Here is a 72,089-nt window from a genome sequence, read left to right as displayed (position 1 = left end):
GCCACCCTTTGACTGGATGACAGCTTTGCACAGTCTTGGCATTCTCTCAACCGGCTTCATATGAGGTAGTCACCTGGAATGCATTTCAATTAACAGGTGTGCCTTGTTAAAAGTTCATTTGTGGAATTTCTTTCCTTCTTAATGCGTTTGAGCCAATCAGTTGTGTTGTGACAAGGTAGGGGTGGTATACAGAAGGGGTGGTATACAGACCAAGTCCATATTATGTCAAGAACAGCTCAAATAAGCAAAGAGAAATGACAGTCCATCATTACTTTAAGACATGAAGGTCAGTCAATCCGAAAAATGTCAATAACTTTTAAAGTTTCTTCCAGTACAGTCGTAAAATCCATCAAGCGCTATGATGAAACTGGCTCTCATGAGAACCGCTACAGCAACGGAAGACCCCGAGTTGTTACATCAGCATTGCCAACTTCAGACGAATCCCGTGGGGCTTTTGGGGGTCGTAGACCAAAACGGAGAATAGCATCGTGAGAGTCATCTTTCCATGAGTGGTCATATTAGTTTGTAGGCCATTCAGATCGTTCGGACGCTATAGACGTTTTCGTGAATAGACGGATTTTCGGGATGTCTCATGGTCTGACAAACACCACTGTAACTCAGCCACCTCCACCGCAGACGTGTAAAGCTGACGTACTGTACAGTAGGTGGATGCTTAAATTGACAGATTTTGATGGGGATTTTTTATTATGTTACTTAGATGGACGCACAGGTCAATTGCATTTTCTTCCTCAATGTAGTTCAATGCAGTTTGTTTTTAATTGCTTTTCACTGTATCTCTGCCCTAGATTTATTTACCCAGACAGACATTTCCAAAGCTTATAAGAAAGCCGAAGGCAATATAGTGGCAAGGAAATTCTCCCCTCAGGAATGCAGTGGCATTTTTCAAAGCTATTGAACATGTCCGCATGCCTCAGTTCTGAAATCTGGGGTGGTGTGAATCAAGAGACTCAGAGTAGGAGTGCTGATCTAGTATCAGCTGTCCATGCAATCTTATTCCTTGTGATCTAAATGGCAAAACTGATGTTAGATTAGCACTCCTACTCTGAAACGCTACATGTTGTCCCTGACCTGATTGTATTGTCTTGCAGGAGGTCAGCTGAACAGCTCGGACGTGTGGAGGGACATGCCCCTGGTGGACCACGGTCCACGTCGCCTCCTTGGCCAAGGCCAGGTGAAGAAACAAGATGGCTGCTCTGCTTGGAAAGGTAAGCCTTCCTTTGTTCCAGTTGCCTACCATTGAGGATACAAAGCCCCATAATCATTGACATCCACGTGTGATTGAGTCCAAGTCAGAGTTGCGAGCGTTTAGGATTTCTCCCATAATGCTGACCTGTTCCCATATCTGGTTGTACTATTGTCTATACGGCAATTATGGTACCAGGCTACCATAATGCATATCAGGCTAAATCTTTGTAGCAGGCTAGTTTGCAATTTGATCATGTTAGACTGTGTAGAATAAGAATTGTACTAAGTTTGGCTGTGTGCCTATGTTTGTGGTTGTAGCTGTATGCAGTGAGAGGCTTCAACGGGATTGAGCGCCTCCCTAGTGTGTAGTGCTACAGCATCTACAACAACCAATGGCGGACTGTTGTCACTCTACTGCTAGCTGTGAGCTCAGCAGCTCTGGTGGGCTGCTCTGGCAAGCTCTACGTCATTGGTGGGACTGTAAGCAATGACTGCAATACCAACAAGGTGAGCTAGGATCTGTAGTGTAGGGTGAAGTTGCCCCCGTTGGGTCAGAGTCCCTACACTTGGGTCAGTTTAGCATTTTCCCCACAAATGGTTCAGTTTAGGATTAGGGAAGGGGAAGCTGATCTTAGATCTGTAACTAGGGGAAACTTCCCCCAAAACATAGTTCAAAGGCAAGGGGTTAGAAGTACAGTAGAGGTCAGACGACCCTTTTCAGAATTGAGTTGAGAAACCCGTGCTGGCCAGGTTACGCTTCCACCATAGTTGCTGGAACTGTGTGAAAAGATCTGCGCCAGCACAGTACGGTTTGGGTGGTATGGTAATGTGAAAAGGGTATTAGAGTCGGGGTAAACTATTACATTAAAACTATTTGATTTCCCTCACACATATCATGAAACCCCAGTTCAAGCTTAAGAACTTGTGAATATCGACAAGCATACCCCAACTCTAAATACGGATTCAAAAACTGAAGTTTTCAATGCAACAGAATAGCAAGATAGTTGACATAACATAATCTACCAGCACGTGTTGTTATTCTAATCTTCACCACACTGAGACAAAGGCTTATAAACTCAAACAATAGCTGAATTATGGAATAGCAAGTACTCCCTGTGTCGATCTATCAAATGTCAACCGAGGTTCTTCAATTGTGACATAGAAGAAACTGAGAGCCTTGTTTTGCTTTTGTGGATTTTTGGGAAAGTTTTGTGGAATTTCATGCAATGTTACCTTTTACAAAGAACGCCTTCAGAATCATGTTACCTACTCTCATGTTACATGTTGTCGACTTACACATTATCCATTTGAAGAAGTTATCCAAACTGTAATCCTCCTTGGATTGTATAGGCTACAACCAAAAATATGCTATTCTTTTGTGCCTTAGAGCTTGCCTTAACACGATTCTTATAATGGATTCTGGAAACAAGGAGCATTCCAAACTGTAAACACTGTCATACTCTCTCATTAAGAACCCCATCATTCAGTATTTGCCTACAAAACTGACACTGTTTGTGTCAAGTGGATCAGCTGTTGTCCTGCTGATGTGTACGCCACTCCTCTCACAATACTGTAGTATTAGTCAAATGTAGAGTTGATCTTTTTCTTACAAGACCTTGATTGTACTGTCCATAGAGGTTCAGTGCTTTTGGGTCGATTTCCCAGACACAGAATAGTCCTAGACCAAAAAGCCCGTTCAATGGAAACTCTTCATTGACATTCATTTTAGTACAAGACTAGGCTTAATCAGTGACCAGGAAACCTCCCCCAAAAGTAATGTATTATAAGAAAACCCTATAGGCCTACTAAACATCCTAATAATACATAATAAAGGGGACATTATCTACTTATATACACATGCAAAATTTGTGCCCATCTCTATACTTAAAGGAGAATATCACAGCTGCTCTATTTCACTATACACTCACCGGACAGTTTATTAGCTACACCACCGGTTCACGAAAATGGATCACTCCTACAGACAGTGAGTCAGGTGGCAGTGGCTTGCTATATAAAGCAGGCAGACAGGCATCAAGCCATTCAGTTACTGTTTGGTTGAACATTAAAATGGGCAAAACAAGTGACCTAAGCAACTTTAAGCATAGTATGATCGTCGATTCCCGGCGCTCCAGGTCCAGTATCTATCCAGTAACGGCCACCTTCCTAGGCTTTTCAGGCATGACAGTGTCTAGGGTCTACAGAGAATGATGTGACAACAACAAGCATCCAGTCAGCGGCAGTTCTGTGGGCGAAAGCAAATTGTTAATGATAGAGGTCGAAAAAGAATGGCAAGAATCGTGCAAGCTAACAGGCCGGCCACAAACAGACCAATAACGGCGTAGTGGTGTGCAGAATAGCATCTTGGAATGCACAACTCGTCGATCCTTGTCACGGATGGGCTACTGCAGCAGACGACCACACCAGGTTACACTCCTATTAGTATGCGATCACCAATGCTGGACAATTGAGGAGTGGAAAAACATTGCCTGGTTCGACGAATCCCGGTTCCTGTTGCATCATGCTGATGGCAGACTCAGGATTTGGCGTAAGTAGCCTGAGTCCATGGACCTATCCTGCCTGGTACAAGCTGTTGGTGGTGATGTACTGATGTGGGGAATGTTTTCCTGGCACATGTTAGGTCCATTGATACCAAATGAGCAACACTTGTTTCCAACACCTTGTAGAATCCATGGCCTGAAGAGTTCAGTCTGTTCTGGAGGCAAAGGGGGTGCCCAAGACAGTACTAGATGTGTTTACTTTATAAACTGGCCTGTGAGTGTATATGTCCTTAAATATGTAATTAACATATCATATGAGTCATGAAAATGTAGAATTTCCTCATTAAATGCAAATATGAGTGTTTCTGCATCTCACCAGCTACATGGCCTGCACACCACAATATTCAGAATTCATAACGATTTTAGGATGTGGAGGACCGCGCCGTGGAGGTGTGAGAAATATAAAAATGTCTGTCTTTGTAGCCAGCACTTTCAGTGAGAGGATTTCAAAATGGAACTGAAGTCTCAAATGTGGTTCCCATGTAGTCTAATGTTGAAAAGTGATGCTATTCTATCGATTTTCCCCTTCACTTCAAAGAGGGAGCTATCTGATCAGCCAACATCCGCGCAGCAGAAAATAAGTCAACCTGAAGTAATGTAGCTACCTGGATAGCTAGCTAGCGAACTACATTTGTTTATCTAAACCAAAATCTTGCTAGCTGGCTTTCATAATATGCTGGCTAGACATTCTAAAGCATATCAATATAATTTGGCAGCTGATATCTGGCGATTTGATTTGTAACTTTGCATGCTAACGTTAGCTTCGTCAGGCTACGTTAGCTAACAGCTAGCTAGCTATCTAACTACCCCGGAGGCTAAAATTACTATATTCTATTTAGAGTCCGATCCCATCAGCATCTGCAGAGGCATCAACATTAAGCTCAGCACCAGGAACTAGCGTCAGTCACCTTCTAAAATCGACTTAATCTTTCCATGACTCCATGATGAGCAAATAAATATACTGGAGCTAGGAATAAGCATGGTCCATGTCTTGTTGCTATAGTTGGTGTTTACAAGTAGGCTACAGCCTCTACTGTATTTTTCTCTGTATTATGGAGACTTCGTTGATTGTTCATGCAAGGCTTGGAGAAAATTGGAGAAATGGAGGTATTAGTAAGGAGGGGATGGTGGGGGTGACTGATGTGTGTCTGTTGGGGGTGGGTATTGTATGTGAACGTTAGTATGCATGATTTATTGACATGAGGGAGGTGGGTGGATATAGTACATTGTTTGAGTGTGTATTGGTGGGGGCAAAGTAGTAAAATGTTGGTTAAGACTTGTCATGCTGCTGATGATGATTACTTTGACACCAGCTTTATTAGTACATAGTCTGTGACCCATTCCATGAAAGCTTTCAGCCTGGAATAAACTCAAGCTCAACATCATCTGACTTTGAAACAAGCCAGGACAGCCAAAGGTACATTATTTATTAAAGCACAATACTCTCTTGTGACTAAACTGTCTACAAGCCAAGTGCGCCTCAAACTTTTCCCACACTTGCAGTCAGTTCTTTCACATGGGGGAGAGGGGCTGTTAATATACTCTTCTAGCCTATTCACTCTATTCTTGGCATTGCTTGTCTACTCAATAGCACAACTGTAGGTGCTCATACACAATACATGACTAGACGGTCTACAAGTCAAGCCCTCCGTTTCACATCTTTGCTAACAGCCTGTCTCAATGCCCCATTATTGACTCAGTGTAACAAAACACATACCAGTCTACTGTATGCTTTTTTGTTACAGATAGATGAACATGGGTTTATTGTATGGTTACACATCCTCATGATCAGTCTGCATGTCTTTCCAGGAGACAAATCTTCTGCAAGAGGTCGAAGCAGTGGGTGGTGAAGAAAGTGTGCGAGAAGCTTGTCTACCTTGTCTAGCTTGTCTACCAAGACGATTGTCTACAAGGAGCCAGAGTCACTGTCCCCAAATCCAACACAAGCTGCCGTTAACCTAAACCAGCTGCTATTACAAGAAGAGGTTCACCAGCTGAAGAACAATTTGGAACATTCAACCAACGCAACATCCCAATTCAGTTAGACTGATGTTGTAATATTATATAGAATACCTAGCATGCTTACAACTGCATTGTGGTATAGATATTGTTAGCTGGTGTATACAATGGTGTTTTATATAATGTATTTTTACAAGTGTACTGACAAGTGACAAAATTATTCCGTCCGCATCAGAAACCAACAGTGTTAACTTCAACTTTTTGATCAATTCATTATGATTGATGAATTGATATAATTTATGAAGGGGGCAATCTACTGTAGAGATAGCCTGAAGAGTTCTGTTATACTATCCAGGTCTATGCCCAAACAGTTTGAGCTTCTACTTTTAAAAATCCAGAAATAAGTCCCTCACTGTTGCCGCTTGTTGTAGACCCCCCTCAGCTCCCAGTTGCGCCCTGGACACCATATGTGAATTGATTGCCCTCCATCTATCGTCAGAGTTCGTACTGTTAGGTGACCTAAACTGGGATATGCTTAACACACCGGCCATCCTACAATCTAAGTTAGATGCCCTCAATCTCACACAAATTATCAAGGAACCTACCAGGTACAACCCCAAATCCGTAAACATGGGCACCCAAGATATCATCTTAACCAACTTTCCCTCTAAATACACCTCTGCTGTTTTCAACCAAGATCTCAGCAATCACTGCCTCATTGCCTGCGTCCGTTATGGGTCCGCGGTCAAACCACCACCCCCCATCACTGTCAAACTCGCCAGAAAACACTTCTGCGAGCAGGCCTTTCTAATCGACCTGGCCCGGGTATCTGTGAAGGATATTGACCTCAACCTGTCAGTAGAGGTTGTTGTTTAAAAGTGCCTTCCTCGCCATCTTAAATAAGCATGCCGATTTAAAAAAGTGTAGAACTAAGAGCAGATATAGCCAAAGGTTCACTCCAGACATGACTGCCCTTGACCAGCACAAAAACATCCTGTGGCCTACTGCACTAGCATCGAATAGTCCCCGCGATATACAACTTTTCAGGGAAGTCAGGAACCAAAATACACAGTCAGTTAGGAAAGCCAAGGCTAGCTTTTTCAAACAGAAATGTGCATCCTACAGCACTTATTCCAAAAAGTTCTGACACTAAAGTCCATGGAGAATAAGAGCACCTCCTCTAAGCTGCCCACTGCACTGAGGCTAGGAAACACTGTCACCACCGATAAATCCACGATAATCAAGAATTTTAATAAGCAGTTCTCTATGGCTGGCCATTCTTTCCACCTGGCTACCCCAACCCCGGCCAACAGCTCTTCCTTCCCCGCAGCAACTGGCTCAAGCCCTCCAACCCCGCTTCTCCTTCACCCAAATCCAAACAGCTGACGTTCTAATAGAGCTGTAAAATCTGGATCCCTACAAATCAGCTGGGCTAGACAATCTGGACCCTCTCTTCCTAAAATTATCCGCCGCCATTGTTGCAACCCCTATTACTAGTCTGTTCAAACTCTCTTTCGTATCGTCTGAGATTCCTAGAGATTGGAAAGCGGCCGCAGTCATTCCCCTCTTCAAAGGGGGAGACACTCTAGACCCAAACTGTTACAGACCTATATCCTTCCTGCCCTGCCTTTCTAAAGTCTTCAAAAGCCAAGTGAACAAACAGATCACCGACCATTTCGAATCCCACGTACCTTCTCCACTACATAATCCGGTTTCCGAGCTGGTCACGGGTGCACCTCAGCCACGCTCAAGGTCCTAAACGATACCATAACCGGCATCGAGAAAAGACAGTACTGTGCAGCCGTCTTCATCGACTTGGCCAAGGCTTTTGACTCTGTCAATCACCGTATTCTTATCGGCAGACTCAACAGCCTTGGTTTCTCAAATGACTGCCTCACCTGGTTCACTAACTACTTCTCAGATAGAGTTCAGTGTGTCAAATTGTAGGGCCTGTTGTCCGGACCTCTGACAGTCTCTATGGAGGTGCCGCAGGGTTCAATTCTCGGGCCGACTCTTTTCTCTGTATATATCAATGATGTCGCTCTTGCTGCGGGTGATTCTTAGATCCACCTCTACGCAGATGACACCATGTATACACTGTATATATCTGGCCCTTCTTTGGACACTGTGTTAACAAACCTCCAAACGAGCCTCAATGCCATACAACACTTCTTCCGTGGCCTCCAACTGCTCTTAAATACTAGTAAAATGAAATTCATGCTCTTCAACCGATCGCTGCCCGCACCCGCCCGCCCGACTAGCATCACTACTCGGTTCTGAATATGTGGACAACTATAAATATTTAGGTGTCTGGCTCGACTGTAAACTCTCCAGACTTACATTAAGCATCTCCAATCCAAAATTAAATCTAGAATCGGCTTCCTATTTCCAACAACGCCTCCTTCACTCTTGCTGCCAAACATACTCTCGTAGAATTGACTATCCTACCGATCCTTGACTTTGACGATGTCATTTACAAAATAGCCTCCAACACTCTACTCAGAAAATTGGATTCAGTCTATCACAGTGCCATCCGTTTTGTCACCAAAGCCCCATATACAGTGCCTTGCGAAAGTATTCGGCCCCCTTGAACTTTGCGACCTTTTGCCACATTTCAGGCTTCAAACATAAAGATATAAAACTGTATTTTTTTGTGAAGAATCAACAACAAGTGGGACACAATCATGAAGTGGAACGACATTTATTGGATATTTCAAACTTTTTTAACAAATCAAAAACTGAAAAATTGGGCGTGCAAAATTATTCAGCCCCCTTAAGTTAATACTTTGTAGCGCCACCTTTTGCTGCGATTACAGCTGTAAGTCGCTTGGGGTATGTCTCTATCAGTTTTGCACATCGAGATTTTTTCTCATTCCTCCTTGCAAAATAGCTCGAGCTCAGTGAGGTTGGATGGAGAGCATTTGTGAACAGCAGTTTTCAGTTCTTTCCACAGATTCTCGATTGGATTCAGGTCTGGACTTTGACTTGGCCATTCTAACACCTGGATATGTTTATTTTTGAACCATTCCATTGTAGATTTTGCTTTATGTTTAGGATAATTGTCTTGTTGAAAGACAAATCTCCGTCCCAGTCTCAGGTCTTTTGCAGACTCCATCAGGTTTTCTTCCAGAATGGTCCTGTATTTGGCTCCATCCATCTTCCCATCAATTTTAACCATCTTCCCTGTCCCTGCTGAAGAAAAGCAGGCCCAAACCATGATGCTGCCACCACCATGTTTGACAGTGGGGATGGTGTGTTCAGGGTGATGAGCTGTGTTGCTTTTACGACAAACATAACGTTTTGCATTGTTGCCAAAAAGTTCAATTTTGGTTTCATCTGACCAGAGCACCTTCTTCCACATGTTTGGTGTGTCTCCCAGGTGGCAAACTTTAAACGACACTTTTTATGGATATCTTTAAGAAATGGCTTTCTTCTTGCCACTCTTCCATAAAGGCCAGATTTGTGCAATATACGACTGATTGTTGTCCTATGGACAGAGTCTCCCACCTCAGTTGTAGATCTCTGCAGTTCATCCAGAGTGATCATGCGCCTCTTGGCTGCATCTCTGATCAGTCTTCTCCTTGTATGAGCTGAAAGTTTAGAGGGACGGCCAGGTCTTGGTAGATTTGCAGTGGTCTGATACTCCTTCCATTTCAATATTATCGCTTGTACAGTGCTCCTTTGGAAATATTTTTGTATCCAAATCCGGCTTTAAACTTCTTCACAACAGTATCTCGGACCTGCCTGGTGTGTCCCTTGTTCTTCATGATGCTCTCTGCGCTTTTAACGGACCTCTGAGACTATCACAGTGCAGGTGCATTTATACGGAGACTTGATTACACACAGGTGGATTGTATTATATGCATTGTATGCTAATGCAGAACGCCATAGGATGTTTTTGTGTTGGTTAAGGGCAGTCAGGAGAGAACCAAGGGCTATATCTGTTCCTGGTTCTAAATTTCTTGAATGGGTCATGCTTATTTAAGATGGTGAGGAAGGCATTTAAAAAAAATAACCTCTACCGACAGGATGAGATCAATATCCTTCCAGGATACCTGGGCCTGGTCGATTAGAAAGGCCTGCTCGCTGAAGTGTTTCAGGGGGCATTTGACAGTGATGAGTGGCGGTCGCTTTACCGCAAGCCCATTACGGATGCAGGGAATGATGCAGTGATCGCTGAGATCTTGGTTGAAAATGGCAGAGGTGTATTTAGAGGGCAAGTTGGTTTGGATGATATCTATGAGGGTGCCCATGTTTACGGCTTTGGGGTGGTACCTGGTAGGTTCATAGATAATTTGTGTGAGATTGAGGGCATCAAGCTTAGATTGTAGGATGGCTGGGGTGTTAAGCATGTTCCAGTTTAGGTCACATAGCAGCACGAGCTCTGAAAATAGATGGGGGGCAATCAGTTCACATATGGTGTCCAGAGCACAGCTGGGGGCAGAGGGTGGTCTATAGCAGGCGGCAACGTTGAGAGACTTGTTTTTAGAGAGTTGGATTTTATAAAGTGGAAGTTCAAATAGTTTGGGTACAGTCCTGGATAGTAGGACAGAACACTGCAGGCTATCTCTGCAGTAGATTGCAACACCGCCCCCCTTTGGCCGTTCTATCTTGTCTGAAAATGTTGTAGTTAGGGATGGAGATTTGAGAGTTTTTGGTGGTGTTGCTAAGCCAGGATTCAGACACGGCTAAGACATCCGGGTTGGCAGAGTGTGCTAAAGCAGTGAATAAAACAAACTTAGGGAGGAGCCTTCTAATGTTAACATGCATGAAACCAAGGCTATTACGGTTACAGAAGTAATCAAAAGAGAGCGCCTGGGGAATAGGAGTGGAGCTAGGCACTGGAGGGCCTAGATTCACCTCTACATCACCAGAGGAACAGAGGAGGAGTAGGATAAGGGTACGGCTAAAAGCTATGAGAATTGGTCGTCTAGGATGTCCGGAACAGAGAGTAAAAGGAGGTTTCTGGGGGATATAAAATAGCTTCAAGGTACAATGTACAGACAAAGGTATTGTAGGATGTGAATACAGTGGAGGTAAACCTAGGCATTGAGTGATGATGAGAGAGATATTGTCTCTAGAAACATAATTGAAACCAGGTAATGTCATCGCATGTGTGGGTGGTGGAACTGAAAGGTTGGATAAGGTATAATGAGCAGGGCTAGAGGCTCTACAGTGAAATAAGCCAATAAACACCAACCAGAACAGCAATGGACGAGGCATATTGACATTAAGGAGAGGCATGCTTAGTTGAGTGATCATAAGGGTCCAGCGAGTAGTGAGGTTGGTTGGGGTCACGGCGATTCAGACAGCTAGCCGGGCCATCAGTAGCAAGCTGTCAGAGGATGGAGGTCTGTTTTTAGCCACCTCATGCGTTTCCGTCAGTAGATTAGTGGGGTTCCGTGTGGTAGAGGGGACCAATGCAATTGGCAAAATATATATAGTTATAGTGACCCAAGAAAATAGTCAGACCTATTCAGATAGCAGCCGATAAGACCGCTAATGATTAGCGGACCGCAGATGGGCGTTCAGGTAACGTCGCGACGGAGGGGCCAGTTGAATAACTCCCTCGGGCAGACGACGTCGGTAGTCCAGTCGTGAAGGCCAGGTGGGGCTCCGCGTCGGCAGTAAAACGGGTCCAGATAGATGATTGTAGCCCAGGAGTGGCTGATGGAACTCTTCAGCTGGCTAGCTCCGGAATAACTGATGTTTGATCCAGGACCAACGTAAGCCAGTAGTCACTCGGATAGCAGTTAGCTAGCTGCAAGATCCAGGTGTAAATGTCCAGAGCTTGCGGTAGAAATCCGGGGATATGTTTAAAAATAGGTCCTGTATGCTCTGGTCTGAGTCACGTTGTACAAAACTGGCGACAGCTTTTCGAGCTAAAGGATAGCTGATGACCACCAACCGTGGTTAGCTGAATACTAATGTTAGCCAGTAAACTGGCTAGCTTCTGGCTTGCTTCTTTCTAGCTTCTATTGTGGATTTCAGATTTGAGGTGAATAATACTTCTTTTTTTTATTGGTGAGGCGGGTTGCAGGAGAGTGTTTTAAGTTTTTTTAGAAAGAAAAAATATAAGATATGCGAAGAAAATATGTATAAATATTATATACACGGGACACGACAAGACGAGGACAAAGGACGTCAGACTGCTATGCCATCTTGGGAATCTAATAATTGTAATTACTTGTTTATTTTATGGATGCTCCATTTTATTTTTGGAAAGTATATGCAATAAAGTACATTCACAGTTAATGCAATATCTTTAGTTTATTGGATCTCTCTCTGAATACACTGTATAACCAAAAGGAAGTCAGCAGACCTGCAACCCTTGGAGTGTGTTTTGTCACCTGGAGCTGAGAAATAGAGAGATGGGGAGAGCTAGGGAGGGAGGGAGGGAGGAGTGCACTTAAAAGGTTTATCATTAATAACTGACACAATTATATAATGAATACATATTATAATAATAATAATACATAATTGAGTGACCAATAGTTACTGTATTATGATTATTTCGTTTTTTATTTACTCAAAAAGTAGTGACCCAAGGAGGGATCAAACCGTGTCTCAAAAGCAGCAGAAAAGGTCAAATAAGGTCACCAACATTTCTGCTACTGCTACACACAACTGGCTGACTGAAACGTGCTGCTTATAGTGTTTGACTTGCCATTCTCATACCGAGTAGAACGGTTCTTTGGATAGTACCCTATAGAAATGCATATCTTTACCAAATAGGGCTATCTTCTGTATACCACCACTACCTTGTCACAACACAACTGATTAGCTCAAACGTATTAAGAAGGAAAGAAATTCCACAATTGAAATGCATTCCAGGTGACTTCCTCATGAAGCTGGTTGAGAGAATGCCAAGAGTGTCCAAAGCTGTCATCCGGGAAAATGGTGGCTATTTGAAGAATCTCAAATATAAAATATAGAATACTGTTCAAAAGTTTGGGGTCATTTAGAAAAGCACATTTTTTGTCCATTACAATGACATCAATTTGAACAGAAATACAGTGTGGACATTGTTAATGTTGTAAATGACTATTGTAGCTGGAAATGGCTGATATTTAATGGAATATCTACATAGGCGTACAGAGGCCCATTATCAGCCATCAACCATCACTCCTGTGTTCCAATTGCACGTTGTGTTAGCTATTCCAAGTTTATCATTTTAAAAGGCTAACTGATCATTAGAAAACCCTTTTGCAATTATGTTAGCACAGCTGAAAATTGTTGTTCTGGTTAAAGAAGCAATAAAACTGGCCTTCTTTAGACTAGTTGAGTATCTGGAGCATCTGCATTTGTGGGTTTGTTTACAGGCTCATTTTGTTTCTGGTCATTTTGAGCCTGTAATCAAACCCACATATGCTGAAAAATTATCAAGGTAAGACCCAAGTGTTACTTCACACAGTCTGCAATGTTTAATGTAACCACAGGGGCAGGCAAACGACAGGTCAGGGCAGGCATGGGTCGATAATCCAGAGTAGGAGTAAAGGTACAGGACGGCAGGCAGGCTCAGGCAGAGTTTAGTAATCCAGAAGTGGAGCAAAGGTACCGGATAGGAGGCAGGCTCAGGGACGGGCAGAGTGGTTGGGCGGGTACAGGGTCAGAGGCGAGGGTCAAAAACCAGGAGGACAATAAAGAAAGAGCTTGGGAAAAGGCAGGAGGTGAAAGGACAAACGCTGGTAAACTTGACAAACAATACGAACTGGCAACAGACAGACAGAAAATACAGGTAGAAATACACAGGGGAAGATGGGTGACACCTGGAGGGGGGTGGAGACAATACCAAGGACAGGTGAAACAGATGAGGGCGTGACGGATGGATGCTTCTTTCTCTCGGTCACGGATTCCATGGTTGCCCTTAATTTGAAGATGTAATCCGGAGACAGGTGTATTTTATAACAACCTTCTGTGTGTTCTCTTTTCGACTCCCTGTGCATATTTCCAATCAAATGGCAGAATTTTCTCCATCTCCTTAACTATCATACTCTAATTCCACTGGGCATTCCACTGATTTCAAAACGCAGTTCTCTAGAAAATGGAGAGCATCACTTTTGCAGTTCTACTATGTGATATCTTTAAAAAAAGCTGCATTAGAAAGATTTACTGACACATACTGACCCAGCTTATGTTATAGACAGAAGCCCGCTACATGGCAGACCAATCCAAACTCATGTCCAGCCCATCCATTATCTCAGCCATTCATGGCAAGCGGGAAGGTTCCTGAATTCACTGGCTAAACCAACTAGGCTTGGTAGGCATTTATTCATGTTTACAGATGGCATACAAGTTTGTTATTTTGGCACATGAATGTTCACATGTTCCAGAAGTAATTTCTGCACCAAAAAATAATTTAGATTATTTTTTTTAATTTCATGTTCAAATGCCTTTTCTGTGAAGTAGGTACTCATGACATAGGAGTCACAAATATGGTAGTGAGAGGAAACCCAGTGGCCAGCAGTGGGAGAAGATGGAACAAGATGGATTTTGGACCAACATTCTGATAATTTTGTCATTGATGAAACCGTTGATCTCAATACAGTTTTCTGTTCTCAAAACTATAATCTGTTACAAACAGTGTGGACTAAGTTTTCTAGACTTTACCCCGTTGATTAGGAGTGTAAAGGCGAATTGAGTTATTGCACATGCGCACTTCAGAGTAGTCGTTCCCTAATGGAATATGCAAATGTATGATAAAACGCACCAATAGGATCTCACTAGCTCGTTGTTACGTTCCCCAGTTTCAGTGTTGTGGTTTTGTTTGTATGTGTGTGTTTCAGGATGGCTTCCTGAAATTCCCCCAAGCAGCTGATTGGTCGGCCCCATCGATGATTGGAGCTGACCCTACCCTCTCGTCAGAGGATACAGCTGTATCCTATTAGTCTCCTTCTGAAGCTAGAAAAGCAAGTGTTCCTTTGTTAGGAGAGAACTGATTGATATGTCCTGTGTTGGTTGTTGCTGATGGTTATGTTCTGTGTTTGTTGCTCAGACAGAGAGCTGTTTGGTATGTTGGTTGTTGCTGAGAGAGAGCTGATTAGTATGTCCTGTGTGGGTCAAAAAGACAGTGTTTTTTGATTCTTGAAATTGTTTACTTACGTTTGGATTATTCTGTCATTTATTCCCAGGGGAGAAGAGACCTAGGGAGTGTGTAGGCAGGAGGCCTGCGGTCATGCATAACCCGTAGTACACACTAGGTAAGACCTGGGTGAACCACCCCCTGTATTTTGGTTAGTGCACCAGGTGGTGGTAGGTAAGGTAGGAGGGGGCTTGGACATTTACTTTCTTTGCTTTGGTTCCGTTCAGCCCCTTTTTCCCAAATTTACTGTGTGAAGGAATAAATTCCCAGTAAATGGTAAATTCTGTGCCTTTTGTCATCCTTACATGCACTTACAATCCCATACCTCTTTCACTCCGTGGGGAGCTGTTGTAGCAGGGTGTTGCGTTCCCTCTCCAAGAAGCATACGTAACACTTGTGCTTGCCTCTGTCCCCCTCCTTGCTTGTTCTGCCCACTATAACTCATTTGTTCCCATTTGAAATGACAGCCTGTGGTCTCTTTCACCCTAACAGGGTACTCGGGGAATTCGGAAATATAATCCCCACCACAGTTGCAACATTTTACATTCAGACTCTTCAATAACATATTCCTTCTGTCTGCAAACACTTGACATGTGGCCAAACTTTTTACACTTCTTGCATTGGGTTTTGCACAAATGCTCTTACAGTGTATCCCAGCTTTACATAAGGTGGTGTGTGTATATACTCTTCCTCAAACATCAATGATACAAACTTTTCTCCCTTTTCCCCATACGGGTCAAGTGACGAGCATTACCTACTCCTGGAATTTCTTGCCTAAAATATTGTTTTTTCAATGTCCAACAGGATGCCAGAGAACACATTTTACCGGTGCCCTGCTCCAAATATCAAAGCTCTCCACTGCATTGATAGTTTTACGAGCCACAATGCATGCTCCTTTTGCTCTTGGGATACACACAATATCAACACCATACCACTCCTGGTTACTTTGACTGCGTCCACTTTTCCCAACACCTTCCTCACCATCCCTGTAACTTCAAAAGGGTCTCCCAAATGAACATCCTTATCCAAACAATATACTCCAACAAGCAACGATTCATCAAATGTTAGCACTTTTTGCTCCATTCTTGGACTTCACTGTTCTTGGACTTCATCTTTTTCACAAACTACTCGACTCACTTTCATCTTCAAACAACACTTCTGCTTCCGCCATCACAACCTCTCCCGATAAGATAGCAACATACCTCTATTTTTGTCATCCACCTTTCACAGTCCCCTTTCATCTCTATGGCCAAAAATCTGGTTAGAGAGCAGTCGAGCCGTGATTGGTCCAAAAACCTGACCAATTGTGTTTCAGTAGACTGCTACAGGCTATGTTCATTGGCTAGAATTTCCCCGTTATAAAATTATAGTAAGCAGTTGCGAGAGCAAAATGGATTTTGGATAGCAAACTGGAAAATTGGTGTGAGAGGGAGAAAGATACATTTGTGCTCATGGCTCCCATCCTCTGCTTGCTTGACCACAGTTCTTCTCTCTTGACTCGTGTTTCTTCTCACAATTAAGTTTAATCTTGCTCGAGCCCAAATCGGAATTCACAACACAAAGAATATTTGTTTGTCAAATGGCAGTCAAGCATCAATCATCATGTCAGCAGAATAAGACCTTCAATATTTATCAGAAAAGGCAGCATCAAGCTCATCACACTGCACTTTTACCACCCTGTAAAGTTCATAATTTATTTAATCTGTAGCCTAATAAACTGCATCCTACTGAGCACAGATGTCAATTCAACATTGGTTCTTCAATGTAATTTCATGTAAAAAAAAATATTTGAGTCATTTTGCAGATGCTTTTGTCTAGAGCGACTTACATGAGCAATTGCTCAAGGGCACATTGATAGATTTCGGTTATTGTCCCAACGCTCTTAACTTCTAGGCTACTTGCCGACCTAGATGACAAGGAAACAACGTTGATTCAGTCAGTGTGTGCCCAGTGGTTGGTTTCCCAAGTCGTTGTGGGCGGACCACACACCATATTATCGCTTTACTCCAAGTTTACTTCAATATGATGGTTATTATATCAATATTTCAGTATAAAGATGTTTCCACCGCCCTTTCTCGCTTAATTCATTTTACCGACATAAAAAGATCCCACCATGTCTAACAAACAAATGATCTGTTTGCATTTATAAAATGTACCGACACGTCCTGTTTCCCTATCAGGTGTTTTTTTGTTGTATATACGGTACGACTTTACTCACATAATTCTGGATAGAAAAGTGGTTAGTATAGGACATAATAGATATTCAAACGGGACAATCCGACAGGGCATAGAGAACAATGGAGAAATACTCTGGGGGGAATATCGCATCACTAAAAGTGTCAGCATGCTTCTGTCACGGCTGTCGGCTAGCTGAGCCAAAGAGTACACTCGCATACTCCCTTAAAATACCTTTGCTTGAAAAACAATTAAAATGCAGCATATGGTATGGTTTGTCAATTTTGAGAAGCCATAGACGGAATGAATCTAACTCAAGAAATCTGTCATTAATTTTAACGTTTTTCCCGAGTTTTAGTCGCGCAACTTTACATCCAAGCTGTTTGGTGCAGTGTTTCTCAATGAAAAAAACATGCATGAAAATGAGTCGTCTCTTGTGGAATGAGAACAAAGACTTTATTGAATATTGAAGAATCCCAACTGTTGGCCAATTACTGACAAAGGGGCATAGACTTCGGCTCCGAACTTCGGAAAAAATGTGCGCCCAAACAGCCAATAAAACCCTCACAGAAGTCTGAAACAGCACAAAATGTAGTCATAATATATGCACAACCTCTTCTGAACTGTTTTGGCTGGAAGCTTATGGACACTTTAAGCCTCGACACATTTCTACTTTCTTAAGAAGACATTCCTATCTACATGAGAACATATTCCATTTCACCATTTCCGAATAATTCTCTAAGAAAACATAAGGTAACCTCCCTCTGAAGTTTTCTGTGGAACTTCCAAGTTAGTGAGATGGTACCTTGATTGTTTTCTCCCATACACCAGTCCCAAAATACCAGAACAGTAAACATAGATATCCAAAACCACTATTTGGTCTGATAGCAATGCCGTGGAGTGCAACAGTGCTGGCCTTCACTGGAATAGAACAGGCCTCTTCCATGGAAATGAGAACTGAGATGACAAATAATATCGCCAGCACTTAGAGCAGTAACACACAAATTCTTATCATACTCAAACATCAGTGGTAAGACATTTTGTCACATGTGATAACCATCAGAGCATCTGGGTTGAGGACTATGGTGGTTGACAAAATGTATTTCCGATTGCTGTTCCTCTGAACTCCAATTAGTGGCTACGTGAGATTTAATTTTGGTAGTAATAGCTTAACAGTGAAAATGTGACAGTGCTGTCAACAGGCCTCTTCCATGCATAATCAGAACAGATGTTGATAGTAACACTAATATAATTCTCCAGAACAGAAGGATGATGGCGACAAATAGGCAGGTTACGTACATATTTTAATCACTGTCCATATGGGCAACCAAGAAGCCATTTTTTTCCTACTGCAATTTAAAATCTCCAAGTGGAAGATCTTGTATCTTAATACTAGGATTTGTCAATTATGTTTAAAACACATGGTTATAATGTATGCAGTGGCCACAATTGTGACTTACCTGGCTGCTGGCCTCTGACATGCAAAATGTGTTTGGGTAAGAGTAGGGTACAGTTTCCCCTAGACGCTAGGGAAAACTTTACCCCGCAGCAAAGTTTGGAATGACTTCAAATGCTTAACTTGCAGAATTCCATCTGGCAAACAACCCAAAATACAATATTTGTAAACAATGACAAAGACATTAAAATCAGGAAATGGCTTTTATATAACATTTGAACATCAGATACAGAGGATTATGTTTTTCTATATGTATAAAAACATACATACAATAAAGGAAGTAAATAAATTAGAAAAAAATTAAAGAGCGAGAGCAGGTGTTCAAGATGGTAGATGAAATACAAAAGGCACTAGATGTACTACATTCCAGTTAAGACATCGAACAGAAGAAGAAAAATAAAATCATATAGTGCTTGTGGTCTTTGATATGCGGGATATAGTGCAGGTTTTGCAACATACAATATTATATAAACAAGCACCAAATGACACACACTATATTGCTACTTAACAGCTAAAAGTACGACTTCACACTTAAGACACGTAACAGTGGAATGGGTTTTGTAAACTGTACTTATCCAAACTTTGACACCGTCATTTTTTGAGAATCTGAGTGTACTGTAAACAAAACGCTTTTCCATAATGCATAATCAAGGACAATACTACCTTAACTATTACCACACACACACGCACTAATACTGCATAAGCACAAGATAAGCTACAGTATTTGATGTATTTTTTTGGAATGTAAATTGTCAATTACTTTTGCTATATTTTGCAGGACTAGTGGATAAGGCAGTTTTGGAATAAAGAAATTACGCTTCCTCGAGCACTCTTACGGTGATCAAAACCATTTTGTCAACAGCGAAAACATAGTTAAAAACACTGAAGACGGATTTTTAAGACATGACAGTGGAGGGCTCAGCATCAAGACAGAGCATTTCATAAAAAATAAAAAAAGATTTCCAATTTAAAATTGTGTTTCTGAAACACATAATTGATTATTTTGTTAAAACACCCAGAGATACTACCATTGAGCAGAAAGGAATGGATTACAGTAAGGAGCACTATATTTTACGTACATTAAACTATCCATATACATAAATGTTGGTCGGGGTAAGACAACTGCATTTAGAAATCAAGGAAAACATTAAGAGGGGTTGAATGTCCTGATTTAGACTTGGTTTCAATTCTCCTCATTAGGAAATGCGACTGAAAACGAGATTTGGGTTTTGGGGGTGTGTTTCGAACATGGGAAGAGTTTGCACTTTCACTCTGCCGGAACAGTACACAGTTACAGTCACTCACCTTTCTAGATAACTTGAAACAGTGTAACCAGGTATTGTGTCTGGAAGTAGCCTAGCCTAGCTAGCAAGCTGGTCAACTTAATTTGCCAATTAGCTTCAGCTAGCTGGTGTGAGACCTTGGCAAAATTGGTTTGACTTTGGATAGCCCATCTGTGGGGCTAGTTAGGGACTGTCAATAAATTACACTATAAATGGAACCAACATTTCTTGTTGCACACCTTTTAATTGTCTCATTAATTGCTGTGAATATTTGTACATGGATTTCAACAATTTACACTTGGTTTGAGGTCAAGTCATTGACATTTGGAGCTATTTGCATTTAAAAAATATTGTCCCATGTACATTGTGTAATTCACTGATGGTCCCCAACTACCCTCATAAGGATATCTAATGTCAAACCAAATTCAACATGGACATTATATCAGGTTGCGTGCAGCTGCGCTCCAAATTAATGATTACTTGGGCGCTTCCAGCTGTGGACAGGTTTGCAATAACAGTTATCCTGGGGTTGAGTTTATGGTACCCTTCATTCCATGACACAATTTTTTCCTAATTATCTCACAAATCTGTTTTGTAAGAGACTGACTTTGACCCAAATTATCCTATTTACACTTTGTAGTCAATTCTGACACTAAAATAAATGTTTGACTCATAGACGCCACATAGCCTCTTCTCAAAAGGAAAAGTTGCTTATTACGTTCAGTTGCTCTTTAAATGGACTACTAATGCATCTCTTCAGTCAAACATGATAGACTCATTGGAATAGAAACATTTGGCTTTGTAACATAACATAAGACTTATGTGAACTTTGAATATATTTAAAGCACAGTGACACATGAAAGTAGAGTTGTTAATGGAAGATATTTGGCCCATGATATCAGTCTCACATGATCACGAAATCTAAAACAGATGTCAAAACAGGGTTTTTGTCATAATTAGTTGTGCTTAGTTAATAAATTACATGTAAACAGTGTATAATATCTATTCAATGAAAGCAATGTCCCAAAAAAATTGGTCATTGTCCATGTTTCCATTTAACAGTTCAGTTTCTAAGCCAGTGGCAGGTAGGGTTTTAGTCATGGATATATCAATGCAATGTGCCAACCTATAGGACAATACACCAAAGTAATTTCACCATGAGGCTTTCCATGGCTGTGTACCGGCGTGATATGGAGTTAATCTAAATATGTTACAAGGTAACAATTTTGTTAAGGCAACATGATTGCAGACAAAACACCAATGCATTTCAGTTATCCTATATCTAAACCATTAATTTAACATCCAATGTGTTGGACTGAGCTGATGGTTAACATGTTATCATGGTCCCTGGATTGTAAAACAAAATAACAACCAAAGCCTATGTATTTTATGCTTCCTACGCATGCAGTTAATGCACAGTGCCTTCAGAAAGTATTCACAGCCTGAATTTAAAAAAATATTATATTGAGATTTTGTGTCATTGGCCTACACAATGTCAAAGTGGAATTATGTTGTCATAAATTTTTACAATGAGTTTACTCAACCCCTTTGTTGTGGCAAGCCTAAATAAGTTCAGGTGTAAAATGTGCTTAACAAGACACATAATAAGTTGCATGGACTTAGTGTGTGCAAGAATAGTGTTTAACATGATTTTTGAATGTCTACCTCAGCTCAGTACCCCACACATACAATTGACTGAGGGTCCTTAGTCAAGCAGTGAATTTCAAACACAGTTTCAACCACAAAGATCAGGGAGGTTTTTCAATGACTTGAAAAGAACCATTGGTCACTACAAATATACAGGTGTCCTTCCTAACTCTGTTGCCGGAGGGTTGTGATAGGAGAAAACTGAGGATGGATCAACAACATTGTAGTTAGTCCACAATACTAACCTAAGTGACAGAGTGAAAAAGAAGGAAGCCTGTACAGAATAAAAAAATATTCAAAAACATGCATTTTGTTTGCAATAAAGCACTAAAGTAAAACTTCAAAACATGTGGCAAAGAAATTAACTTTATGTCCTGAATACAAAGAGATATGTTTGGGGCAAATCCGACAACACATCACTGAGTAACACGCATGGTGGTGGCTGCATCGTGTTACAGGTAACATGCTTGTTATTGGTAAGGACTAGGGAGTTTTTGTGAGAGGGTGGGGAATAAACAGAATAGAGCCAAGCACAGGCACAAATCCTAGAGGAAATCCTGGTTCAGTCTGCTTTCCAACAGACACTAGGAGTCAAATTCACGTTTCAGTAGGACAACAACCTAAAAACACAAGGCCAAATATACACTGGAGTTGCTTACCAAGACGACATTGAATATTCCTGATTGGCCTAGTTACAGTTTGGAATTAAATGGGCTTGGAAATCTATGGTAAAACTTAGAAATGGCTTAGAAATTGCTAGACCAACAACCAACTTGACAGAAATTGAAGAATTTTTAAATAATACATGTGCAAATACTATACAATTCAGGTGTGTAAAGCTCTTAGAGGCTTACCCAGAACGACTCACAGCTGTGAAAACTGCCAAAGGTACATCATGCTAACATGTATTGACAGAGGGGTGTGAAAACATATGTAAATGTACTATTTCTGTATTTCATTTTCAATAAATTTGCTAACAAAAACATGTTTTCACTGTCATGTGGTATTGTGGGTAGCTGGGTAAAACAAAAAAAACATATCCATTTAGAATTCAGGCTGTAACAGAATAAAATGTGGAGGACATCAAGGGGTATGAATACTTTCTGAAGGCAGTGTTTCTCTAATCTCTGTGTTGTATTATTGTATTGAAATCCTTGGTAGCGTAACGGTTTTACCACACACATGAACATGCAATGAATGCTTTCAGCAGACAAAAGGACAAATTAATGACAAAAAAAACAATCTCTCAAAACAGCATAAATTCTAACCTTGTATTTAAACATCCCCCACCCACCCATCCCAAAGCAGCGAGCTATGGTGGCCTGTCCATTTTAGTCTCCAGTTCTCTTCAGTTTTTCCTTATGTCAGCGTAGACCACTGGCTCCATCTTGTGGAATGAGTTGGGGTTCTTGGTGCCTGTGTGATCCAACTGGGCGTATATCACCGGTCCCTGTTGTGATGTTCATATGGATGGGTGGGGAGATCAGGAAAAGGGGAGGGGGGGGGAAGGCTGTGTCAGTAAAAATACATGTCAGACTGGTTCAGCTGTTAAGTTCAAATGGCGACTGCAGATGGAAGCCTGTAACAACGCCAGATTGTAGCACAAAATACCCCCCCCCCCACGGGACTACATCTGGGCTGCTCTTGTCATCTTCAAGGTGAAATTTCTAACCCCCACTGAGCACTAACCTAAGAATTACACACACAAAAACTAAATCATAGGAAACATACAGTGCCTTCAGAAAATAACCATACCCCTTGACTTACAGTATTCAAAATGTTGTTGCGTTAGAGCCTGAATTCAAAATTCTCACCCATCTACACACAATACCCCATAATGGCAACGTGAAACCAATTACATAAGTATTCACACCCGAGTCAATACTTTGTAGAAGCACCTTTTGCAGCGATTACAGCTGTGAGTCTTCCTGGGTAAATCTAAGAGTTGTGTCTCCTGAGTGGTGCAGCGGTCTAAGGCACTGCATCAAGTGCTAAAGACTTCACTACAGACAACCTGGTTCGATTCCAGGCTGTATCACAACCGGCCATGATTGGAAGTCCCATAGGGCGGAGCACAATTGGCCCACCGGTGAAGACCGTCATTGTAAATAAGAATTTGTTTTTAACTGACTTGCCTTGTTAAATAAGGGTTAAATGGAGGAGAAAAAAATATTTAAAAAAATATTTTGCCAAGTATTATTTTCTAAATTCTTCAAGCCCTGTCAAATTGGTTGTTGATCATTGCTAGACAACTATTTAAGTCTTGCCACAGATTTAAGTCAAAACCGTAACTCTGCCACATTCACCGTCTTCTTGGTAAGCAATTCCAGTGTATATTTCACCTTGTTTTAGGTTATTGTCCTGCTGAAAGGTGAATTTGTCTCCCAGTGTCTGGTGGAATGCAGACTGAACCATGTTTTCCTCTAGGATTTTGCCTGTGGTTAGCTCCATTACATTTACTTTTTAGCCTAAAAAAAAAAACTTGTCAGGTCCTTAATGATTACAAGTGTCATGACTCTCCTGATCAAGGATCCAACAAGGCCTCAGATTAGCTTGGCAAATGGCTGACAGATAGCCAGACCCCTCTCTCTTACAGGAGATGAGGGCTGAGCCCGTTTTATGACACCTCACGCCAATCGTAAATTGTATGCAGCAGACGACTCCTTTTGGTCTCTAGTATCAAGATTGGAATGTCTTTGTTACAAAGACATTTTGCTACCCAAAAACTCTAACGACCAAAGAGTGAACTTTGAAACAATATTTCTAAGCTACGAATGTTAAGAATGGTCAGTGAGGATCTAAAGAATAATCATGTCATATTGCTTATTTTGTGATGCTATTAAAAACTGTATAAACTCATGTAAACTCAGGTTTACATCCTTTACATTGTGTAGGAAATATCAAGAACAATTAAACTATTTTTGATAAGATAGGAATGTGATTTTAGTTTTCAAACGAGATCATAGTTAATTTCATTGGGATAGTGGGCAGCATTGGGAAGTTTGGATGAAAAGCATGCCCATAGTAAATTGCTTGTTACTCAGGCCCAGAAGCTAGGATATGCATATAATTGGTAGATTTGGATAGAAAAACTTTTAAAATAATGTCAGAGTATATCAGAACTCATATGGCAGGCAAAAACCTGAGAAAAATCCAACCAGGAAGTGGGAAATCTGAGGATTGTAGTTTAAGTGATTGCCTGTCCAATATCCTGTGTCTGTGGGATCAGATTGCACTTCCTAACGCTTCCAGTAGATGTCAGTCTTTAGAAGTTGTTTCAGGCTTCTATTGTGAAAGGGGAGAGAATAAGAGCGGTTTCAACAAGTGGTCAAGCTGAAAGACATTAGTTTAGTCTTGCGCAAGGTTCGTTCCCTTTCTAATTAAAACAGTATTGTCCGGTTGAAACATTGAATATTTATGATAAAAACATCCTAAAGATTGATTATATACATCGTTTGACATGTTTCTATGAACTTTAATGGAACTTTAACTTTGTTTGCATTTGGATTACTGGACTAAACGCGAACAAAAAGTTGGTATTTGGACATAAAGATGAACTTTATCGAACAAAACAAACATTTATTGTATAACATGGAGACCTGGGAGTGCCTTCAGATGAAGATCAAAGGTAAGTGATTAACGCTATTTCTGACTTTTGTGACACCTCTCCTTGGTTGGAAAATGGCTGTATGGTTTTCTGTGGCTAGGCGCAGACCTAACATATTCGCATGGTGTGCTTTTGCCGTAAAGCCTTTTTGAAAATCGGACGCAGCGGCTGGATTAACAAGAAGTTTATTTTTAATCATATGTGTAACACTTGTATCTTTCATCAATGTTTATGATGAGTATTTCTGTAATTTGATGTGGCTCTCTGCAATTTCACCCGGATGTTTGTTTGAGACAATGCATTTCTGAACATAACGCGCCAATTTCAAATGAGGTTTTTGGACATAAAGATATACTTTATCGAACAAAACACACATTTGTCTAACATGAAGTCCTGGGAGTGCCATCCGGTGAAGAAGAGAGGTTAATATGCAACGGACATGAAAACTAAGCCATGCCCCGAATGAGGTCAGAAGAGCGTGTCAGTGTGATGGAACCGCCCTTTTCGACCAGAGTGCTCAAAAGGACTCGCTAAGGATTAACGGACCAGCAGAATTGAAGCATGAGCTAAATGTTGAAATGGTTGAAACTCTAAATCCAGAAAACGTGTAGCCAGGCTGAAAATGGTTAGAACTTTAAATCTCCACATGAGGTGAAGATAAAGACCAAAACATTTGACAGCCTGAATCTGTGCATGTAAAAGTGGTCCTAGAACTTTGACTATCTACCAGAGGAAGAAAAGCAGAAAGAAGCTCACCTCAGACAATCACTGGTGAATCATTGAAGCAACAGACAACTAAGGACATTGTGACCTCTGATGGACAATCAGAGCCTTACACCCACGGGAGAGCCCACATTCTTCCGACAGGGCTTGGTTCTGACCGAGATAGACGAAAGAAGGCATTCACCACATGAATACATGTTACTTTCTTACCAAGCAGGTGGTTGTTCATGTGCAAGGCATATGATTAATGTGAGAATAGTTATAGAAATGTATCCACTGTGTAATAAGCAGTCATCTTGTCAGTCCACTACGGACTTTTGTATGTGTATTCTGTTTTATTATTTCATTCATTAGTAAGAAAAATACATTTGTGCAGTACTGAATAATCACAAAAAGCTGGGGTTCTTGCAGATTCAAGAGGTCTGCGACGTTCAGAATGAGACTGATGAAGTAATGATTAATAAGTGACTTATCAATAAATAACTGATTTATCTTCCGAATTAAACTCAAGATTATAACTCGTTAAACAACTTCTTCCGTGGTGCCCTAGTCCTAATGAGTACATTTTTACACAAGTATTTTAAAATCGAGCAACAATTAAACAGAATTAGTTGATTCGATACATAAATCAGATTAATAGCAGTCGCGTCACTACACAAGCATAACCAAAACATGATGCAGCCACCACTACACTTGAAAATATGTACAATGGTACTCAGTAATATTTATTTTGTATTTGCCCTAAACACATTGTATTCACATCAAAAAGTTAATTGCTTTGCCACATTTTTTACAGTATTACTTTAGTGCCTTGTTGCAAACAGGATGCATGTTTTGGAATATTTAAAAAATTCTGTACAGGCTTCGTTCTTTTCACTAACTCATTTAGGTTAGTATTGTGGAGTAACTATAATGTTGTTGATCCATTCTCAGTCATCCTATCACAGCCATTAAACTCTGTAAATGCTTTAATATCATCATTGACCTCATGGTGAAATCCCTGAGTTGTTTCCTTCCTCTCCTGCAATTGAGTTAGGAAGTACGCCTGTATCTTTGTAATGAATGTGTATATTGATACACCATGCAAAATGTTATTAATAACTTCACCATGCTCAAGGGGAATTTCAATGTCTGCTTTATTCATTTTTACCCATCTACCAATAGGTGTCCTTCTTTGCGAAGCGTTTGAAAACCTCCCTGGTCTTTGTGGTTGAACGTGTGTTTGAAATTCACTGCTCGACTGATGGACCTTACAGACAATTGTACGTGTGGGGTACAGAGATGAGGTAGTCTTTCAAAAATTATGTTAAACACTATTATTGCACAAAGAGCGAGTCCATGCAACTTATTATTTGACTTGTTAAGCTCCTGAAGTTATTTAGGCTTGCCATAACAAAAGGGTTGAACATTTCAGCTTTACATAAAAATAACAATTGTCTACATTTCTGAAAACATAATTCCACTTCGAACTTATGGGGTATTGTGTGTAGGCCAGTGACAAAAAAAAAAAAAATCGACATTTCATCAATTTTAAATTCAGGCTGTAACAACTAAATGTGGACAAAGTCAAGGGGTGTGAATACTTTCTGAAGGCACTGTAGATGGTGAGGAAACAACACACAAACAACTGAAAAGTACAGTACAGTACACAGGAATGTAGCCACCACAGATCTGCCCCGACACGTCTCTTAATGTAATAAGGGAGAGGCGCCTCATGACGTCCCTCACAAGATCAGCAAACGAAACCAGTCGACTGGCAAAGTTGACCGTAAACAAACGCCTCTCAGAGAGACAAAGCATATAAGGTAATTTTTTCCCCCAGGCATAATCCTTCAATATCAGTTTAAATCAGAGGACTCCTATGAACGTTCATAAGCAATGCATAACACCTTCATAGGCACTAAATGAACATCTATGCATGCTTATGTCAGCAACAGCAGCTTCGCAAAAGGATATACCGTGACACTCCGGCCTGCTGTTGTTGACATAAGCATTTCGAGTTTAACCTAAATGAGAGGTCTCATAGTACATTAACAAGTATTGTATCTTGTTAATCACCAATCAGAGTACTGGAAAGCTACAGGATGTGTGGGCTTTTGTTTCAGTCCAGCACCAAAACACCTCATCAATTCAATAATAATTGATGACTATTTGGATCAGGTGGGTTACTGCTGGGATGGAACAAAAGCCTGCTCCAGGCTCAGGGTTGGTGACCACTGAAGTCAGTCTGTAGTGAAGGGGTATTCACCTACAGTACTTAAAGGCTGCAATGTCTACAGGCCTCCATCTTAGACTTAAAGGGACATTACACTTCAAAATCAAAGCTTTCAAATGTTTTCAGACCTTAAAAGTAATCCAACTTCAAGATAATCCAAATTAGGGCTGGGCAGTATACCGTATTTTACTATATACACCGGTATTGATGCACGGACCGGTTTGGGTTTTTACTGTACCTTCTATAACGGTATTTGAATGTTTGGTTTGTTAAATGTGATAGACTGTGTGCAACGTCCATTTTTATAGTTTACACTGCTACTTGAGTCATCTCTCTCTGCTATATCTCCATGACACATTCCACATGGTAAATGCAGCACAAGCAGCAATGTCGATGACAATGATGCTGTTTTCACTTTGCTTCTTAATATAAATCCACTAGTGTTCTATAATTATACTATACATTTGTGTTTCTTACATCTGCAAAAGGCTTGGTTTGTCTTTTCTTAGCAAGTTGGGCCTAAATCGTGTTAGCCGCTAATACTAAATCGCTAGTTAGCTGGCTACTTAGCTAATAAATATAGATTCAGAGTAAACATAACTAGCTATACAGCCCGATAGTACTAGTAATGGTGTAGAACCAGCATGTTGTTTGTGCAACAGTGTTTTCTAAATCAAAGAGGAATACGTAAATATGTTAGCTACATGAAGTAGCTAAGAGAAAACATTCACTCAAGTGTTTTGCTCTAAATCGGAAGTCAAATCGCAATTGCAATATTTGGTAAAAAATAAGGTCTAGATTGGTTGCCCGTATCGTGCAGCCCTACGTGTCATCGTAAATTATCTCAAATGAGTGCAGGAAATGCAGAAATGTATTCATTGTTTTAAGTTGAACTGAACTGTATAAAACAAATCAGACTGGAGAAAGACCCATTAAATTAACTTAGAATGTATGTGCTGCCACCCTAGGGTAACACACTACTCATAAAGCAAAACGTATAACTTTTATACAGTCATACTGTCAACTTAAAAAGAAAATACTGTGATTATATTTTGTCCATATCACTCTAGTCCACATCCAATGCCAATTGTTGTGTAAATCCATCTACGCGTCAACCCCAAATGAATGGGAAAGACAAGCAATGCAAAATGGTGCTTATCTTTTCCATTGATTTTAGTTTGAGGCATATACAGTGGCAAGAAAACATATGTGAACCCTATGGAATTACCTGGATTTCTGCATAAACTAAACAAGTTATCTGATCTTCATCGGACTCACAACAATAGACAAACATTGTGACCTAGATGAAGATCAGATCAAATGTTATGACCAATTTATGCAGAAATCCAGGTATTTCCAAAGGGTTCACATACCTTTTCTTGCCACTGTAGCTGGATCTACACAACACATGGCCTGGGACATGGACTCATCTCGACATTAGACTACTTTCTGAGGTCTGAAAACAAATGACAAATTACATTTGAGTGTATTAATATCTGTGATTCGTTAGGGAGTGTGTCCACCTGGGTTGTGTTCAGTAGATAGAATAACCAGGGTCGTGTATTTAACACGACCCTGGTTTTCCAGGTCTGAAATCAGATGTATGAAAAACTAAAGAATAAGCAGACACAGAAGCCATCAAGGAGATCAGCTTGAAACCCTATGCTGTAGTAGTCAAATGTTGGCTTGTCAATGACGATAATCGAGTTGGCAAGAGAACAAATAGATCTGGGTGAGGGTAATGCTGTAGTGCAGATGAAATCCTGCGACTAGCGAGGTTTGGCTGCCAGACAACCTGCCCGCTCGACCCCATTCCCTCCTCCAGACGATCTCTGGAGACCTTCTCCCATTCCTCATCAACTCATCCCGGGCCACTGGCTGCATCCCCTCTGACTTCAAAATGGCCCGAGTCACTTTCCTTCTCAAGAAACCAACACTCGATTCATCTGACATCAAAAACTATAGACCTGTATCCCTTCTTTCTAAAACACTTTAGCGGGCGATCTTCTTGACCCAAACCAGTCAGGCATCAAGACAGGTCACTCAACAGACTGCTCTTCTCTGTGTCACAGAGGCTCTCTGCGTCACAGAGGCTCTCTGCACTGCCAAAGCTGACTCTCTCCTCTGTTCTCATCCTCCTAGGTCTATCTGCTGCCTTCGACCTTACCTAAAAACAAGAAGCGGTGCAGGTTCTAATCCAGGCACTTGTCATCTTCCATCTGAACTACTGAAATTTGCTGTTGGCTGGGCTCTGCGCTAGTGCCATCAAACACCTGCCACTGCAGCGTTTTCAACCTTCTTAAGTACTCCAATGTCACCCCACTCCTCCGCACACTCCACTGGCTGCCAGTCAAAGCTTGCATCAGCTACAAGACCATGGTGCTTACCTACGGAGCAGCAAGAGGAACTGCCTCTCCCTACCTTCAGGCTATGCTCAAACCCTACACCCCAACCTGAGCACTCCGTACTGCAACCTCTGGTCTGTTGGCATTCCCACCCCTACGGGAGGCCAGCTCCTAGTCCAAGCTCTTACGAAACTTACTATGCCTGTAATATGTGGTTGTCCCACCTAACCATCTTAAGATGAATGCACTAACTGTAAGTTGCTCTGGATAAGCGTGTCGGCTAAATTACAAAACATGTCAAATGTAGTGCATCTCAGCTCTAGTTAGTTAGTTAGAGAATCCCTCTCCACCCTGTAAGTGTCCCCTGGGCGACAGTGGGTGTGGATGGTTGGTTTGTCACTCACTGTAGCTCCTACCTGGACCGGGGTGGAGTGGCTGCTACACCTGGAGCCCTCCAAGCTGGACTCTGGTTTCTTCCCCCCCGGGCGTGTGGCGTTGGAGCTCACACTCTCCACTGACGTGCAGCTAGTTTTTGCGCCGGGTGAGGGGTTTGCAAACCAGAGGTTTGTTTTGTGCAGTTCGGGAAGCGTTGGCGCACAGAGAAATAGGCGACATGGACACATACAGACACAGACACACACAGGAGAAGACTTACGGGACAGAAATGCAAATGAGAAATGGGCAGATTCTGCATGGGTTATGTGGCACATTTTTAAATGACTGCTTCTAGTGGTTGGGAGGAGAGGTTTGCAGGAGTGACAGACATTGGGTACAGACAATGTACTGGAAGATTAACAAAGCATTTGTATGGGCACCAGGAGCAAATTCAAATAAAGATCGTCGTTCATCCTATGGAAGACAATAACTGATCAACTAAGAAAAAGCATCAACTTAATAAAAAAAGTGACTTAAAAAACAATTAGTTTACATAATAGCCTATACTACAATCAATTGGTCAATAAGATAAGAGAATAAATAAAGAAGTGGATTAGAAAAAACAACATTCCCCACCCCAAAGATGTGGTCACCCACTTGAGAGATTATTTGTGTGTACATTCAGATGTGTACATACCAATGTCAATCAGTCGTCCACTAAACACTGAAGAGCAAACATGGCACTCTAAAAGAAACACACATACCACGTATATGTCCCAAATGGCACCCTATGCCCTAAATAGTGCACTGTTTGACAAGAGCCCTATAGGCCCTAGTCAATAGTAGTGCACACAATATAGAAAATAGGGTGCCAATTGAGACGCAACCCCATATCCTCCATTTTGAATAATAGGATCAGTTTATTCACTCTACAAGATCTCTCAGCGCACATCTAACCATGGGATGTATTAAGCGTCTTAGAGTAGGATAAACTATGTACATTTGATTTAAAATACATAAAATATAATTTATACATTTAAAAAATGATTCTAGAAATTAATCTGAGGTGGCAGGTAGTCTAGCGATTAGAGCGTTGGTCCTGTAACTGAAAGGTCGCTGGATCGAACCCCTGAGCCGACAAGTTGAAAAATCTGTAGTTGTGCCCTTGAGCAAGTCACTTAACCCTAATTGCTCCTGTCAGCTAAATGACTAAAAGGTCATCTTGAAACTTTTAGCATTTAGTTTTTTGTGAGACTTGAACATATGCATGTCGTTCAGAAGGTATGTTAGAGGAAACATATCACAGTGAGACAGAAGAGGGAGGGATTAGTGGTTAGTAGTGGATGAGTAACATGTGAGTGGCAGACAACATGAACGTTAGATGACAAGCCAAGCTTAACGATGCGCTTTTTATCCTTCACTGTGGGCACTGACAGACATGATATCTCTCGTCTTTCTACATCGTTCCACACCCATTACAATTAGGGAGGGGCAACTTTGATGGCAGTGAGAGCCACAAAATCTGAACTTATGAGGAGCCGTAGTTGCTTGCGGGTTTGTGTACCCACGTCCATGCATGCAGTCAGAGCTGGCCCTAGCATTTTGGGGGCATTATTGCAATTCTACACACTTTGCCATGGGGCGTAGAGAAAATATTGCAGTTTTAAAGCAAGTTTGCTGAAATTCTACACATTTTACCATGGGGCTGAGGAAAGATTTTGCAATTGTATAATTCATTTCATACAATTATACTGATTTTGCCATGGGGCGGAGATTTTTTTTCTTCAGTTTTACAGTGAACTTCCTGAATTCTACAAATTCTGCCATAGGGTGGAGAGCAATATTTGCAGTTTTTAATATGATGTGAGAGTGACTAACAAAATCAAAAATGTGGTCCCCCTTCAGTAATTTGACCATGATTACTACAAGTTTAGATAGCTGGCAAGACAAACTTACCAATCTTAAAAATATAAGCTGACATGGGCTAATTGAGTGACTGCAAGTGACTGACATGAGAAAACCGCTGATGCACAATCAAATTTTGAACTTGCACCTACTATTCTAACTCTCAAGATTAAGTTGAGACCCCTACTGAGTTAGGGGGAAATTGATTCGCAGGCCTACAAAACGGGAGCTGCCGCCAAATGCCCATTCCGGCATTAAATCATCAGGAGTCCATCTTAGTCTACGACTTTCGCTAAGTTTACGATTCCGTTAGTCAGCACTTGCCCTACTGATTTGGATGTGCGTCAACGAATGCTTTATATTAGGCCTAAGTCATGAAAAAACCTTGACACCAATCATGTGATGCAGAGAGAAAAGAGAGAAGTGTCTAAACATCTAGTCAGAACTAGCGTGACGTCCTCTACTCATGTCTCTCATCCAGCCGCGTCCTTCGAATTAGTTTTCATTTAAGGTTATGTCGGACACAGACATTTTTAATCAATCAAACATGTTACTGTATTATTCTAAGAGAGGGCACAAGCGACAATCTACCATAACCCAACCCCCATATCCCATGCAGAGTTAAGGTCTGCTGACTAAGAACGTGCGTGTACTGGGAAGTAGAGAGAAGAGATATTCATGGCATGCCCCACAACCCAACAGGCCATTAAAACATCAGTTTGAAAGTAGACCTCCATTCAATGCAAGGGCCGCTTCCAGAAAAAAAGACAACTATGAACATCTGATGCATAATTTCTGGAGAGATTAAGTTCCTTTAACATGGGCCAGCATCCCTGTGGAATGCCTTTGACACCATGTAGAGTCCATGCCCTGACGAATTGAGGCTGTTCTGAGGGAAAAAGAAGGGGTGCCACTCAATATGAGAAAGGTGTTCCGAATGTTTGGTATTCTCAGTGTATATCACCAAGATAAGAGTCCTCTGTGTGATTTCATTTGTTTGATAAAATATTTCATTTTTAGATACCTCCTAAAATACTCTACAGATACTGACGGTCAGGTGCAATGATTGATACTGACCAAAGTAAAGTTATTCAAGTACTATTAAAGCTATCTACTACCTTGATGGTAATACAAGGGAGAATGCCTTACCCTTCGTATTCATGGGTGGTTTGATGCCTCTTGATGATCAGGCAGGTAACCACAGAGATGAGGATAAGCCCGATGACGGCGCCACACACGGCTGCCACTACGACGGCCGTGTTGTCTTGAGGGAGAGACTCTGCAAAACAAGACAACGTAAGCATCATCATACAACATAACAATTACGTTACAAAGTCACAGCTGTGTAAATACTACTAGGACCCTACACATTTTTTTAATTGAACTTAGTAGGGAATCAATTAAATGTATTGAAGTCTATCATAATACATCAACATAATGCATCAGTGAAAATGGAGTTGGGGAGAAAAAAAACAACTGATTTTAGAAAAACAAATAATAACAATTGTATAGGGCCCTATACTACCAGTTCAATGTTTGAGACGTTAAAAATCTGTGTTCATGTTAAAATTGTGAATCTCTTGTACGAGTGTTTCTCAGTCCCTGGTTAGTAAGATATGATTAATCGCTCAGTTGGTTTGTTTAGGTGAAATGTATTTTCTGGCTGTTTTATTCCAAGTCATCCTTCAACATGAGAGACATTGGTCAGGTCCTATTTAAAAGTGAGTTGAGTTTTGCTGTACTGTTGTGAATCTATTTGCAAGTTTACCTTTGATGACGACCTTGAGCTGTGTCTGAGCGGCGGTGCCAGATATGTCAGGCGGGTTAATCACGGCACATGAGTAGGTGCCATTGTCGTTGAACTGCGCCTCAATTAAATGGACTGAGGCATCTTTTTTGTTCAGGTCTCCCGCCCATTTCACCCTGTCTTTGAATTGAGCCACACTCCCTGGGTAGTGGTTTGCAGAAGTGTAATAGAAAATCTAAAAAAATAAAATAAAAAAAAGATAGATTTTTTTTTATATAAGAATGACTGAAGAGAAATAGATTGCGCAAGAATTGCACACAATGTTAGCGTCCCATATGACACCCTATTCCCTTTATAGTGCACTTCTGAGTATGCCCATGGGGCTCTGGTCAAAATTAATACACTAGGCTATATAGGGAATAGGTTGCCATTTGAGACAGCCAATGACTAAGGACTCATAACAGGAAATGGGAAAGACAAGCAAACAGGTTTAACCGTTGGGATGCTTATGGCTTACCTACATGACTGGGCACTTTTGCCAAGAAACAGCTAAACTTCCCCTGATACTGTGTGTTATGTTCGTATCTGCTACTGTACCAAACTGATGGGCAATTTGTTTAGCATTTACATGACAGACAAATATCCTTAATAGTCATTTTGTTTAAAAGTTGAGTGGACAAATAGCCATTTGCATTAGTGTGGGTGTTGGTGACTCCCTCTCCAACTGCACTCTGTTACGAGGCCGGATACAAGCACAGCATTATGGGCAAGATGAGCCAGCTAGCTAGATCTCTAGGGGAGGGAAATGGGAATAGGGGGACTAGTTACGCTTGTTCCTGCCATTTCCATTCAAATCTCAGCATTGCAAATGTTAATTAACCTTCAAAAACTACTCTGTCAGGCTGAACACACTTTCCACATAAACAAGTCAAAGTTACTGCCTCACTCAATGAGTTGTGGGTCATGTTCATTTGGCCACGCAATATATTTTTTTGAAAGAGAAAACAAATCTATATACATATTGCCCTGAACCAGAGGAGGGAAGGAGCACTGAATTCAATGCTTAAGTTTGGAGAAACAAGAAAGGGAAGGACGCAGATGGTCAGGAAGAAGTGGCCTAGAACATAACACAACCCTCCTCAGGCTCCTTTCCTTTCATTGGACCAGTCACAAACACACACGCAAACTGCCTCACTCTTTTCTGTGGCAGTGGGCCTAAATAATAGCAGGAAACATGTTGTGCTAGAACACCCATTGGTGGAAGATCTGAGAGGAAGCTCTTGGGAGTTTCATGGACCTCAGAAAAAGAAAGGACTCACGGAAACAGCGCTTCCGGCATCGGATCCCGCCGGGGAAAACGACCAGATGACTGTGGCTGCACTGCTGATCACTTCCCTGGACTTGAAGGAACACTTGAGGATCCCCGTGGTGCCATTCTCAACCAGCACTTCCGCCGGGGCGTACAACTCTATAGCGAATGTTAGATTTATACCTGTTGATAAAGAACCAACATTAAATTTCTTGCTTAATGTATTCAACGTTGAGAAGCTTGGAGGGATTGGGACTCTATAGGCACTTAAGCTTTGATGCTTTATAGCTGCTTGGCCTAAGTTTGCCTAATACATCAAACTGTTACCTTGGTTACCCCATGTATATTCAGTCTGAAAGTAGTCACAAGAGTCTCAAACCAGAATGTTGAATAAAATTATGTTAAAATGTACTTCACCGGTTGTCCGTTCTGTTGGTCATTTTGACAGTAGTAAGTGAAGATAAAATGTCCACAAGAAAGTATTATTAACCTGACTTGTCGGCTTGTATTTTCAATCTCCTGAAGCATTGCACGCGATGCACAATATGTAAACAATAGCCAAACGTTGTCGACCGAAGCACATTTCCTCACATTCAGCTGGAAGTACCTGCATCTCACTGCAAATTCAAAGTCAGCAACGTTCGATCAGTGGTTTGGTTTCTCTCAGCCATTGTTAACATACTTTGCAAGTGTTTACGTTGTGTGCAAATTGCGCCAGTATTGAAAATACAAACCGACAGAACCATATACAGACCAGCACACTGAAAGTCGGGCTAATAACACTTCCCTGTGGAAATTGTCTCAGATGACCTCCAACAAAGACAAAATCAGCAGACAACAGGTCAAATAAAATCAAATGAAGTTTATTCAACATTCTGACTTGTAATGGGACTGTTTGGAAATGTTGAGCCAACAATGTAAGAGACGGAAGTGTAAGTCTTTCACTCTCGGATTCTAAAAGGCACTAGGCATAAGTCATTTCCAGCTATCTGGTAAAGAGGATATAAAGACATTCGCTTCTGTGTTCTTACAACAATCTGTGTTAGTGTTGTTTTGATACCAGTATCGCGATACTAGGAAGTAAGGAAGCAAAGGAAACAAAACATGAAGTAAAACAGTCCTAATGTTTATAAAAAATTAAATAATAAAAAACTGCCTTGTCGTCACCCAGAGTCATATTTGTTTATTTTGCAAGCTATAGAACACAATATTTTACAAGAGTAGGTTTTAAAAGGACCAGAGTTAAGTCTACTTCTGGGTTTTTGCCAAAGAAAATCTGGTATCGCTATACTGCTATTGTGACAACACTAATCTGTGTTTACTAGTTTTTCATAGCTTAAAGCCTATACAGCGAGTTGTTCAACAGATTTCTGTACATATTTGACATCTTCTCCAGTTACAGAGAGCCAGGTCAGAGAGGAAGGCATGCAGTGACAAAAACATGCTGACAGTGCAGAATGCAAAAATAAAACAGCTGGACACTTTCCCTGCAAGCCTTTGAATTTCAACCCAACAGACTGTGTGCAAACAACACACATAGAAACCAAATCCATTGGAAGTGATATGATATGGCATCTCAAAAGTGCAGTAGACAACAAATGATGCACTAAAATAACCATGACATTTGAACTTTTACACCAAAAAAAAAAGCCAGATGTTTCACCGGATGTATAAATCTGAAGCATCCAGTTGGAATTTCCACTACCCACTAAATATGGCGAGGAGAGGAAGCTAGTGGCCGAGTACGGAGCGAGATGGAATTGGGCCAACATTCTGCAGATTTTCTCATTGAAGAAAAGCCTGATCTCAATTAGGGACGGACGATACCAGTATTGCGATACTCATTAGTATCGTGGCAAGGAAACAATTTTCCGACAATTTTTTGGGCCTTCCTCTGACACCGCCTAGTATATGGATGTCAGAAAGCTTGGACCCAGTGATGTACTGGGCTGTACGCACTACCCTCTGTAGCACCTTACGGGCAGATGCAGCGCAGTTGCCACACCAGGCAGTGATGCAACCGGTCAGGATGCTCTCGATTGTGCAGCTGTAGAACTGTTTGAGGATCTGGGGACCAATGCCAAATCTTTTCAGTCTCCTGAGGGTGAAAGGTGTTGTCGTGCCCTCTTCACGACTGTCTTGGTGTGTTTGGACCATGATAGTGTGTTGGTGATGTGGACACCAAGGAACTTGAAACTCTCAACCCGCTCCACTGCAGTACTGTCGATGTTAATGGGGGCCTGTTCGGCCCTCCTTTTCCTATAGTCCACGATCAGCTCCTTTGTCTTGCTCACATTGAGAGAGGTTGTTGTCCTGGCACCACACTGCCAGGTCTGACCCGCCTCCCTATTGGCTGTCTCATGGTTGTCTGTGATCAGGCCTACCACCGTTGTGTTGTCAGCAAACTTAATGGTGTTGGAGTCGTGTGTTTACAAGGAGTTCAAGTGTGAAATGTAGTTATTGCACATGCACACATGCTCCCTGACAGAAATATGCAAATGTATGTTAGAATGCGCCAATAGGATCTCGCTAGTTCGTGCATGGCTTTGCCCGCCTCCTTGCTTGTTCTGCCCACTATAATTATATTTTTTCCCCCATTGAAAAATAAACAAATTAACTATCATAGTTATGAATATCGTTGCTAAAAATGACATGAACTAAGTTAAATCTTTTTAACTTGCTGTAATTTGAATCCGTCATATTTAGTCAATAAGTTGGTAAATTCTTAGTTATCACGCCAAAACAATAGATTCAGAAATATTTAGAGGTCATTAAGTCAACAACATGTGTCAAGTGTCACACCAACGGGCACACTCGCGTATCTTGAGATATTCTTTGGTTTTGTGCCAACTAGTTACATTATCTAACAAACAAGTTAGGCTAATCAGACCCCATAAATTAGGAATCTAACCAGCTGGCAAGTACTCTAGTTACGATCTGCGTCACATGCCTTAATTAGAAATACGACTATCGTACCAAGTCACGCACTAACGTTACTAACTAAAGCCAGCTAGTATCGTCGTTTAGCTAGGTACAGTAGCCAGCTAACTAAAGCATATTATGTTAGCAATTATCTAGCATGCAAACTACTGTACTGGCTAGCTCACTAGCTAGCTATCAACTATTGCGATCATATTGTTATCAGCTTAGCTAGAGCAGTACTTACCGAAAATAAGACATAAGGTTATTCCACATAGTAAAACACAATTGCACGCTGGGTTTGTCCGTCTTAACTCCATAATTTAGAATGCATCAATATTGCCCTCCCTGTTTTTAGGTCTAACGTTAACCAGCGTCCAGCTGCTCATCCACTGCACCCTCTTCCTGTAAGCAATGTTCGTGGGGCGTTTAAGCCCTAAACAGCGCTTGACTGGCGGCACGGTCTCCCAGGCTGCGTGCCGCTCTCCAGACCAGAGCCAACCGATACAAGTATCAACGAGCAACAGAACCAGAAAGCTAACGCCTAATGATGTGGAAACCAAGGATTTCTGAAGCCTTTTGGGCTTTCACCAAATTGTGCAGAAAAATAGTTCATTACTCAAGAGTTTTTAACACAATGACCATTAGGGACCTCTGCTGGTCAACAATGAAAAGCAGCGTTTGATGTTCATATAGAAGGTTATTCCACAATATATCACATATCGTGGTTAGTCGTGGGTCTTAGCGCTATTGTCACTTACAGGTTCGCACCTTCCATCATGCTTCCCTGTTTTGCTGTGAATCCCTATTTTTTGCTGTCAAAAACGATGAATCTATGGCATTATTTAGGATAGAAGCTTGGGATGAACGAGTGACGAATTTACGGACAAGGGTGGTCCAATTAAAAATCATTCCTTACGGACATAATTCACATGCTCCTAATAAGACCCCTTTTACCCAATTTACCAGGAAAGTACAGGATTTAAGCAACAAATACTCAGAGGGTTTTCTAATTATTTCAGGGGATTTTAATGAAACACCTGATGCATCTGCTGATCGTTTTCCACCTAGAACGAGGCAAAACCCTCAAAATAGTAACTATCATTACACTACGCAAGGATCTCTGTGTTGAGGATGCCTGGCGTTATTTCAATCCGGATGCTAAGGGTTATACCTGGACCAACAAAATGTGATGTCACGTAAATCTAGAATAGATGTATTCCTAATTTCCCTTTTTTTTGTTACAATTTGTTATAGATGTAGATTATGAGTTGGCTACCTTTTCTGGTCATCACTTGATTTCCCTGAATTTACAAGCTACTAAAAAATCAAAAGGTACTCGAGGATATTGGAAATAAAAAAACACACTTCTTAAAGATACTACTCTCATTGAAAACATAAAATCATTAGTTAAATATATTTTTGTAAGAAAAGACTTGGGTCAGGGAAGTAGATGGGAATTGTTTAAATATAAAGTCAGAGTGGTAGCCATTAAATGCGCCAAAGAGCTGATGCAATTCAAGAAACTTAGAGAAAAGGAGATGATGAGCAAGCTTGACAGTTTTCTAAAGAAAGAAAATTTATCTGAAGAAGAGGAGTCTGTGTTCAAGTCTTTACAACTAGAATTAGAACAGCTTTACACGGATCTGGCAAAGGGCGCCTTTGTAAGGTCAAGAGCAAAATGGATTGAAGAGGGGGATCACTAGTTACTATTTTGCACTTGAAAAGAAAAACTACAAAAGAAAACCTATAACTGCACTCAAAATTAACATGTTTTATGCAAAGATCCCATTACAATATCATAATTTGTCAATTCCTTTTATGAAAACCTTTACAGCTCTCAATTTCAGTAAGATGGTTGTGAAAGCTACATTTGCCACATTCAGAATTATGTCCCTGTAATTGAGGATGATTTCCACTCAGTTTGCAATTCACCTGGGTCAATTGAAGAAATTAGAGAGGCTCTGAATTCAATGATGGCCTGTCAGTTGAATTCTATAGACAGTCTTGGGAGTTACAAGAAGACCCGATTTTCAATATGTTTCAAGATTGCATTAAAAATGGGGAAATGGTCTCCACTATGAAATATGGCCTCATTTAATTGATTCCCGATAAAGACCCTTCTCTCATTGACAATTGGAGACCAGTTACTTTATTAAATGTTAATTACAAATGGATTGATCTGGTTTATGCCAAAATATTAAAGAAATGAATAGATACCATTATAAATGAGACTCAAACAGGATTTATGAAGGGTCGTCACATAAACTCTGACATTCGTTTAGTCTTGGAATATAGATTATTCAGATGCAATTGACTCAGATGCGGTTGTCCTATTTTTGGACTTTGGTAAAGCCTTTGACACAATTGAACATTAATTTCTCTTTAGGTCTCTTAAAAATTTTTGGGTTTGGTGCATGTTTTACAAAGATAAACAGTTCTGTGCTACTAAACCTTAATACTTCCAAAAGATTCAGTATCAACAGAAGTGCACGACAGGGATGCCCAATTTCGCCATTTTGATTCATTTTGGTTGTGGAACTTCTATCTCCAGATATTCTGAATAATGCAAATTTGTATGGCTTAACCATTTTTAACAAAGAAATCCACATCTCCCAACTGGCTGATGATACTACTCTTTTCTTAAGAGACAAAGACCAGGTCGCCCATGCCCTTAATGCTATAACTGCATTTTCTATTGCATCAGGATTAATGCTGAATGTTTCTAAATGTGAAATCTTATGTTTATTTTGACTCTGATGATAAATAAATAGAAAATATTCCTGTAAAGGACTGTGTTAAATATTTAGGAATTCATCTGTCAAAAAAACACTTAGCCAGACCACATTTGAATTTCTCTCCTAAAATTAAGAGAACTAAAAATATATTTAATAATTGGCTACTAAGATATCTTTCTATACTTGGGAGAGTACTTCTGACCAAGGCAGAGGGACTGTCTCGTTTTGTGTATCCCTCATTATCGTTATGTGTAACTCCAGCTACTTGTAAAGAGATTAATAAGACCTTTCTTGACTTCATCTGGAAAAATAAGTCTCACAAACTAAAAGAATCTGTCCTATCTAACAAAAGAGCTGAAGGCGGTCTAGAAGTGTTGGAATTTGTTGACATAAATAACACTCAAGATAAACTGGTTGAAAAAATGTTTGATCAATACTGATTCAATATGGTATTTCATTCCAAATAATGTGTTTAATAAATTGGGAGGTCTTCAATTTTTACTGAAATGTAATTATATTCCTGAAAGGTTACCTGCTAAATTGGCTAGGTTTCACCAACAAGCTTTAATGGCCTGGAAAATATGTTTCCTGCACAATTTTTCTTTTGTGGAATAATTCAGACATACCTGTAAGGAATGTCATTGTTCTACACCAGCTGGCATGAGAGGAATATTGACTTTGTTATGGATATTTTCGACAACAAGGGTAATATTCTCACATATGAACAATTTATAAAGTTGAAAGCGTTTCCAATACCTTTCAGAGAGTTTATTTCTGTGATCAAAGCCATTCCCAGTGGTCTAACTACACTTGTGAAATAAGTGGGAAATGATATTTTTGGGAAATGATCACAAAGTTTATCCAGAACTCAGATTAGAAGGCGTGGGCTTACTTGAGAGATCTTGTTGTAATAAATATATAAGACAAATTCTTTATTCACAAAACCAACTTACACCGAGAGGAAAGTTTTTATGGAACATGCTTATTCCTGACATTGTCTGGAAAAATGCATGGTTAAGGCCTTACAAATACTGTATACCAAACAAAGTCAAGGAAGTGCACTTCAAAATGTTACATTAGATATATCCATGTAATTATACGGTATCCAAATTTGTGGCTATTGATGATATCTGCGTTTTCTGTGAAAAAGGTGAGAATCTGTCTCACTTGTTCTTTGAATGTAAATTTGTGTCAGAATTTTGGGAAAACCTTGCAAAATACTTATTTACCATTATGAACACTGCCTATGTTTTTGACATGAAATATATAATATGTTACTATTGCAATGATAACAAGACCACTGAAATGATTGTTAATTGTTTTATTCTTGTTGCCAAATACTTCATACACAAACAAAAATTCCAAAATTCTATACCAAAATTACAATTTTTTCTGATTTAATTTAATTATCTTATTAAAACATTAACCCTAGTGAATAACAACAAGATTAACATCTTCCTGAATCATTATAATAAGATTTTTTTCAGAGTGAATACAATTGCACAAAAATTGTTTATTTTTTGTATTATTTTATTGATATTTTTTGTATGTTTGAGTATTTTCTTGTTAATACATGTGTTTTGTTTTGTTAGACAAGATTGATGTAGCAATGTATGTTGATTTTTGTATTACGATTTTTTGTATTTAAAAAAATAATTCCTTCCTCCCTCGCCCTGCAAGTGTATACTCGTCAGACGTCATGATATGTCATCAGAAGTGTCCACTTCATTTCAGGGCTGAGGATATAGGGTTTTGTCTTTTAAGAGTTTGGATCAGTAGCGCTGTGAAAACATAATCGGAGCATTAGAGCTCGAGGTATTGATCGTTCCATCACTCCTCAAGCCTAGAGAGGGAAAAGGGTGATATAGCAAGCATCTTTCAAAATTAAGGCAACTTTATGCTAAAATGTCACTGATATTGTATAAGACTGATTTGTTGTAAATAACCAATCTTTATGTGTTTGTTAGCTACCCAGATAGCACACATACTGTACATCGCGCCGATGTCGGCCCGATGTATACATGACACATTATGTTGATGTAATGTTAGCATGGAGAATTTGCACATTGGCAAGACGTGCATTAGATCGCAATCACCCTTCAGTTGCTGTTTGGACGATGATTTTCAAAGCTGTATGCTGTCTAGCCGCTCTGCAGATGACATAAAAAATACCTTTGATGTCGGATCCAACAACAAATAATGTTTCACTATATGATTTGAATTACCCATACCCAGTGGCAACCCGTCATTCAAGGCAGGTGTTTTGAGCCCCACCTGTTTAGTTAACTGTTGCCTGCTTTGCATGTTATTTTGGCTCCCATATCAGGTTACAAATATTGTAAAAAAAAAAAATAGAATCTTTGAGTTAATAAAGCCGCATTCAAAAACGGACTCTTTTTTGCTTTCTTGAGTAAGGCAGCTCCAACATGCAGGTGTTTCAGCCTAGCTCAGTGCTTTCTGTGGTGGTGGGGAAGCCAGCAGAAAATACAGAGTGTTGGGGTTGGTAATGTTCTCTAGTTGCGCCGGGATTGGCTCAGTGTTCTGTCACTCATGGGGACACGACGTCATCGCAAAATCAACAGGGAGAGTGCGAAAATTCAAGCCCAAGGGGTGCTGCCGTAGATTTGCATTAGATGTGCCTGTCAAAGAAGGCTCAAGGTCATTGGTCAAATCAAAGTGTATTTGTCACGTGCACCGAATACAACAGGTGTAGCCCTTACCGTGAAATGCTTACAGTGAAAGGCTCTAACCAACAATGCAAAAAAAATATTAGGTGGACAATTAGGTAAGTAAAGAAATATTTTTGTTGTTTTTCACTTTATATATTCACTTTGTATGTTGTCTACCTCACTTGCTTTGGCAATGTTCACACATGTTTCCCATGCCAATAAAGCCCTTGAATTGAATTGAATTGAATTGAAATAAAAACAACAGTAAAACGACAGTGAAAAATAACAGTAGCGAGGCTACATACAGGCACCGGTTAGTTGGGCTGATTGAGGTAGATATGGTTCAAGTGACTATGCATATATGATAAACAGAGAGTAGCAGTAGCGTAAAAGAGGGGTTGGTAGGTGGCGGGACACAATGCAGATAGCCCGGTTAGCCAATGTGTGGGGGCACTGGTTGGTCGGGCCAATTGAGGTAGTATGTACATGAATGTATAGTTAAAGTGACTATGCATATTTGATAAACAGAGTAGCAGCAGTGTAAAAGAGGGATTGGAGGGGGCACACAATGCAAATAGTCTGGGTAGCCATTTGATTACCTGTTCAGGAGTCTTATGGCTTGGGGGTAAAAACTGTTGAGAAGCCTTTTTGTCCTAGACTTGGCACTCCGGTACCGCTTGCCATGCGGTAGTAGAGAGAAAAGTCTATGACTGGGGTGGCTAGGGTATTTGACCATTTTTAGGGCCTTCCTCTGACACTGCTTGGTGTAGAGGTCCTGGATGGCAGGCAGCTTAGACCCAGTGATGTCCTGAGCCGTACACACCACCCTCTGTAGTGTCTTGCGGTCGGAGAATGAGCAATTGCCGTACCAGGCAGTGATGCTCTTGATGTTGCAGCTGTAGAACCTTTTGAGGATCTGAGGACCCATGCCAAATCTTTTTAGTTTCCTGAGGGGTAATAGGCTTTGTCATGCCCTCTTCACGACTGTCTTAGTGTGTTTGGACCATTCTAGTTTGTGGGTGATGTGGACACCAAGGAACTTGAAAATCTCAGCCCCGTCGATGAGAATGGGGGCGTGCTCGGTCCTCCTTTTCCTGTAGTCCACAATCATCTCCTTAGTCTTGGTTACGTTGAGGGATAGGCTGTTATTCTGGCACCACCCGGCCAGGTCTCTGACCTCCTTCCTATAGGCTGTCTCGTCGTTGTCGGTGATCAGGCCTACCATTGTTGTGTCGTCTGCAAACTTAATGATGGTGTTGGAGTCGTGCCTGGCCATGCAGTCATGGGTGAACAGGGAGTACAGGAGGGGACTGAGCACGCACCCCTGGGGGGCTCCAGTGTTGAAGATCAGCGTGGCAGATGTTTTGCTACCTACCCTCACCACTTGGGGGCGGCCCGTCAGGAAGTCCAAGATCCGGTTGCAGAGGGAGGTGTTTAGTCCCAGGACCCTCAGCTTAGTGATGAGCTTTGAGGGTACTATGGTGTTGAACGCTGAGCTGTAGTCAATGAATAGCATTCTCACATAGGTGTTCCTTTTGTTCAGGTGGAAAAGGAAAGTGTGGAGTGCAATAGAGATTGCATCAACAGTGAATCTGTTTGGGTGGTATGCAAATTTGAGTGGGTCTAGGGTTTCTGGGATAATGGTGTTGATGTGAGCCATTACCAGCCTTTCAAAGCACTTCATGGCAACGGCCTTGAGTGCTACGGTCTGTAGTCATTTAGGCAGGTTGCCTTCGTGTTCTTGAGCACAGGGACTATGGTGGTCTGCTTGAAACATGTTGGTATTACAGACTCAATCAGGGACATGTTGAAAATGTCAGTGACGACACCTGCCAGTTGGTCAGCACATGCCCGGAGCACACGTCCTGGTAATCCATCTGGCCCCTCAGCCTTGTGAATGTTGACCGTTTAAAGGTCTTACTCACGTTGGCTACGGAGAGTCAACCTCTGCCTGAGATCAGTTTCACGGAAGAAGGATGAAAAGGTGTGGGCATTCAATACCAACTGGTATCGAAAGATTAGCTGGTTAACAGGGAGCCTTTCATCAAGCCGCCTGTATTGCTGGCCTTGCCTGCTTTTTGGAAAGTCTGAGCCTTGGTCGAAAGGTGGGTACAGTGACCTGAAGAACATTGATCGTTCAGCTAAACGGTCAAACAAAAGCAGGGAGCATATAATTGCCCACATCAAATTCAAGCATCTGGAAAAAAAGTCACATCGATCATGACGACGGTCTGGGTATTAGTGATGGGTCGTTCGCAAACGAGTTGGCTGTCACGATCGTTTGAAGCATACTCGGACCAACGTGCAGTGTGATCTGGGTTCCACATCTTTATTTAGTGAAACACACAAAACAATAAAGAAAAACAAAACGTGACGACAATGGAGTGCTGACATACAACTATCCATAAAGAATATCCCACAAAACACAGGTGGAAAAATGCTACTTAAATATAATCCCCAATTAGAGACAACAATAGCCAGCTGCCTCTAATTGGGAATCATACCAAACACCAACATAGAAAATATAAACTAGACGAACCCCCCAGTCAAGCCCTGACCTACTCCACCATAGAAAATAAGGACTCTCTATGGTCAGGACGTGACATTGGCTCTAAGAGCCGGCTCTTGTAGGTGAACGTTGGAAGCTGGGTCGCATATCAGAAGAGTCTAATCTATTTCTAAAAATAAAAAAAATTAAGATATGAATAATCAAAAGATTTAAATGAATAGAATTAACTAATTCAAAGAAGAAGAGAAAAATAATATAGGCCTAAATGCTCAAGCGCACACACAATCATTCTAACTGTCTGTTCAGACTAACAGCCTCACCTGTTGTTCAATCAGACACGCAGTGTCAACCAATGAACCAAAGTTGCATAAGGGAGGGCCGAGCCAACTCACTCACAGTCACACACTTAGCAGCTGAGGAGAGAGAGGAAGGACAGCTGTGAAAACAACAGCTGGGAAATTAGTTGGAAGCACAGTAGCATTTGGATGCATTTTAATAATGTAGACAATCTTAGAGCACAGTGTAGAATTTGCAAAACAAAATCTCATATAAAGCCGGTTCTACGCACATCCTACACCGGCCTATGCGAAATGTGCACCCAACTGTGAAGCTAGCTGTAGCGGAGCTTCGAGAAACTAGCAGGCCCGCTAGTGATAGTGGTGGAGCCAGCACCTCCACACGTGGAGATGTATCCACTCAGTCAAGTATGCCTACTCCACGACCCACAGCAACGCAGTCTTCTATGGACCAGTTTATGCCAAAGTCTATGTCTGTAGCAAAACAAGGCCAAATTTATATTGCGTTGGCTAAAATGATTGCCACCGATTTACAGCCATTTTCGATCGTGGAGGACAGAGGTTTTAGAAATTATAGCAATAGTCTATATCCAATGTACACAATTTCAAGCAGGAAAACCCTTTCGAAATCACTTATTCCACAACTGTACGAGAGCACACAGGCTTCAGTGCATGAAAGAGTCCAAAAACCTACTGCAATTTGCCTTACCACTGACTGCTGGACATCAAGGGTAACCACATCTTACATGTCAGTTATATGTCACTTCATTGAAGAGTTTTCGATGTCTAGCTGTCTTCTGGACTGCTTTGAGTTCAGCGACAGACACACCTCAGAGAACTTGGCAGAGGAACTGTTGAGAGTGGCCAGAGAATGGCAAGTAGATGAAAAGTGGTCTGTTGTGTTAGCGACAATGGAGCTAACAACCAAAGCCATGAAAATGTTAAAATGGACTCAATGTCCATGTCTTGCCCACACAATACACCTGATTGTAAGAGATGCTCTGAAGGTGATGAAGCCCATTGTGGACAAAGTGAAAGCAGCTGTGGAACACTTCCACAGGAGCTCAGTAGGCGCTGAAAAACTAAAGTCTACACAATGCCAGATGGGGATGCCTGAGCTGAGGCCTAAACAAGACTGCACTACAAGGTGGAATTCAACATTTTATATGTCGAAGCGGTTTCTTGAGTCAAAGGATGCCATCATCACTACCCTGGCCATTGTCAATGCACCTGTTGATGCTCTGACCCAAGAGGAATGGGAGGTGGTGGAGGAGGTGTGAGGGGTCCTTGAACCCTTTGAGCAGGTCACTGTGGAGATCAGTGGAGAGAGGTACAGTAAGCAGTTATTACTACATCATTATTTAATACAGTATTATATATGTATATGAGCAGTAGATGAGAATGTAGTATCAGTAGACAAAACATGAACCTGAACTAATAAGTTACTGTTCTCTCTTGTCAGCTATGTGACAGCCTCAAAAATGATACTCCTGTGTAAGGGTCTGCAGCAAATCTCAGCCAGCAGCCAGAGAGAACAAATGTAACCACAGGACATATGACAGAGTTGATGGACACCCTATGTTCATCAATGGACAGAAAGTTCTACAGAATGGAATATAATCACCTGCTATCAGAAACCGCTTCACTTGACCCCAGGTTTAAGAAGTTAGCCTTCAGTGATGCCAGAGCGATTGATGAGGCTCTTCAAAGAATAACCTCAGCAGCAGGGAGGGACAGCCCCAGCAGTCAGCTGGCTCAGGTACCAGGGCAACAGGAAGAAGAGGGATCAGATGGAGGAGAAACACCAGCAGTAGTGCCACAAACGTCTGCTGTTTGGATGCTGTTTGACTAGAGAGCAACTGAGGATGGAGCACAAAGGAATCCCTTAGCAGATAATGGAGGTCCAATCCTATTTGGAAGAGCCCCTCCTCCAAAGATCTGCAGATCCTCTGAGCAGATGGAAGAACAAGGCCTCGGTCTACCCACGGCGTACTAAAGTCATGACAGGGAGCCTCTGCATAGTGGGCACATCCGTTCCCTCTGAGATGGTCTTCTCGAAAACGGGACAAATAATTACTGAGAGAGGAAACCGCATCAGCCCCTCAAGTAAGTCAGCTTGCATTTCTGAATGCAAATCTCTCATAAAAGAAAAATATGGTCAGCATTGCTGTGTGCTGCTGGTTATAACATGGCAATAAAGAAGAGAGAGAAAAGAGGGACCAGTTTAATGTTTTAAGTGGGATGCTGCAGTTTTGCACATTGTTATTTGTTTTTCTTTGATATGGTGCAACATTCTATTATTTTGTTGTTCAGATTGTATTAGTTTTGAATTGTAACATTTATATGCACTTTGTTTATGTACATTACAAAGTTATCCATCATGTATTTAAAAATGTATTGGTTTGTTATGAAAAAGATTGCTATTTGCGTTTAAAGGTTAAGGTAGAGTATGATTTCATTGAATAATTTTATTCTAATTGTTTTAACACCAATCATAGTCAAACTATCGCAAACTGTTTGACTTGAAAAAATACAAAACAAAGAGACGTTTTGGAGCCAAAAGAGTCGCTTCTTTTTGGTGAGCTGAGCCGAACGAGCCGGCTCACTGAAAAGAGCCGGAATGCCCATCACTACTATTCAAACTGCGCAACACAGTGAGAAAGTTACAGCCTGACCAACGTGACGCGAGCGTTGCAAAATACATTTTGAAATCTATGTTATTCAATTATTGCACCCACACTGCTCACGCTCGCCAACGAGCGTCTGCGTTGCCAAGGGCTAAAATAGAATTTCTATTTCTGATGCAGATCGCGCTGCAAGTCCTGCCTCTCTGGTTTATAGAAGCAGGTACTCACGAGCCATCTCCTCATTCGTTATACCCACGTGGGTCACTGAAAGACGAACTAGGTCAGTGACGGTAATGCACCTAATTTATGAAAGTTGCCAATCGCAATATAAAGTCAAGAGAAGAAAAAGCCTGGAAGAAAGAGAGATGACTAGAAACTTTGGTTGACCTTATTATGTGTGGAATTATTGGAGGAGTAGAGGACCTTGTGCATTTCAGGTAAAATAACTCAATGTTTATATCCCAGGACAAATGAGCTAGCAACAGCAAGCTTGCTAAATAGGAGAAATTAGCTAGTAAGTGCAAGCTAACTAGCTAAATTGCCATACATGTTTAATGCTTTTTGACCTGTCCCCAAATTAATATAATTGGTTCAGAGTTTGTTTTGAAATTTCAACCTGTGTGTCATGATCGTGTTTGTTGTGGGGGACAAAATAAATGTGTGCACGATGGCGCATGCGTCTTTTGTCCAGGTGGGATAGGGCAGTATGCAGTGCAATGGCGATTGCATCGTTTGTGGATTTATTGGGGCGGTAAGCAAATTAAAGTGGGTCTAGGGTGTCAGGTAAGGTAGAGGTGATATGATCCTTAACTAGCCTCTCAAACCACTTAATGATGACAGAAGTGAATGCTATGGGGCGATAGTAATTTAGTTCAGTTACCTTTGCTTTCTTGGGTACAGGAACAATGGGGGACATCTTGAAGAAAGTGGGGACAGCAGACTGGGATAGGGAGAGATTGAATATGTCCGTAAACACTCCAGCCAGCTGGTCTGCACATTCTATGAGGACGCTGCTAGGATGCCGTCTGGGCCGGCATCCTTGCGTGGGTTTACACGCTTAAATGTCTTACTCACGCCGGCCACGGAGAAGGAGAGCCCACAGTCCTTGGGATTGGGCCGCGTCAATGACCTAACACACCTCCAGGCTGTGTAAGGGCTATTTGACCAAGAAGGAGAGTGATGGAGTGCTTCATCAGATCACCTGGCCCTGAGAATCACCTGACCTCAAACAAATGAGATGGTTTGGGATGAGTTGGATCGCAGAGTGAAGGGAAAGCAGCCAACAAGTGCTCAGCATATGTGGGAAACTCCTTCAAGGTTGTTGGAAAATCATTCCAGGTGAAGCTGGTTGAGAAAATGCCAAGTGTGCAAAGCTGTCATTAAGGCAAACGGTGGCTACTGTGAAGCATCTAAAATATAAAATAGATTTCGATTAGTTTAACACTTTTTTTGGTTACTACATGATTCTATATGTGTTATTTCATAGTTTTGATGTCTTCACTATTATTCTACAATGTAGAAAATAGTACAAATAAAGAAAAACCATGGAATGAGTTGGTGTCCAAACTTTTGACTGGTATTGTATAGACAGTGCATTCAGAAAGTATTCAGAGCCCTTTTCCCACATTTTGTTACGTTACAGCATTATTCTAAAATGGATAAATGTTTTTAAAAATCCTCATCAATCTACACACAATACTCCTAATGACAAAGCGAAAACAGGTGGGAATGGGAATGTTTGCAAAGTTATTACAATTATTACAAGTAAAAACCTGAAATACCTTATTTATGTAAGTATTCAGCCCCTTTGCTATGAGACTTGAAATTGATTTCAGTTGCATCCTGTTTCAATTGATCATACTTAAGATGTTTCTACAACTTGATTGAAGTCCACCTGTGGTAAATTAAATTGATTGGGCATGATTTGGAAAAGCACACACCTGTCTATATAAGGTCCCACAGTTGACAGTGCATGTCAGAGCAAAAACCAAGCCATGAGGTTGAAGGAATTGTCTATAGAGCTCCGAGACAGGATTGTGTCGATGCACAAATCTGGGGAAGGATACCAAAGAATGTTTGCAGCATTGAAGGTCCCCAAGAACACAGTGGCCTCAATCATTCTTAAATGGAAGAAGTTTGGAATCACTAAGACGCTTCCTAGAGCTGGCCACCTGGCCAAACTGAGCAATCGAGGGGGAAGGGCCTTGGACAGGGAGGTGACCAGCTGACAGAGCTCCAGACTTCCTTTGTGAAGATGGGAGAACCTTCCAGAAGGACAACCATCTCTGCAGCACTCCACCAATCAGGCCTTTATGGTAGAGTGGCAAGAAGGAAGCCACTCCTCAGTAAAAAGGCACATGACAGCCCACTTGGAGTTTGCCAAAAGGCACCTAAAGGCACCATCCCTACTGTGAAGCATGGTGGTGGCAGCATCATTCTGTGGGGATATTTGTCAGGAACTGAGATACTAGTCAGGTTTGAGGGAAAGTTGAACGGAGCAAAGTACAGAGCGATCCTTGATGAAAACCTGCTCCAAGAGCGCTCAGAATCTCAGACTTGGGAGAATTTTCATTTTCCAACAGGACAGCGACCCTAAGCACACAGCCAAGACAACACAGGAGTGACTTCAAAACAAGTCTCTGAATGTCCTAGAGTGACCCAGCCAGAGCCCGGACTTGAGCCCGATCGAACATCTCTGAAGAGACCTGAAATTTGCTGTGCAGCGATGCTCCCCATCCAACCTGAGAGCTTGAGAGGATATGCAGAGAAGAATGGGAGAAATTCCCCAAATACAGGTGTGTCAAGCTTGTAACATCATACCCAAGAAGACTTGAGGCTGTAATCGCTGCCAAAGGTGCTTCAACAAAGTACTGAGTTAAGGGTCTGAATACTTAAGTAAATGTAATATTTCTGTTTAAATTTTTTTAAATAAATTAGCTTTGTCATTATGGGGTATTGTCTGTAGATTGATGAGGGGGAAAAAAACTATTGAATCCATTTTAGAATAAGGCTGTAACCTAACAATATGTGGAAAAGTGAAGGCGTCTGAATACTTTCCGACTGTAATTATTATTCATTATACTTTCCGAATTCAATTCTTCTTCTTATTTACATTTTTAAGATGTATATCTTTAAGATACTTTCAGGACTGTTTTCAGTGACTGCATTGGTACTGGCTGGGTATACTGGTTCCCTTAATGTGTTTTTGTCATAGGCAAGGTACTCCTTTCCGCAAAGATTTGCCAGAAAAATATTTCCCTCTGTTTTGATATGACTTCCAGTTATTTTCTTCTTCTGTACTCTGCTCCAGGTGCACTCTGGAATCTCTGCGCCTGCACCTCTGAGATGAGACCCTCCGGCCACTACCAACCACCAATCCATGGGCCCCCCATCTTAATATGAGTGCCAAATAAATGCCACACCTCTGTCTCATGTGTCTCCTGGGTTGCCTTAGATCAGAGCTAAACCGCTCCAGTCCTCGAGTGCCACAGGCCATGTTAGCTAGTTTTCATCCTTTTCCTTTTAACTGGAGACTCAACAGTTTTTCCAAGCTTTTTTAGTACATTAAATAATAACCTTTATTGGAATATATGTGGTAAAACGCTTGGTCTTAATCCTGATTAATTCATTCTATATTATGTGGTTGTTTTGTTGCATTAGAATATGTGCCCCTTAGCAGATGCTTTTATCCAAAGCAATTTACAGAACAGAGTGCATTTTGATACGCAGCCCATATCTGTACTGTAAGGTCAGCCTCTAGATGACACCCACTTCCCTATGCGGGCCCTGGTCAAATGTAGTGCACTATATAGAGAATAGGGTGCAATTTCAGACACATACACTATCGGCAAGGAATGGTGGTGGTGCATGCAGTTTGGGACTGCCCCAAAATGTGTACCACACACAGATTAAGTTTAACATATTTATTCTTCATCAGAATCGGGAAATATTATTTTAGCCAGAAATTGTCTCTGGGTATTTTTCTTGGTACATACACAAGTGATAAAAAAAATAATACGGAATACATAATGTTTATTTTGCAAGTGTTACATGTGGCGATCACACAATGCACACAAACTAATTTGATCACCCTGCTGTTTGCAGGAAATTTCCACGTTAAAATGTCAGATTTCATTTGCCCTAACAAAAAAAATCAACCACTGCAAAAATGTCAATTAATTATAATTCTCACAATTATTCAAATGTCCTGTTGCTGCAGGATTATTTTCCTGCTGTGAGAAACTGCTCATATTAAGATCATACACCACTGCTGCCTGTCAGTGGTAGCACCGATAAGTACAGGGTCTGTATTCATAGTGTTTCAGAGTCTTGATCTTGGTTCAGGTCTGACCTATTCATGCAATGTTATTCATTATGATCTAAAAGGCAGAAGTGATCCTAAATCAACACTCACACTGACACAGTGTGAGGGATTCGATCCAGCAACCTTTCGTTTACTGGCCCAACGCTCAAACCACTAGGCTACCTGCCACACAAGGTGCCAGCCCTCCTGGGCAGCTACTTGGTGTGCAGGTTTTTGTACCAGCGCTACTCTTAACACCGACACCAATTTCAGCAAATCGAGCTTCCGGTAACCAGCTGATTACTTAAATCAGGTGTGTTGTAGTAGGGTTGGAACAAAATCCTGCACACGTCTTAGTTCATTTAGGATCACCACTTTTATTTTAAGAATGTGAAATGTCAGAATAATAGTAGAGAGAATTATTTATTACAGCTTTTATTTCTTTCATCACATTCCCAGAGGGTCAGAAGTTTACATATACTAATTGAGTGTTTGGTAGCATTGCCTTTAAATTGTTTAACTTGGATCAAACATTTTGGATAGCCTTCCACAAGCTTCCCACAATAAGTTGGGTGAATTTTTGCCCATTCCTCATGGCAGAGCTGGGTAGGTTTGTAACTAGGTCAGGTTTGTATGCCTCCTTGCTCGCATATGCTTTTTCATTTCTGCCCACACATGTTCTATAGGATTGAGGCGAGGGCTTTGTGATGGCCACTCCAATATCTTGACTTTGTTGTCCTTAAGCCATTTTGCCACAACTTTGGAAGTATGCTTTGTCCATTTGGAAGACCCATTTGAAACCAAGCTTTAACTTCCTGATTGATGTCTTGAGATGTTGCTTCAATATATCCACATCATTTTCCTACCTCATGATGCCATCTATTTTGTGAAGTGCACCAGTCCCTCCTGCAGCAAAGCAAACCCACAACATGTTGCTGCCACCCCCATGCTTCATGGGATGGTGTTCTTTGGCTTGCAAGCCTCCCCCTTTTTTCCTCCAAACATAACCATGGTCATTATGGCCAAAAAGTTATATTTTTGTTTCATCAGACCAGAGGACATTTCTCCAAAAAGTATGATCTTTGTCCCCATGTGCAGTTGCAAACCGTAGTCTGGCTTTTTTTTATGGCGGTTTTGGAGCAGTGGATTCTTCCTTGCTGAGCGGCCTTTCAGGTTATGTCGATATAGGACTTGTTTTACTGTGGATATACAGTGGGGCAAAAAAGTATTTAGTCAGCCACCAATTGTGCAAGTTCTCCCACTTAAAAAGATGCGAGAGGCCTGTAATTTTCATCATAGGTACACTACAACTATAACAGACAAAATTATATTTATTTTCCCAGAAAATCACATTGTAGCATTTTTTATTAATTTATTTGCAAATTATGGTGGAAAATAAGTATTTGTTCACTTACAAACAAGCAAGATTTCTGGCTCTCACAGACCTGTAACTTCTTCTTTAAGAGGCTCCTCTGTCCTCCACTCGTTACCTGTATTAATGGAAACTGTTTGAACTTGTTATCAGTATAAAAGACACCTGTCCACAACCTCAAACAGTCACACTCCAAACTCCACTATGGCCAAGACCAAAGAGCTGTCAAAGGACACCAGAAGCAAAATTGTAGACCTGCACCAGGCTGGGAAGACTGAATCTGCAATAGGTAAGCAGCTTGGTTTGAAGAAATCAACTGTGGGAGCAATTATTAGGAAATGGAAGATATACAAGACCACTGATAATCTCCCTCGATCTGGGGCTCCACGTAAGATCTCACCCCGTGGGGTCAAAATGATCACAAGAACGGTGAGCAAAAATCCCAGAACCACACGGGGGGACCTAGTGAATGACCTGCAGAGAGCTGGGACAAAAGTAACAAAGCCTACCATCAGTAACACACAAAAAAATAGAACTTTTTGGTATAAACTCAACTCGTTGTGTTTGGAGGACAAAGAATGCTGAGTTGCATCCAAAGAACACCATACCTACTGTGAAGCATGGGGCCATGTATCGTGAGATTTTGAGTGAAAACCCCCTTCCATCAGCAAGGGCATTGAAGATGAAACGTGGCTGGGTCTTTCAGCATGACAATGATCCCAAACACACCGCCCGGGCAACAAAGGAGTGGCTTCGTAAGAAGCATTTCAAGGTCCTGGAGTGGCCTAGCCAGTCTCCAGATCTCAACCACATAGAACATCTTTGGAGGGAGTTGAAAGTCTGTGTTGCCCACCAACAGCCCCAAAACATCACTGTTCTAGAGGAGATCTGCATGGAGGAATGGGCCAAAATACCAGCAACAGTGTGTGAAAACCTTGTGAAGACATACAGAAAACGTTTGACCTCTGTCATTGCCAACAAAGGGTATATAACAAAGTATTGAGAAACTTTTGTTATTGACCAAATACTTATTTTCCACCATAATTTGCAAATAAATTCATTAAAAATCCTATGTGATTTTCTGGATTTTTCTCTAATTTTGTCTGTCATAGTTGAAGTGTACCTATGATGAAAATTACAGGCCTCATCTTTTTAAGTGGGAGAACTTGCACAATTGGTGGCTGACTAAATACTTTTTTGCCCCACTGTAGATACTTTTGTACCTGTTTCCTCCAGCATCTTCACAAGGTCCTTTGCTGCTGTTCTGGGATTGATTTGCACTTTTTGCACCAAAGTACATTTGAACTCTAGGAGACAGAACGTGTCTCCTTCCTGAGTGGTATGACGGATGCGTGGTCCCATGGTGTTTATACTTGCGTACTATTGTTTATACAGATGAATGTGGTACCTTCGGGCACTTGGAAATTGCTCCCAAGGAAGAACCAGACTTGTGGAGGTCTACAATTTTTTTCAGAGGTATTGGCTGATTTCTTTTGATTTTCCCATGATGTCAAGCAAAGAGGCACTGAGTTTGAAGGTTGGCCTTGAAATACATCCACAGGTACACCTCCAATTGACTCAAATTATGTCAATTAGCCTATCACAAGCTTCTAAAGCCATGGCATCATTTTCTGGAATTTTCCAAGCTGTTTAAAGGCACAGTTAACTTAGTGTATGTAAACTTCTGACCCACTGGAATTGTGATACAGTGAATTATAAATGAAAAAATCTGTCTGTAAACAATTGCTGGAAAAATGACTTGTGTCATGCACAAAGTAGATGTCCTAACCGACTTGCCAAAACTATAGTTTGTTAACAAGAAATTTGTGGAGTGGTTGAAAATGAGTTTTAATGACTCCTACCTAAGTGCATGTAAACTTCCGACTTCAGCTGTAGATGGCTATCTAGCCAGCTAGCTTTGTAGCCATGGATTGTGCACCTTCCATTGTTTAGCTAAGTAGCCAGCTAGCTATACACCTAGCTCAACCTAGCTCAACCCTCAACCTTTTACCGAAACAGTGACTTTGAGAAAGATGTATTATTGTTTTAACTGTGGATCGCCGCATTAATACCTAAAAAAAAAAAAAATGCATTGTGCTCCTACATTTCTTTGTGTGCCCCTACATTTTTCAACTTAGGAGCACAAATTCTGAAGGTAGGGTCTTTTAATGAACTTTTAATGATATACAGTATATAATCAAGTTGCTGGTTATTATTTGTTTGAATGCATATGATTGTAATGAAAGACAACAGGCCAAATTCTGTGTTCTATACCAGTGGTTCCCAACCTTTTTTGGTTACTTTACCACCAACTGATTTTGCTCTGCCCGGAGTACCCCTGAAGTACCCCTTTATATTCATTCATTCATATATTCATTTTACCAGTAGGCCTATGGTCTCATGAGTCTTCTCAAGTACTCCCTGTTGATAGACCTAGTACCCCTGGTTGGGAACCACTGTTCTATACTATCTGCCCTTCTATACCCTTCTACGTGCCTTCCTGGACATTAGAGGGCACGCATTTGTCATGGTAATGATTGCGGTTATGGTTGTGGGCCTGCAGCTATCACGTTGTAGCTTTTTAAATGCACGTGCAAATACTCTGAGTGCATTGTCATACATCATGTTCATCTGCAACATCTCCGGTGCTGCTTGTGGCTAAAGTGCGTTTGAAAGATATGTCTCTGTGTATCTCTTGTGCTGGTTGATCCCAGTCTGTAATCTGTTATCTGGCCTCCTGTCCCAGGTGAGAAGAAACTGGACGGGGTCACAAGGTTGTTCAGTGTCCTGCAGGACTCCCACACTGCAGTGGAGGAGGGGAGGTCAAAGAATAGAAACTTTCTCCTGGAGCTGCAAACGCAACAACGTCAACTCAACAGGCAGTTTTCAGGCCAAGGATGTCCCAAATGATACTCCCTCATCCCCTCTATAGTGCATACAAAGATATCCCAAAAATGCATACAAAGACAACCCAAACCCAGTCCCCCTCAGTCCACACCTTTATCTTTGGAAAGTTTTAGCATTCAGGTCCAAAAAGTAACTTTCTGAGCACTGCTACAATGGGCAAATATGAATGGAAGGTTTCGTTCAAATCAAAAGGTGTACTGCCAAAGTGATTAAATTCAAATGGATACTGTACCCTAGACTTTTTACATGCACTTGTGAATATGATGCTCTGGAACAGTATTAACAATTGTACAGACGAGGAGAAAAATGCATTTCAGAGGACAGATTGTCTGTATATGTATGCAAATACATTTTTCAAGTGTTAAACTTGAGAATGAATGGACCCCTGAAAGATTATTCTCAGAAATGTGAAGTGGAAGATATTGTCATCCCTTTATTAATGTTGCCATTCTTTGTAAATTCTAACTTTTTTTATGCGTTAGGTTTTTATTATATGTGTACATATGTTCTTATAAATCGTATACATTTATATTGCACATTTTTATATGCTATTTTCTTTCTGTTTCACCACGTGAATGTAAAATGTTGGATCATTAACATAGTTCATTGTTATTAACCACTAGGTGGCTCAGTTGCATAAGTATGCTTGTGAAGTGCTATACAGCCATGCTATACAGTATGGTGTAAAGTGAAGTTGCACCTAGATGCTGATCTTGGGTCAGTTTAGCATTTTCCCCAATAATGGTTAAGGATTGGGGGAGGAGAAGCTGATCCTAGATCTGTACCTAGGCAAAACTGTACCCTGGAGCTGTACAGTATACAGGGTTGGTGTACTTTCTATTGTATCTTTCCAGGAAGAACCAAATGGTTAACTACTTCCATGTTGCATATCAACACATTCTGTGTAAAGCACCTGCAAGTACAGTTTGAAATTCCAGTTCTCTCTAATAATTTGAGAATGATCTAAATGCAATTCAAACCAGCAATACAGTCGACACCAATATGGTGCTGGCTTGTATAGTGACTGTGTGAATATAGATAGGAAACACTTTATAAAGTTCTTTACACACAAAATGCATTCATTTCAGATTTAATCAAGTGCAATGTATATTAGATTATACAAATGGAAAATGTGTTGCTTTACATGTGACCAGAGTACATGCTTAATTAACTGTGTGCAAGGTCATTAAAAACGACTTTTAGTGTATGAAAAAAAAAACTCTAAACATCTAGCCAACATTGATATAAAGACATTTGCTTATCAAAAGTTTCAGTCTACACTCTTAGTTCTGTATAGTGCTTTCAGTATGCCTATTTTATTACTCAAATGTGGGTTGACTCACAGTATTAAAGTTGACTTACAGTGGCATATCAATATCTGTGTCACTCCTCGTTGAAGGACACAATGCAGTATCCCAAGTCAGACAATTGTTAGCGAAATATTACAGAAACATGCATTTAATAATGGTAATCAAGGCTCATGTAGTATCTGTTTGCATAGTTTGGCTTAAGTCCAGATCTTCAGCAATACAGAAAGAATGTATTTCCTGTTGTGGCTTCAACCTCTCATGGAAACAAGAAACATCCAAGCCCCTTTGCTCCCCCTCTCCTGACTCAATTTTAAGCAGAGGCGGCTCCAGAGAGGGCCTTGCCGGTTCTGACACACCCTCACTAGACCTAGCACCACCATGAAACAATTGATAAGTACATACATGTACACCATTGATGGCAAGCATCCCTACGCAACGACCAAGCTACCCCAGTGACAATTATTGGCCACTGATTTTAAGACATAACATTCGTTTTTGCCACAACCAACTATGAATAGGTTATCCACTTTCCACTTCTGTAAACCTGTGATCTGGATGTTACATTCATTTTGAATTGTTTATATCAATAATGCAGCTTTAGGAATGAGAAAATGTAATTGTATATTTTCTGCCCATAAGCTTTTTTTATTCAGATATATATATATATCAACTTTTTTACACTCAGTACAGGGACCTAAGTTAGTGAGACATTTTCATACCGCAAGAGTCATCTAATGTGGAATTATTTCAATGTTTACAATTAGAAAGACCTTCAGATTTTTCATCATGCATGTATAGGGGGGTCTACACAATCTATGGTATGGATTTTAATATGGATTTAGCTCAATTTACCTAATCTACCCATTTGACCTGCTACATTCACAACTCATCATTTACCACCACTAAGTCTATGTTAATTTGTTGACTAAACATTACTAACCATGAGACATCACGTCAACAAGATCTTTCGCCACCCATTGCATCACACCCTATTGGAAATTAGAATTTTTATATAAGCATGTAATAGGCTAATCTCATCCTTGACACTCAGGGCCACAATATAGTTTAGACACTGACAAATTGCCTCAATTTATCAATGTTGTGCCACAGCCATTGAGATGGCACGGCCGTTGAAAGAAGAGGACCAAGGTGCAGCATGGTGAGCGTACATATTCCTTTTATTATTATGACGCCGACAAAAACAAACAATCCAAAAACCACCCGTGAAGCTAAAGGGTATAGTGCCAACAAACAAAGACAACTACCCACAAAGACAGGTGGGAAAAGGGCTACCTAAGTAGGGTTCCCAATCAGAGACAACGATAGGCAGCTGTCCCTGATTGAGAACCATACCCGGACAAAACAAAGAAATACAAAACATAGAAAAATGAACATAGAATGCCCACCCAAATCACACCCTGACCAAACCAAAATAGAGACATAAAAAGCTCTATGGTCACGGCGTGTTTGAAGTGATGATTGTTGAGTGCTTCAAAGGGTATTGATGATGGACCAGTGCACATTTAACTTTATTTTTTATTTAATCTTTATTTAACTAGGCAAGTCAGTTAAGAACAAATGCTTATTTACAAATGCTTATTTACAATGGCGGCCGACCCCGGCCAAACCGGACGATGCTGGGCCAATTGTGCGCCGCCCTATGGGACTCCCAATCACGACCGGATATGATTCAGCCTGGATTCAAACCAGGGACTGTAGTGCCGCCTCTTGCACTGAGATGCAGTGCCTTAGACCATGGCACCACTCGAGAGCCCACACTAATCACAAGGGCACTAAATCACATTCATTTATAGGTGTAACTGATTGAGAGTTGTTGAAATGTCTCTGCTTAATATACTTTTCTTTTACCATAAATATTGCAAAATATAAAATAGGGCAAGGCTACTTATAGTTGTCACTTAAAAATATCCAGTAGACTTTCTTTTCAATAAGTTTCCCTTATACAGGTCTGTGTATTTAGCCTGTATGGCATTATAACAGTAGGCAGTGCAATTCCAATGTTATTATATTGTCAGTTCATTATCTCAATTGTATGTATATTTGGGAACCCTTAAGTGTAAGTTGCAAAAAAAAGTATATTGTAATTATTGTAAATCGTATTAGGGACAGTGCTATAGCCTATTGCAAAGTGGGATCTAATTTAATGAACTTTCAGGAAGGATAACAATTTCCCAGTGATTCAGCACCAGGTGCACAGAAATTCCTGTAAGCAAGTTGAACAGCTGGACCAAAGAGTAATCAGGATAAATTATTATAGTCAATACTACTTTCTCCTACACCTTAAATATACAAAATATGCAACTATTTACGAATGCCTTCCAAGCCCGCCACAACATTGTTGGCATTCTTCTATTCACAACTCTCTCAGCAACAGCGTCCACTTCCTTAGCTCTTTGTTTGGTTGAGCTAGCGAAGGGGGAGGCTACAGAGGCGATAAAAGAGGCCGAAAATCCATTACGCCCCCAAGCGAAACATTGAAAACCTCCTCACCTTCTGTGTTCAGTACGCCACATGTGCGACTGGCTGCGTACTGGTCAACGTTTTTAAGAGTCAATTTATGCTTGATCCGAAAATGTGTTCGGATGCGCCGTATGGATGGTGTGACGCACTTGCGGAGGCCAATTTGAGCTCTGTTCCGCATCACGGTGTGCCTCTCATATTGTGTAACAATGTGTAGGGCTCCGTATAGCTCCGTATTTACATGATTGGTGGACGGTATCACTTACCGGGAGGTCCTGTATAAACACAAACTCACTTCCTTGACATCTCTGCGCTGCTCCGCGAAGCGCAAGAACCATGAATGCCATGACTTCTGTAGAGGCTATCACCGTACCGTAAACGCTGCACGACCAATGCAGACTATAGGTTGACCATACAGCGCCTTTAATAGTCGTGGACGGGGATCGAAGCTGCATGATTGAATGCGAGTTGCTGATGCTGCGTTGCACAACAAAACCGCAAACAAGAAGGGAGACCGAGGACTTGGCATATAGTTACGTTGTTGTTTCTGTTTGCTATGAGAAAACAATCTCATTTTGTTCCTGAAAGTCGCATTTTGAAATTAAACCGGCATCTCAGTCGCATGAAATAGCCAAATGCGGCTCGCATCCTATCACACTCTCCCTTTCAGCTCCAGCTCAGCATCCATATTTTTTGTGCATCCCTGTGTTGGTGTATAGGGAGTGGCAACCTTCTGATAAATCAACCGATCAGCGCACCCCTCTCCTCTAGGAAAAACAAATACGTCTATGCGTAAATTGTACATTTAAAGGTAAGCGTTTCTTTCATGCATATTTATCGGGATTTGTTGAGTTGAAGTAGAAATGCACACCACGCTGTAGTTGGTATAACAATAGGTCAATAGGTTGTATGTGATTGGATGCGCATTCTTTTTCCCTATCACAGAAATATCAATTCGCAATATAATTGTGTAAACAATGTAACCAACAATCTTAGCAAAGACAATGTCACTCAATAGCCTAATGGTCCTTGATGCTTAGAACATCAAATTGTAATATTGTAGCCAAGCTTAGCCCTACTGCACTGTCATATATATATATATATATATATATATATATATATATATATATATATATATATATATATATATATACACAAAAGTATGTGGACACCCCTTCAAATGAGTGGATTCGGCTATTTCAGTCACACTCTTGCTGTCAGGTGTATAAAAACAAGCACACAGCCATGCAATCTCCATATATAAACATTGGTAGTAGAATGGCCTTATTGAAGCGCTCAAATCAAATTGTATTGGTCACATACACATGGTTAGCAGATGTTAATGCGAGTGTTGCGAAATGCTTGTGCTTCCAGTTCCGACCATGCAGTAATATCTAACAAGTAATCTAACAATTTCACAACAACTACCTTATACACACAAGTCTAAAGGAATGACTAAGATTATGTACATATAAATATATGGATGAGCGATGGCCGAACGGCATAGGCAAGAAGCAGTAGATGGTATAGAGTACAGTATATACATATGAGATGAGTCATGTAGGGTATGTAAACATTATATAAAGTTGCATTGTTTAAAGTGACTAGTGATGCATTTGTTACATCCAATTTTTTATTATTAAAGTGGCTAGAGATTTGAGTCAGTATGTTGGAAGCAGCTACTCAATATTAGTGATGGCTGTTTAACAGTCTGATGGCCTTGAGACAGAAGCTGGTTTTCAGTCTCTCGGTCCCAGCTTTGATGCACCTGTACTGACCTCGCCTTTTGGATGATAGTGGGGTGAACAGGCAGTGACTAGGGTAGTTATTGTCCTTGAAGAGGACAACAATGGAGCAGTTGCCGTTCCAGGCGGTGATACAGCCCGACAGGATTCTTTCGATTGTGCATCTGTAAAAGTTTGTGAGTGTTTTTGGTGACAAGCCAAATGTCTTCAGCCTCATGAGGTTGAAGAGGCGCTGTTGTGCCTTCTCCACCACGCTGTCTGTGTGGGTGGACCATTTCAGTTAGTCCGTGATGTGTACGCCGAGGAACTTAAAACTTTCCACCTTATCCACTACTGTCCCGTCGATGTGGATAGGGGGGTGCTCCCTCTGCTGTTTCCTGAAGTCCACAATAATCTCCTTTGTTTTGTTGACGTTGAGTGTGAGGTTATTTTCCTGACACCACACTCCGAGGGCCCTCACCTCCCCCATGTAGGCTGTCTCGTTGTTGTTGGTAATCAAGCCTACCACTGTAGTGTCGTCTGCAAACTTGATGATTTAGTAGGAGGTGTGCATGGCCACGCAGTCATGGGTGAACAGGGAGTACAGGAGAGGGCTGAGAATGCACCCTTGTGGGGCCCCAGTGTTGAGGATCAGCGGGGTGGAGATGTTGTTTTCTACCCTCACCACCTGGGGGCGTCCCGTCAGAAAGTCCAGGACCCAGTTGCACAGGGTGGGGTTGAGACCCAGCGTCTCGAGCTTAATGACGAGTTTGGAGGGTACTATGGTGTTAAATGCTGAGCTGTAATCGATGAACAGCATTCTTACGTAGGTATACCTCTTGTCCAGATGGGTTAGGGCAGTGTGCAGTGTGATTGCATCGTCTGTGGACTTACTGCGGGTGGTAAGCAAATTGGAGTGGGTCTAGGGTGTCGGGTAGGGTGGAGGTGATGTGATCCTTAACTAGTTTCTCAAAGCACTTCATGATGACGGAAGTGAGTGCTACGGGCGATAGTCGTTTATCTCAGTTACCTTAGTTTCTTGGGAACAGGAACAATGGTGGCCTATCTTGAAGCATGTGGGAACAACAGACTGGGATAGGGATTGATTGAATATGTCCGTGAACACACCAGCCAGCTGGTCTGCGCATGCTCTGAGGTAGAGGCTAGGGATGCCGTTTGGGCCAGCAGCCTTGCGAGGGTTAACACGTTAAAATGTTTTATTCATGTTGGCTGCGGTGAAGGAGAGCCCGCAGGGTTTGGTAGCGGGCCGTGTCTGTGGCACTGTATTGTCCTCAAAGCGAGCAAAGAAGATTTTTAGTTTGTCTGGGAGCAAGACGTCGGTGTCCTTGACAGGGCTAGTTTTCTTTTTGTAATCCGTGATTGACTGTAGACCCTGCCACATACGTCTCGTGTCTGAGCCGCTGAATTGCGACTCTACTTTGTCCCTATACTGACGCTTAGCTTGTTTGATTGCCATGCAGAGAGAATAGCTACACTGTTTGTATTCGGTCATGTTTCCGGTCACCTTGCCATGATTAAAAGCAGTGGTTTGCGCTTTCACTTTTGCGCGAATGCTGCCATCAATCCACGGTTTCTGGTTGGGAAAGGTTTTAATTGTCACCTTGGGTACAACATCACCGATGCACTTGCTCACCGAATCAGCGTATACATCAATGTTGTTGTCTGATGCTATCTGGGAACATATCCCAGTCCACGTGATCGAAGCAATCTTGAAGCATGGAGTCAAATTGGTAGGACCAGCATTGAACAGACGGGCGTTTCCTGTTTTAGTTTCTGTCTATATGCTGGGAGCAACAAAATGGAGTCATGGTCAGATTTGCCAAAAGGAAGGCGAGGGAAAGCTTTGTATGCGTTGCGGAAGTTAGAGTAGCAATGATCCAGAATTTTGCCAGCCCGGGTCGCGCATTCGATATGCTGATGAAATTTAGGGAGCCTTGTTTTCAGATTAGCCTTGTTCAAATCCCCAGCTACAATAAATGCAGCCTCAGGATATGTGGTTTCCAGTTTACATAGAGTCCAATGAAGATCTTTCAGGGCCGTCGAGGTGTCTGCTTGGGGGGATATACATGCTTGTGATTATAATCTAAGAGAATTTTCTTGGTAGATAATGTGATCGGCATTTGTTTATAAGGAACTCTAGGTCAGGTGAACAAAAGGACTTGAGTAACTGTATGTTGTTATGATCACACCACAACTCGTTAATCATAAGGCATACACCCCTGCCCTTCTTCTTACCAGAGAGATGTTTGTTTCTGTCGGCGCGATGCGTGAAGAAACCGGGTGGCTGTACCGACTCTGATAACGTATCCCGAGTGAGCATTGTTTCCGTGAAACAGAGAATGTTACAATCTCTGATGTCTCTCTGGAAGGCAACCCTTGCTCGAATTTCGTCTACCTTGTTGTCAAAAGACTGGACATTGGCGAGTAGTATACTCGGGAGCGGTGAGGGATGTGCCCGTCTACGGAGCCTGAAAAGAAGACCACTCCGTCTGCCCCTTTTGTGGCGCTGTTGTTTTGGGTCGTCTACTGGGATCCGATCCATTGTCCTGGATGGTGGTCCAAACAGAGGATCCGCTTCGGGGAAATAATTTTCCTGGTTGTAATGTTGGTAAGTTGACGTTGCTCTTCTATCCAATAGTTCTTCCCGGCTGTATGTAATAAGACTTAAGATTTCCTGGAGTAACAGTGTAAGAAATAATTCATAAAAAAAACAAAATACTGCATAGTTTCCTAAGAACGCAAAGCGAGGTGACCATCTCTAGTGGCTTTCAACGTGGCACCGTCATAGGATGCCACCTTTCCGACAAGTCAGTTCATCAAATTTCTGCTAGATCTTCCCCGGTCAACTGTGCTGTTATTGTGAAGTGGAAACGGTCAGCACAAAGTGGTAGGCCACACCAGCTCACAGAATGGAATGACAAGCGCTGAAGCATGTTGCGGGTAAAAATAGTCTATCCCCAGTTACAACACTCACTACCGAGTTCCAAACTGCCTCTGGAAGCAACGTCAGCACAAGAACTGTCATTCGGGAGCTTCATGAAATTAGTTTACATGGCTGAGCAGCCGCACACAAGCCTAAGATCACCATGTGCAATGCCAAGTGTTGGCTGCAGTGGTGTAAAGCTCGCCACCATTAGACTCTGGAGCAGTGGAAACGCGTTCTCAGGATCACACTTCACCATATGGTAATCACACTTCGCCATATGGCAGCCCGACGGACGAATCTGGTTTTGGCGGATGCCAGGAGCACGCTACCTGCCCGAATGCATAGTGCCAACTGTAAAGTTTGGTAGAGGAGGGAATAAAGGTCTGAGGCTGTTTTTCATGGTTCGGGCTAGGCCCCTTAGTTTCAGTAATGGGAAATCTTAATGCTACAGCATACAATGACATTCTAGATGATTCTGTGCTTCGAACTTTGTGGCAAAAGTTTGGGCAAGGCCCGTTCCTGTTTCAGCATGACAATGCCCCCATGCACAAAGCGAAGTCTATACAGAAATGGTTTGTCGAGATCATTTTGGAAGAATTTGACTGGCCTGCACAGAGCCCTGACCTCAACTCCATCAAACACCATTGTGATGAATTGGGACTGCGAGCCAGGCCTAATCGCCCAACGTCAGTGCCCGACCTCACTAATGCTCTTGTGACTTAATGGAAGCAAATCCCCGCAGCAATGTTCCAACATCTAGTGGATAGCTTTCTCAGAAGAGTGGAATCTGTTATAGCAGCAAAGGGGGACTAACTCCATATTAATGCCCGTGATTTTGGAATGAGATGCTTGACGAGCATGACTTTTGGTCATGTAGTGTATATAGGCTACAAAGTTGCTACTTTGTATTGTCAAGAATATAGCCCCCTAGCAGAGCTGTCATAAAACTGCCCAGAGGAAATATTCTGAAAGCATATACAGGACTATTGCATAAAATAACCTATGAAATGATGTTGATACATGAGTCGACTGAATGGTGCTGATGATACTGTAAAAGCATCTTTGCATTTTGTCAGTCGTCTTATCTCGAAACCTGCATAAGTGCGACGTGGTGCTAGAACAGTGATGTAACGCTGTCATGAATTGCATATTATGGTTGGAGAGATGTTGTCTTGTAGGCCATGCATGCAATTGGGAATACAGCTGATCAGATCTCAGAGTGTGTGGGCAGGGCCTAGAGTGCAATGAAGTCCTCTCAAAGACATGTGATGCTATGGCACTGGCATAAGGCCACCCTAACCCTAACAGAAGTCTAATAACTACTATTATAACCACAATTCTATAAATAGCCCTAGTATACTCATTTGGAATGAATGCACAACCAAAAACAAGACCAAATGTCTCTTTTTCTGTCAGTGAATATTCTTGAAATACACATTTTAGCATTGAGGCAAAACAGAAAGCTCTTCTTGTGAAAGTGAACACATCTAAGTCCCTGTGCATTAATTCACCAACAACACACTTGAAACTATACATTTAACTTACTAAGGCCCATTGACCAGAGTTCAGGAGAATCAACAACGATGATTAATAACCCAAATCAGAAATAGAGCCTATTGTTTTCTTATCTATAGTTAATTTTTTATCAAATTGAAAAGGACCCACTCAGTTATTTAAATGTGTAGGCCTTTACAGTAGTACAGTATAGGCTATACTTGCTACACCTTGACATGGCTTAAGTTTTTAAATGGCTGGAGTTCTCAACAAGAAACCCAGCTAGCACAGAACGTTCCTGTAATGTTTCTATGAACCAAATTGTCCTTTACAGATGGATAATGCTAGCGTCGTCACTAATACACTTTGATGCTTCCACTCATCTCCACAGCTAAAATGGAGAGAGATTGCCACCATTCCGATTCCTAGTGCCTCGAACCGAAAGCCTTGATAGGGACTTTCTCATCCCTGCACATCTCCCCTGTACATGATGAACATGCTGAAGTCCAGTGGACTGAAGATCCCTGGCAGGGGCCCAAAGCACTCCCCTGGCCCCGTGGGACGAACCTCTGCTGGGGGATCTGCTTCCGGCACTGTGGGCCATAAAGACAGTAAGTCACTTCTTCACACTTCAAGACCTTGAGACTTTCAGGAAGAGAGCGGATTTCCTATTGCTTAGTTATTTATTTTACTAGGCAAGTCAGTTAAGAACAAATTCTTATTTTCAATGACAGCCTAGGAACAGTGGGTTAACTGCCTGTTCAGGGGCAGAACGACAGATTTGTACCATGTCAGCTCAGGGATTTGAACTTGCAACCTTTCAGTAACTAGTCCAACACTCTAACCACTAGGTTAACCTGTCGCCCTAGTTAGCATATCAATCATTGTGGCATTTCATCATTGGAAGTGATCAGCGATTCCTTGATTGTTGTAATTGTTTGTTTGTTGTCAGGGCCCTGAGTTTTTTCTGGTCAGCTCATGTTGTCAGAAAAAAATCAGGGCACTAGGTACAGTATTATGCTTTAGGTCAGAGTTTAACATGTTTTTTTGGTTACTGTAGTCCCAATCACATTTTCCTTTGTCTGAAGTACCCCTTCATGTGCAACTGATCATTAGGCCTGTGTTCTTATGAGTCTTCTCAAGTACCCCTTGTGGATATGCCAGGTACCCTTAGGGGTATTGGCACCCCAGGTTGAGAATAACTGTTGTAGGTGACTTTGTTGTGATTCACGGAGATGACATCTTAGTACTAAACCATATTTGTCTACCACCATGACAAATCCAAAACCTCCATCTACCCAGGTGTTGACAGTGTGCAAAGCCAACAGAAATATGACACTTACGTTATTCACGGTTTTAGATCACATAACAAGCCCAGACCCTAGGCAGGATGTTGTTTATTGTCATGAGTCTTGTCCTGGGCAGAACTGAGCAATTTATCCTTAAATAGGCCAGCTGTAAAGTCAAAATTTGCTATGTTGTAAAAATTAGCTGTTTAAAAAAAAGAAGCTTTTTAGTCTTATTTTAAGGTTAGGGTTAGCAATGTGGTTAAGGTTAGGGTTAGGTTTACAGTTAGATTTTATGGACTTTGTGGCTGTGTGAGCTACTGACCACTCTGCAGAACTGCCTCCAGAACAAGAGTCATGACGAAAAACGCTAACCTGTGACCCTAACACCACAGATGCGTATGTAACACTGGCGCAGCTTTCTGCAAAATTACAGCTAGACTCTGCCTCCGAGCTGCACTCGGCTGATATTAGCCTACAGGAGGCCAAACACTGTCTGGGGGAGTCTGGGCTGCTTCTGCTGTCTTGTTATTTGCATTAGCCTGTAGCCTGAGTTCAATCAGAGGCAGCCGTGTCATGGTTTAAGTTGACGGTGGAATGTTGTGAGCAAAGGAAAGGAAAGAGAAAAACACAGGAAGTACAGTCGTGGGTAAAGGAGAATCATGCATAGCAGTAATGCCTTTGACAATGCATATGTTTTTTATAAATTTTTTGTTCCTCCTTCAAAATGACTATTTTGCAGTGCAGTGTAAGTAGTGTATGTTGTAAGTATAACTACCAATAGATGATGCATAATTACCTATCAATAAATAGTTATTTTAAGGGATATAGGACTAACATTGTTTCAAATTACTAATAGTGTTATTTGAATTCCTTCTCAATTATCCAAATTCACAAAGTCGTGTGAATTATCTTCGTTATTGAATGTTGGTAAAATGCCTCTCTCCATGCACAGTTTTGTAACACAATATGAATATATCTTGTAAGCAATATTAACAATTCTTTATTTATGTAAAAAGGAAGTATATTTAATCGGTAGAGGTAGGACTTAGTATATCGGCCTACTTCAAGTCCCTCTCAGTTACCAGAACGAACAAAACAATGCCACTGAATTATCTTATTTATTGAATGTCCCCATTTCTCAAGCCCCCTTACGGAGGAGGCCCCCTTACGCATGCATCCATAAGCCAACATTATAACATCTACAACAGCTACATAGGCCGCAATGTCACCGATTTATCTTTAAGACAGTTTTCAACACCCGGAACCATGGCTCCACAGCAAAAAAAATCCAAACTTAAGTCTCTGTAATATTTTTCTAGATCAGGGTCATTTCAGGAACAGCTGGTAGTCATAGTAATTTACCTAATCCTACTAACTGACTGTCATCCTTTCCCACATCAGTGTTCATCAACTGCCTGCCTGCAGTGCACACAGAGAATAAGGTTAGGGCTATTGTGTGAATAGCTGTTTGGTCATCAAATTTCCATTTGTGTACTAATAGCCCTGCTCTAATTTCCTTTTTAGTTCAAGATCATTGCCATTTTTTCTGTCGTTGATTGGTGATATAATACATTACATACTCTTCCCTTTGAGGTCCAATTGATTTGATAATAAGTAGGCAGGCCTAGATAATGTCCTCTTGTTGTCCTGTCCCTATGTTCATCCTCCTTGGATTTCAATACCAAAAGGCTGCTTTTTCCATTTAGAAATATATTGTGATTATATATAATGGTGCACCAACATACAGTTGAAGTCGGAAGTTCACATACACCTTAGCCAAATACATTTAAACTCAGTTTCACAATTCGTGACATTTAATCCTAGTAAAAATTCCCTGTCTTAGGTCAGTTAGGATCACTACTTTATTTTAAGTGTCAGAAATGTGAAATGTCAGAATAATAGTATAGTTAATGATCTATTTCAGCTTTTATTTCTTTCATCACATTCCCAGTGGGTCAGAAGTTTACATACACTCAATTAGTATTTTGTAGCATTGCCTTTAAATTGTTTAACTTGGGTCAAACAGTTCAGATAGCCTTCCACAAGCTTCCCACAATATGTTGGGTGAATTTTGGCCCATTCCTCATGACAGAGCTGGTGTAACTGAGTCAGGTTTGTAGGCCTCCTTGCTCACACATGCTTTTTCAGTTCTGCCCACAAATGTTCTATAGGATTGAGGTCAGGGCTTTGTGATGGCCACTCCAATACCTTGACTTTGTTGTCCTTAAGCCATTTTGCCACAACTTTGGAAGTATGCTTGGGGTCATTGTCCATTTGGAAGACCCATTTGCGACCAAGCTTTAACTTCCTGACTGATGTCTTGAGATGTTGCTTCAATATATCCACATAATTTTCCTACCTCATGAAGCCATCTATTTTGTGAAGTGCACCGGTCCCTCCTGCAGCAACGCACCCACACAATATGATGCTGCCACCCCCGTGCTTCATGGTTGGGATGGTGTTCTTCAGCTTGCAAGCCTCCCCCTTTTTCCTCCAAACATAACGATTGTGATTATGGCCAAACAGTTCTATTTTTGTTTCATCAGGCCAGAGGACATTTCTCCAAAAAGTACAATATTTGTCCCCATGTGCAATTGCAAACCGTAGTCTGGCTTTTTTATGCCGGTTTTGGAGCAGTGGCTTCTTCCTTGCTGAGTGGCCTTTCAGGTTATGTCGATATAGGACTAATTTTACTGTAGATAAAGATACTTTTGTACCTGTTTCCTCCAGCATCTTCACAAGGTCCTTTGCTGTTCTGGAATTGATTGGCACTTTTCACACCAAAGTACGTTAATCTCTAGTAGACAGAGCAGATCTCCTTCCAGAGCAGTATGACTGCTGCGTGGTCCCATGGTGTTTATAATTGCATACTATTGTTTGTACAGATGAACGTGGTACCTTCAGGCGTTTGG

At 41.3% G+C, this 72,089-nt stretch overlaps 2 protein-coding genes across 4 annotated transcripts in view; one reads left to right on the top strand and one right to left on the bottom strand.

Moving 5' to 3' along the window:
- Positions 1 to 18,625: 18,625 nt before the first annotated feature.
- LOC109892931 (myelin protein zero-like protein 1) lies at positions 18,626 to 39,154 on the bottom strand. Of its 3 annotated transcripts, none has more exons than XM_020485826.2 (6): positions 38,759 to 39,153; positions 35,603 to 35,775; positions 34,305 to 34,518; positions 33,686 to 33,815; positions 30,661 to 30,781; positions 18,626 to 22,816 (listed from the first exon to the last, which is right to left on the bottom strand). In XM_020485826.2, the coding sequence occupies exons 1-6, from the start codon at positions 38,829 to 38,831 to the stop codon at positions 22,715 to 22,717; spliced, it is 813 nt and encodes a 270-aa protein (XP_020341415.1). In that variant the 5' UTR covers positions 38,832 to 39,153; the 3' UTR covers positions 18,626 to 22,714. The 3 variants fall into 3 exon arrangements, with proteins under 3 accessions (XP_020341415.1, XP_020341416.1, XP_031682691.1); XM_020485827.2 differs by having other exon boundaries at positions 30,673 to 30,781; positions 38,759 to 39,152; XM_031826831.1 differs by lacking the exons at positions 18,626 to 22,816; positions 30,661 to 30,781 and adding an exon at positions 32,354 to 33,425 and having other exon boundaries at positions 38,759 to 39,154.
- Positions 39,155 to 60,408: 21,254 nt separating this feature from the next.
- Positions 60,409 to 72,089, top strand: part of LOC116374407 (CAP-Gly domain-containing linker protein 2-like) — a 40,766-nt gene continuing 29,085 nt past the window's right edge. The window contains exons 1-2 of the mRNA XM_031826830.1: positions 60,409 to 62,534; positions 68,280 to 68,499. Of these exons, the coding sequence (XP_031682690.1) occupies positions 68,376 to 68,499 (124 nt within the window). The 5' untranslated portion in view covers positions 60,409 to 62,534; positions 68,280 to 68,375. The remainder of the gene's footprint in view (positions 62,535 to 68,279; positions 68,500 to 72,089) is intronic.

This window comes from Oncorhynchus kisutch, linkage group LG6 (genome assembly GCF_002021735.2).
Source record: "Oncorhynchus kisutch isolate 150728-3 linkage group LG6, Okis_V2, whole genome shotgun sequence".
Lineage (NCBI taxonomy): Eukaryota > Metazoa > Chordata > Actinopteri > Salmoniformes > Salmonidae > Oncorhynchus > Oncorhynchus kisutch.
Note: the sequence above shows the minus strand (reverse complement) of the source record. Positions and strands in the feature narration are given on the sequence as shown.

Excerpts from the sequence above, each read along its gene's own strand:
- LOC109892931 (XM_020485826.2), bottom strand. The coding sequence starts at position 38,831 with ATGGAGTTAAGACGGACAAACCCAGCGTGCAATTGTGTTTTACTATGT. Across the intron at positions 35,776-38,758 it reads AACCTTATGTCTTATTTTCG|GTATAAATCTAACATTCGCT; the intron begins GTAAGTACTGCT and ends CTTTATCAACAG. Across the intron at positions 34,519-35,602 it reads ATGCCGGAAGCGCTGTTTCC|ATTTTCTATTACACTTCTGC; the intron begins GTGAGTCCTTTC and ends TTATTTTTTTAG.